Below are 53,600 nucleotides of genomic sequence, written 5' to 3'. Positions count from 1 at the left end.
CCTCGCTGGCAAAGACTCAGCTGGCCTCCCTTGACACGAAAACAAGCCTGGTCGTCATGACAACCTCATGTAGTTCACATGAAGTGATGCTCGTTTATTTTTAGATACCTCCCATTTAAGACAATCAGAAACGTGTTAACGGGTACACCCGTTAAATTTAACGCCCAGATCATGCCTGCATCTGTTAGGCACTGCTAAATGTGCACATCAGGGGGTTATCATTCTACCTCATACACTAAATATTGTGTGTTCACAGTTCGAACTAAATTCTCTTCAGTTCAGTGAAACCCAGTTTTCTCTTTGACAGTACATTATTTAGATATTTTTTTGTTAAAGTTATTCAACTTTTATTACTTTCCGATAAACATCTGTCTGTCAGCAGCACCCAAAAGAAGATTAAAAGGGTGATAAGTTTTGTCTGTGATGTTGTATTGTCATGTTGTTGCCTTAATTTGAGATCAAATTCAAAATTAGATACTAAATCATAATGAAAAAGTATAATTTTGTTATATTTAGAAAGAGTAATTTAGCATATTTATGATATGAGTCTTTTCAGTACTTGTATTTTAGTGCTTTTAAATTTTCCTTTCAGAAAATCTTTGATAGAGATCAGTGTCACTTCTAATTTTCTTGTAATTGCAAATTACTTGTTCTTTAAACCCAGTATTTAAACTGCTACATAAGCAACAACTGATCATTTTCAGATCTAAAATTGTCATCAGAGTGAATTTGAAAAAAAATGATATGAAAAAATTTATTTTTTGTTGTATTTTTCCTCAAAATTACCTGATCGATCTTTCATACTACAGTAGAAAGTTCAGTATAATTTCTGTCCGCTATCTTACATTAGTAAACTGCTGAAAAATAGGATCCAACTGAGGCTGTATACTTCAGACTCTTCATTGGTGTTGCTAAAGCCTGCGATGAAGCCCATAAGAACTTGGCATGTCTGTATTATCAGATAGCTGCAGTGAAAAAACTCAAAGCATTTATGACTAAATGAAAAGATCCACTGGAAGAGCTCCTTTCACCATCCAGAAGAGCCTGGCTGATATAAAAGGATTCATTTTATGACTAGAAATGAAATACCTTTCATCTTTGTCTAAAATGTCATCCTTTGTGTATACCTCTCGGTCCCTCTATCACACACAGATATATAGGTTAGTATCCAGGCTCATTCTAGTCCAGATGGCTATTATTTGTCTTGTGCTGGCTGTTTACAGCTTTGTGCTACCTTTACACAGTGACATTTGCCAGTGCCACTGATGCCCCTTGCCCACTCTAATAGCAGCTCGCGCCAACACAACAGAACCCACCTGGCATTTTGCTGGCATTGTCTGAGCAAATCTCCTTTACATGTATTGTCCCTGTTCCACATTTACACCGTATTGGTTTTTCATGCTCCATTCAGCTGTCCACCGAGTGGATTTAATTAACAACAGGTGAAACATCTGTCCTGGGTGTTTGACCCAATCAGCCAAAGTTCTGGGCTCTGATGTTATCTCACTGGAAGATTTTGAGAGTAATTCTTCTTTTTCCTCTTCTTCTTCATCTTTTGGGCTTGTAACATCAGATCATCTGCCTTAGTAACCTTAGTATCATCTTCATCATGTTTCACCTGATCATATCTATATATGCAGATAAACAGCATGGGTCAAGAAATGGCAATGCCAGCCTGGTAAGTCATTGATGATCAAGACTAATAACGGATGAGTAATTTTCTGAGTTTTCAGTGAGCACCAACACAAGGACAAACTGTTATGCTGAACAAAATGATGATTTAACAGTCACAATCACATTTTTTGTTTGTTCAATACTTTGATTTATGAACAGAATAGATGGGAATTTAGGGAAAGCCCTGTTAACCAAAAAGCTTCTTGTAAGTCCGTAGACACTGAATCAGCTAGGGTCAGCTATCATTCTTATTGTAAAGATAAATAACCTTGATGAAACATGAAATGGTTCAGTTTACCCGAATGCCAATACATGTAGTGATTGTCACATGACACTGCTGGAGTATAGGCATTTGCCTTAAATACAATATAACAAGCATGCTGGTTTTTGCAAGGATATTTCTGCTTTATTTTTGTAGTGAAGACAAATTACTTAAGAACACAACAAGGACCTTAATAAAAAATGAATTGCCTCATGGAGTTATGCAAATGTAATTAACATAATGGTTAACATACCCATGACACACGTAACCTGTGGTACTGTGTGTAGATGGATGTGCACCGGCCATATGTGCATATTATTATTATTAGTAATATTATTATTGTAATTATTGACTATTAAGTAATAAGGCTAAAAAAACAAGGTTTGAACAGTGATCAGGAATTTGTTTTTACTGGATGGGTGAGCTGAATGTATAAATTGGTGTCTGGAAATATAAATCAATTATTCAATTACAAAATATTCATGTAATTAGTTCAAATCAATTTCAAGCTGTGCAGGAAAAATTGCACGTTAAAAATGTTTTATAATAATTATTATTTTAGTTTAACAACCTTTGATATGTTAATAGTCAAAGCTTACATAAATCTCTTCTTCAGGCAGACAGCAAAGCTCACATTTTTCCTGCCAGCATCATTTTTAGCTGTCATTGTCAGACAGTCTGCAGCTATGATTCATCAGCAGCAGTAAGGTATACAGTTTCGTTTTGCTGTTTGCTAACTCATCTCAAACCGTACATCGATATGGTTTTAAAAAGAGGGATTTTTACTATTTACTAGTACAATTTTTATTCTTTAAAAAAGTTAAATAAAATATATTAATTCATTTTTTTAAATTAAATTGACGTCCTTACAGTTCTGTCTGATCATAAACAGTCTCACCATGTAAACCTTTTTTCTTTTGCTTTGATATCATGGCTGCAGTTTTTCAGACTTAAATAAATAAACAATAATGTCTTTGGATTGTTCCAGCCTGTTCAAGAAGGATGATTTATAAGCCTCTAATTGGTGTTAGGATCCTAAATCACCTTGTTGGGGGTTATTTCAGTAATGCTATAATGCAGCTCCCTGCGCAGCTCAAAGTTTTAACTAGATAGAGCAAGATGCCTCTGTCTCATTAATGCACTTAATGAATTGTTAGGCTAGTTAATAGATTGTCCACAGAGTTAGACAAAAGGAATTATGACATTATAGGTCATGTTTGTGTATTTGTCTGCCTTCCAACATTGCAACAGGCAACCATTTGTAACCACCTTTATAATAAACTGTATAACAGCGAGGAAGGAAACACCATTTAACTGAGTAACTGTGACTTGAAAATTAAATATATGTCAGTATATTTGTCTTATGTGAAGAAAATGAATAACCACTAAATAAAAAATTATTTGTATATATGGGGGCACATATTTACAAATGAATAGAAATGAAATTCACTGGTTATAGAGTATGCGAATAGATATTTAACAGATACGTCAGAAATAAGCCCAGCATCACATTGACGACCTGTCCAGGGTTTACCCTACGCCTCGCCCTATGGTGGCTGGGATAGACTTGGAGCTTGTAGAATACAAAAAAAGATAATATGTTAACTTTTTGCCAACACAGAGATACCAGTTAAGACGCTACAGATGCCGCTGGAGCATCTGTACGTTTAACAGTTAGTTAATGTACAGACACTTAAATATAGTAAACTTTGCAATGTATTTTTTAATAAAGGAGCAGAACGTTGTGTGCATAAGTTCTGCTTATAATCATTTTATTTACTCTGGTAATTCTTCATTTTCATTTTTTACTGCTGACGGCTGCGTTTAACTATTTCATTTTATTTGTGGTCCTTAACTCAAATTTTGTTTTAATTGTGCTTACTTATGTCTAATAATTAATTTTTTAATAATGCAACTTAAGTCATGCTTTTTTCACCTTTAAGAAATGGATTACATAAATAAAGTTTTGCTAGAACATTTCAAAACCTTTTAATTGTGTCATTGCATTATAGAAAGATAATCATACTACAGTAGTAACAGTAGTAGTAATAGTAGTATTTTTAGTAGTAAAATACAGACCTTGAAATTTGTAAAACATGGGAACATTTGATGCAAAAGTTAAAAAATGGGATCAGCATTGTTCAACAGTGTATGCATGCATATATGAGGTCATTACAATCACAGTGCACTACATTTGGTTGCTGTTTGGGGTGTAAAGCAATGGCTAAGCTTGTTTAGAGTTGATCTGACCCACCCTGCCTGATTCTGTAACTCACAGTCTGTAACCCATCTCAATCCAGTTAGAACTTCATCACACCAGTAATCACTTATATAAATACACATACCTTATATAATTATAAATAATTTTATTTGTGTATTTAATTTTTTTTTCACTTTTTTTGCAGCCTATTCACCTACCTGTGTAGATATTCTGACTGAACAGAACCACGTTTACATTTTACATTATGTACAGAACCACAGTATGTGGTTTTCAGCAGGCATTAAGCATGTGAATATGTAAGATACGTAAGCAATCATTTTTATGGTCATGACTTGTCAGTTCCTTGGTTATATTACATGACGCCCAGATATTGTATGTTATATGTGTCTATATTATTTTTCTGAAAAACTTGTTCTTTCCCCCTCTCTCTCTCTTTTCAAACTCAATGAACTGGAATTATCCATTACTTTCAGTTGAATGGCAAAAGCAAAACTGACTGAGCAGTATGTTGACTGTTATATAACTGCCATACAACAAACACACCAATATTACAGCTGTATGCTCCTGAACCTGTTCTACAGATAAGATATTCCCACTGGTGTTGTGTTTGTAGCTCAGCGCCACTGTTTTAATATTCTCGTCACATTTGAGTAATGACCCCCTTGGGCTTGTCCCCGGCATTATGTTTTGTCATGTTTGTTACCACCCTGCTCTCTCCTTAAATTTAAGGTGCCATCTGTCAGTTTTGCACCCTGTTTGTGTGAGTGGCAGGTGCTCTTGAATCTGCCAACCACCTGGTGTGTACGCAGCAAAGAGCCTCCATCAGAACATGTCATTAGCTCTAACAGTACGCTTTATATATGAAATACAAACATGTTCACGTACCCTGCTTTGTTACAGTGCTTTGAAGATAAGGTAAGGAGAAATCAGTCAGCACCTTCAAAGAAAGTGTGACATGGTCACTGGTGGTGGTATTGTTGCAAATCATAAGGTTGGCCAACAGTCAAATTAAACTGTACAGAATATCGAGTGCTTACTCCTATAAACCAGCAGCCACATTTAGCTTCAAAACAAACAACTGCACAGAATTAAACAGTAAAAATGATTCATAACAGCTGTAAATCTATAGAGTGTTTCCAGATGCCTGCAACATCAATAATACTGCACTGGCGCTGTGCATAGAACACACTATCATGGATGCGGTCAAGGTTGGTCAAGAGAAGGTTTGATGAGATGATGACATGAGTTGAGAGGCTAACACTCACCACACATTACCGGAATTGCCCTTTATGTACTTCTACAGCATTATTTACCTATTTATCAGGTTGTGTCTAACCTTGTGAGTAGATGTTGTTACTATGACCAAAAAATGGATTCATGAACCTGATCAGCTGACTCATCACCATTCTTCAGTCTTGCCATTAGTGTTGCATTAATATAAAATGTGTTGCTGGAAATAAATGCATTCACACACCTTTAAAATGCAGAAATTTCATATGTGGCAATGTCCTGCATATGTCACATGTGGTTTCACTCAACTTCACTTATATGTAGTCTTCTTCATATATTTTGTATATCATGCTGGGTCTTTACAAGCCTAGAGTCAGACGCATTTGTTCTATATTTCACCTAGAAGATGAATGGCAATTTCAGCAGCACTGTCAAGTCAATTAGATCAGAGCTTCATGCCCACGGTTAATATAATAATTAGAGGGGAAACATTCCAGTGTGTAGATGATAAATGTGTCTGGAAACAAATATTTTTGTCTATTTTCTTTTCCTCTAGGTTGAAGGCGAGGATGAGCAGAGACGTTTTGACGAGGGGAAAGTACGTTACCTCCAAAATAAAGAAAAAAGGCTGTCAGATAAGATGCGTGGCCAGTGACGCTGCCACTCAGAATTTAACACCTGCAGCAACAATACAATAACCCCACACAATATGTAGTATGAAGTAAACATTTTCTGCTTTATGATTATTGCTTTTTCTTGAACCTGAACCTGTGATTTTTTTTTCCTGTGCTACACCAAAGTATCCACATATACTGTATATGTATGTAAGAGTACATAATTTATTTTGGAGAGAATTTTAATGACGTATGAAGACTGTTTTTTTTTTTCGATCACTGTCTCCTGTCTCTGTGTAGAAGAGTACTATTTTGTTTGTGGAAGATCTGAAGACTTAATTATCATGTCAGTTTAAAGTGATAATCTGAGCACAAGGAAACTGATGAATAAGCGAGTGAGTAGTAATAATGAATAAAAGATCCAAGTACTAGTCTGGGGCTCTCGCCTTGTGTCCTTGCTAGTTTGATGATGGTGATGTCTTTGTCTTGGGCATGCCTTGGCACAGAGGGCACACGCTATTCATCTTTTCAGCACTGTGTCTTTCACAGAGAAATCAGGGGAGCTTGGGGGTTTTGACTCAACTTGCATCTCTCCCACATCACCCCCTCCCACTTCCTCTCTGCTCTCACCCTGCTTTGCCCGTCTATCACACTATGCCTTACCACACTCTCTTTTCCCTTTTCTCATTACGACCTCTTCTCATCCAATTCCATTCTCCCATAATGTTGCTTTCTTGCTCCTGAGTTTCTCTTTATTTACCTGTCTGTCTCCCTTGTTGCCTCTTGTACCCGTATTGTTCTCTTAGTCTCCAGATGACATTTGAGGATTCATCATTGTCTGATAAACAAAGTGAACTGGATAAAAAAAAAAAAGTCTCTATTAGTGTCTTTCCATGTGTCCTTTGTAAGTGCGTGTGTGCACAAGGTAAAATCAGAAAGATAAATGGGGCCAGTGAGAAATCAATATTACCATGGCCATGACTATATGGCCAAGCCAAGATTGAACACTGTGATCATTAACCAGCCATAAATACCATGGTATTATATTTCTTTTTTTTTCTTTTGCATTTTATTTCATTTTAGATCAGAATCAGATTCATCAAGAGGTGTAGGTAGGGCTGCGCACTGGACAACAGGGACTAATTTCGGATCAAAACCAAAGTGAAACTGAAGATTATTAAAGTCCAATGTAGAAGCTCAGACAGTGACAAAAGTCTAAACATTTGTAAATTTTATTTTCTTTGGACCTTTATTCCTCCTCATACTGCCTTTCTGACATGGACAGAAAATGATTTGTCATTGGATCATGAAGGTTATTGTTATTTTTTTCCTCTGTCCTTCCAGCCAGCAGAGTATGTGTGCTTTTCATTTCCCCCATGAAAATAAAGTTAGGCCCAAGCTGCACTGGGGGCTATATCTATTTTTAACCCTAGTTATGCAGAAGCGTCTTGTGAGAGGAGGCGAGCACAGGAAGGGAGAAGACGATACAGTGAGACAGTATGGTAAGACGAGACTTCTGAGAAATATGAACTCATTGAAAAGCATTCGCCATACGTACAGTATCATGACAATGTCATTATCTAAAATAGATGTTTCTCTTTCAGCTAGCAGCAACAGCAACAGTGTGCTTTTAATGAAGATAAATTCCGTGTCCGACTGACATAAACCTACAGTATATATTTTATATGTTAAAAACAGTGATACTGAATGAGGCTATATGCCAAACTTGTTTTCTCACTGAGAATAACAGAAAAATTCGAATGAAAGACAAAATCTGATAACATATTTGCATGTCATATATAAATGAAAGCACAGCAGTGCTCTCAACGCTGTATACCCGTGCAGAGGCTACTTAGATGAATGATCCTCTGGTGCGGCACAAGAACCATTAAGTACTTTGAGCAAAGGATAAATGATAAAGCGAGGTGGTGCTCAGAAGACTCTTGGCTTTTATTGCTGAGTGGCCTCCTTTGCATTTTCTGCTCGTTGTGCTCACAGCTCAAGAATCTCTCGTCAGTCATTTTCTTGCAGCGAGGCCTTGATTTCACACGTGAGACAAAACTCAGTAACCTGAACAATGTGCTGTTTGCACTTCATGGTCACGCTTGTAAATATGTCTGTCAATATTTGCATGAGGCAACGTTTCTGCTAAGTTTGTTGGCAAAAGCTGCTGATGTGTAAGAACAAAAGACTTTAACAGCAAAATATCTGAAAAAAACTCTTCCTTGGAACATTTTCAAAGAACTGAGTTATGAGCATTACATTCAACCATCCTGTGTAATCTGGGCTTGGAGCCAGCAGGGCTTTCCTCGCGGAGGAGTAGGTGATGGATCATGCTTTGTCTGGCTTGGAACCTCCCTTTTTGTTTTTACAGCCACAGTGGACCTTTTGGGGTGCAACTAAATTTGGCTAACTTTGAGTGTAAGGAACACAAACTTTGATGCACAGAGTGGTGGCCACCCTGGAAAAGATGAGAGAGCATATTGATAGGACATTGAAAACAGCATTAAGTATTAAAAAGATGCTGTGCCTGTGCCTACATATCTTGGAGCTGATGGTGGTAGTTGGGGCAGCCCAGTGACACTGAAGCCAGTGGGCGGGAATGCCTTCTGTTACTTTTTACTTCCAGGTCACCTAGCATCACACAAACTCAAGCTCCCTTGCCATGTCCAGTACTGATAATGGGTTTACTTGAGTCTAAAACAACATCAGTAACAGGTTACACATGCATGCATCTTCATGACTAACACAAAATAACAAATTCCAGATTTTGTTACACAAATCAAATCACAAATTATTCAAACTAAGCTGGACTTGTTGTCCACAAGCCAACAGCCTAGCATTAATTGATGCCCATTGTAGTGTTGTAAATGGGTTGCTAATTCATGCACCCACTGAATCAGTCCTGACTCATTTTACCCTGACAAGTTAATAATGAACATACCAAAGACTCTGTGAAGTAAAGGTAGATTTGGGTGTGCTCCAGCAGAGCCACACTGTTCAAATGTAACACTGTTGTTCTCTAAAATTATGCTTTGGACACATTTGTTAATCAAATTGTGCCATTTACTTTGCACATGCCATCTCATTTTGTTCATTTCCTCTTCTTTGTTCTCTGTGTTTTTGCACACACACACACACACATACTGGTTGCACGTATGCACGCACAGGCACACATATCGCGGTCTCTATTGTATCCCTTATTTGTTTCTAATGTTATTTTCAAGTGACTTGTGTGCTTTCCTGTAGTTTCCTCTGTTCCCTGCCTTTTTGTTTCAGTTACTGCCTGTCTTATTATCAAGACTTGCTTCCCCCTGTTTCTAGGCAGGATTGAAACCAGTTTAGACATTAGTGAGGTCCACCTTTTTTTTCTTTAATTTTTCTTTTTTCTTTAATACAGCACCTGCACTCCAAGTAGAAGCCATAATATTTTAGAATTCCCAGTCTTTTTAGGCAAAAACCACCCAGAGCCACATACTGATTATCTGTTTTTGCTTCCTTTTCTTCATGTGACTGTGTGCCGTGCTCTCGCTAATGTCACCTGTGTCCAGTCAGAACAGCATGCACATAGTTTTGCCTCTTTGCTCATCTGTTTACCTTCTGTTTGACCTCCTTGTACTTCTTCTGTTTTTCAAAAAGGATTAGAATGATCTTGGAAGTTTGTATCAGCTTTCATTAAGCTCACTTGTAGTTAGATTTGTCTGTGATGTATCTATTCAGCTCTTCTCTCCCATGAATCATAACACAATCAGCTTCTCTTCTTTTATCGTGTTTGAAATCTTCTCCGGGTGTTTTTCATCAAATGTGCCTTTTCTTCTGCTACTGCTGTTTGAAGTTTCGAGAAAACCTAACACAGACAAGGAGACTCAGTTAATGTAGAATCATTCCCTTACCAAACCTTTACAAAATAAAACATGTACACAATGTAGTGTTTACACAGTTATAGTTCTTTACTCTTTATCCACGCACTGTGCGCAAATGTTTTATGAGCTGTAAGTGAACCGATTTAGCTGTAACTTTTGCTATTTCTTTCTTTCTTTTACATGGTCAAGAAATGCAGTCAAAGCAGTTTTTATATTCACAGGTTGACTGTGAAATGGTGAAATTCCATTTGCTTGGAATAGCAAATGGTTGTTGCCTATTCCAATTTAAAACTGAATAGTCATTTTTAATCAACTTGGAGGCTGCTTAAATTACCTCCAGTTCAAGTCAAGAATTCAGCCACATCTCTAGAAACAGCTAGTAAAATCCAACAGGGTGAGCAACATGGGCGCTCAGTCAGCCAGGCAGGCTTTAAATGAAATCTCCAGTTTTTCCCAGTAAAATAGAGTTATTTTGTGATGATTTTCTGGATCACAGTCTCCTAAAACCTGGTGCTTTACACAGCAACCGTGATCTGCAACAGTAGCACTGAAACTAGTGAAAGAAATTGTAGCAAAAACTAATTATACAGCTAAGCTTTGTAAAATTAAAATGTTGGCAAGCTTAGCTGAATGAGCATTATATCATGCTGCAGCGCAGGAAGCAAAGCAGGCCAAGCTTTTTCTGCATGATAAATCACTGTTTTTGATTACTTGCTCTTATGATTTGCTTGTATGGACATACTTGTCAAACAGAAGTACAACATGAGGACTTATATATTGACTTGTATTGATATAGTAGCAGCTCTACCAAAAGATAATACTTTATCTGTCCCAAATCCAAATAAATATATATAAAATATATTCTTATTTATGCTCTTTTATGGGAATTTTATGAAATTCTCAGTTGATGAAAAAAAAACAACCCCACTACAGCTGCAAGGATTGCATTTTAATTTAGCAGATCATAGTGCAACAGAAACAACAGTCTGGATAATAAATCTGAGAAATGTTAACTATTTGATGGAGTATGTGCGTGTGCAAAGGCAAGACTAAGAAAAATAAAGCTGGTCCAAAATAAATACTTCAAATACAACATGACTACCTTTTAAAATGTGACTAAATTGTGAGCCATACGCATAGGTGCTTTAAGTGGTGACTGGATTAGCTGTGAAGAAATCCTGACTCAGTGTCTGGAGAAGCTTTTTTAAAACGTACTTCATCACTGAACAGTCTGGCTGTGCCCTGCACGGGCAGCTCCCAGGTGTGGTTTTGTGTATCTGTTTTAATGAATGGGAAGCTGTGCACTGCTGTTCAGACCATCCGGTGAATAAATGAAAAATAATCTTTATAGTGGCAAAAACCAGGGAAACAGGGACCTCTGTGTCTCTTCTCTCATGTAGGGCCTATCAGTTTTCTCACTGGGTACAATCTTCACCCTGCGGGAGGAAAGCCGCTCTTACAGAATCATCCAAGGAAGGAGGCTTACGTAACAAGTCGTATAATGTCAATTAAAAGACCCATTTAAAAAGGAGCATGAATGGCATGAAGGAAAAAAAGAGCATCAGCGAGATATAAATAACAGAAGATCCATCAGAAAAGTCTTAAGAATGACGACATTTATTAGATTTCGTGCATGTTTTCACACTCAACTGTAGTAAGCTATTAAAACAATGCCCTTTCTGTTTGCACTGCATCAGATCTTTATTTTAACTCATTCAAATGAGACCTTTGATGAAAGTAAGCTCTTGATGTTCATTCAGAGGTTGCAGGGCCTGTAAAAAAAATCAAAGAAAATGTTCAGCACGCAACAGCAGCTCTGCTCTGGTAAAATACCGACCTATTTTTCCATGAATTATTTCTTATTGCGGTTCACTCCCACGACCACGGAGCGTCTGCACGAGAACGAGCCAACACTGTCGGGAGCGCGCAGCAGTCATGCCTCATCCGTCGCTCGCCTCGTCAGTGTTGGAAAACAGAAGAAGAATTTTGCCTTTCAGCTAAAATAAACCGTTTTACTTTAGTTCTCGTGCTATCGCTCGACCGCCCGCTTCGTGGAAAAGAAAGTGACATATTTTGCCAAACTACTCGATAATTTATGTCCCCCCCCCTCCACAGTCAGCGAGACAAAAGAGGGCAATAAGATAAAAGAGGAGTGCAGCTGTGGTGATGTGCCGTTTCGGGTTCTCATCCTTCATTTCGCAGGTCATTCCTCTAACCTGATGCTGTTGATACTCCCGACGCTGTTCAGTTCAGGGATGGAAATGCTTTGGAAGCCACTTCAACGGACCTGAAGCCATGACCGACAGAGTCTTCATCCCCCGGAAACAACGAGCAGTCAGGAGCCTCAACATTTCGTGAAAGGTAAGCCAAGACCCGCACAGCTGGTTATAATTACGTCAGACTCGCCGGTGATTAGCTTAGGTGTACAAAAACAAACAAAAACAAAGAGAACAACAGAGCTCCATCCAAACAGGTGGTGTCCTGCAGCAGGAACAGGTGATACTAAAAAGTGTATTTCTGGATTTATGAATCGAAACGTGACATTCCTGTGGACCCGCAGTACAGAACTGACCTATAGATCGAGGATTTTATTGGTATTAAAACGCTTGAAAGACAAAATGCGGATGGAGAAGTGGCCTAATTGAAAGATGGAATGACAATTATTACGGTGGCTACTGTCAACTATTATACAGCACACTAACTTAACAGAGCGAGCAGCTTTTAGGCCTTCAATAAATCTATGTGATGTAAGTGTGGTAATTAGTACACATTGGCGCTGATTGACAGGAAACGCATCAGTAAAAGGGACAGTAACCTAGATACAGTACTTGTGCAGGCACAAGGTTGAACTTAAACAATACTGAACACCGGTTTTCACATGCAGGCCTGCAGAGAACATGTAAACTTCCTTAGGCAATTTTTAAAATGTTCTGTGCGAAATTAACATAATTTAAGCTGTGCTCTGCATGTCTGCTCTTTGTGTTAGTTTGTGAAATCTCATGCATTTCGTGTGCTTTTACAGACATTTTGTTTAAACAAAAGCTGTATATAACTGTACAGTATATATACACTGATTTACTGGTTTCCAAATCTAAAAAAAATAAGCCTAAATAATATATATATTGTTATATATATTGTTTTTGTGTTTGTGAGAGTGTTGTGACACAATGGCTTAACTAAGTAAAAGTAATTACTGCTCTACTAGGATACCTGATTTATAGCGTTATTTTCCTCCCAAGTCATTTATTCAACACATTTATATAATTAAGCTTTAAGACAAAAACCCTACATTTTTTTTCCTTTTTCATAAGATTCTTACCAGAGCCATAACTTTGAACAAAAGTGGCCCTATACTTTAAACATGTGCAGTCCAATATATATTAAATATACAACAGCATTACCAGTGTAGTTTTGCTCTACAGCCCCTGATATTGAGAGAGAATTGGCAGAAATCTGATGACATTCTTTCAAATGCTATTTTAATACACTAACCAAAGGAGATAATTATTAAGCGAGGAGCTATTGAATGTTGTCAAAGGTCAGAAAGTGGCCATGCAAGCCAATGATCACTTTTACTGCCCAGAGAAACTGCTGTAGCTTGCATGTGACAGTTACTTCTACACCACAAAACCTCACAACAGATCTCAGTGTTTCGCAGGGCATGTGTGACATTTTGTTTGTCACACGTTCGGCTCTGTCATTTTGTGACCGCGCTAGCCCGTGTTCACACGATTCTATTTTTTTTACTCGCCCACAACACGTTGACCGCCCTTCCCCACACCATTATATGGTAATGTAACGTCGTGATTAATGGCAATGACGATAGCGTGTAACAGTTATGATCTTTTCTTGCTGCTTAATTTTGCTTATACAAGTGTAATGTGTGGCTTTAATCTACCACCTGATTCACTTAAACTGCCACAGATGCCTGTTTTCAAGAAAAACACTAGTTCTGCTACCATATGGTGCCCAGTGATCCTGCTCCAGTCATAGCTGGAGGTAGCTTAACATAAACTGGAAGAAAGCCTCAAGGGTTGCATTTGTAATGGAAAATTCAGCTCCTTACTCTGTGACAAGCTGGCCACCCAGCTAAGACCAGTACTCACAAATGTCTCAGGAACATCAAACAGCACACCAGCGTAATCTTTTATCACACTGGTGTGCTGTTTCAGTCTGGGAAGCTTACTTTTTGTATTGACTGCATATCGTTTTGAAGAATATAGTGTCAAGCTTGACTTGAATAGATGGTCATAAGCTAGAGAAAATGGCACATCTTCTATTCTGTCCTTGATTTGTCCATTTTCTAAATGCAAGCAAAGTGGTCTCAACTGGATTAATCCTTGTAAATCAGTTTTATTTGCTGAATTTAAATAAATAAAACTGAATATAAATAAAAGTAATGACTTCTTTGTTCATACCCACCGCACACAATGCAACCAAAAACCACAGTGGTCTAATTCTATTGATTAGTTCACTTTTATTGATTTTTGTTTTTTTAATAGATACATGATCTTAGCTTACCTTGGCAGGAGGTTCAAAGGTCAAGGGCACAAAGCACCTCTGGGCCTTTCTATTTTCTGCTGACTGGAGCTGGCAGCCTTTCACTGGCTTGGTTTAGAGACTTCATGCGAAGAGGGCTGGCACAGTGGCTAGAATCTGGTTAGGGAGCCGGCTGCCAACTAGCTCTGCCACCCTGCTGTGCATTAGTGAAATGCTGTGATTAAGTGGAAGGGGTATGTGCTTAGAACATGTTATCATCGTTGTTTCAGTGCTTGAGTATATGTACTTGCATATTTCTTGTCTGTAGTTTGCCTGTAAGTAACTTCAGACTGACACTATGGAGTGTTGCTGACTACAGGATTTTATACAGATATTTGGCTTCAAACTGTTTTCATACATACTAGGGAAGCTGTGACTCAAGAGGTATACAGACCTGTAGTATCCTTAGTTAAGACTCCGAACACCAAGTTGCCACCTTTCAAATGTGTGAGAGCTTTTGTGTAAATGGGTGTAAATCTTGATTCTGAGTTCCACATGGAATCAATGTTCTAATTTATGTAGCAACCGGAAAATCGTTTTGTCCCTACACCGCAACCTTCTACACATATAAATTGTTCTGGTATGCGTTGAACAGACATATAGTTCAATTTTTTTGGAGGTGCACATAAGGTTACTTAGAAGGTTGTGGCGTAGGGTTTAAATGGGGTTGTGGTTATGGCGTAAGTTACAACGTAGATCTGATGTAGAGGTATCATTCACATGTAACCCCAAAAGACTGAAGCAAAATGGTGGCATACATTAGATCCAAAGCTCTGGGGAAATTGATCTAAGTAATTCTTATTTTTCCAGTGTTTTTACCCTTAATCATCACATCATATCAATTTGGAATATAAATGTTGTATGATGTACCTGCTTCAGCCTTTAAAAAAATGTGATATATTTAGAATGAGACTCAAATCTTAATTACTTCCATATATCTAAATGAGTATAGTCTTTTAAAAACATATTTTTCTAAATGTATATTTCAATTTATGATGTATGTCTTTCATATATATAGAGATAGATAGATGGATATTAATAATGAAGTTGTTATGCAGCATGTAAAGAAAGACATTCAGTCCGGTGCCTAACGTGATAGCGCTTATCTCATAAAGACACAATGGCTTGTCAGTAGGGATGGGTATCGTTTAGGTTTTATCCGATACCGGTGCCAAATCGGTACTTTTGAAACGGTGCCGGTGCTCAAACCGGTGCTTAAAGAATAGAGAACACAAAATTGGTCCAAAAACCTCTCATGCTCAGCTGGTTTTTTGTAAAAAGATAACAATGTTAGCCTTTTCTGCAGCTATGGGGTATATATGGTATGATTCTTGGCTGGAAGCAGTGCTTAAACAATGGAAAAAACACAAACTTTGTCCAAAAACCTCTCATGTTTAACTGTTTTCCACTTTTTCTTTGGTCATTTTAGCCTTTTTGGCCAGGGTGAAGGGAGTATCTGCCATCAAACAAGAAGACAGCCGCATGTAGCTATGATGATGTTTGCTAGTTCACCTTACATGCATTAATGTAATAACGTGGTTAGCCTACTCAACGTAAATTACACACGAACAACATTTAGCTACTCACGCAGAGAAGAACGGCTGCTGCCATCATCATCCGTCATCATTTATGCTACACTGGCAGGGCTAGGGGCCGGGACTCTCCTCTTCGTGTTTTTGGGGGATGTTGCATAACAGGCAACCCACCCGCAGTAGATGTGCTCGGTGTGAGGTCTCGCAGCAAGCTATCAAATACGGCGCATTTCTGGGCTTTTAAAAAAAACGCTATGCGTCGCCAGGTGTTTCATCGGATTTGAGGTGTTACCTCCTTTGACAGTATCACAGTATCAGCTTAAAGCACTTGTTGCAGGCTGCTGAGTTTGCTCTAAAAGAACGTACGTACCTGGGCCCGTCTACTATTCTCGGAAACGTAAAATGATTGGCTAGAAGTGTATCACAGCTCAGGAAAAAAAAGCACCGAAATAAAGCACCGAAATGTGCGCTGCTTTTCGGTCTGGTTACTACCGGTTATGTCAGAACCGGTGCCATCATGGCACCGGACACCGGTACCCATCCCTACTTGTCAGGTGTTGTTAGTTATTGGGTGCCATGTAAATGAAAACAGCTGGTTACTGTGGTCAAAGGGTTTTGATTGTAGTGAGAAAGTTATACACTCAGAAAACACTTTATTAGGTACACTTTGCTAGTACTGGGTTTGACTGGTCTGCTGGTGCCTGTGGAGGCCATTTTAGTAAAGTGAATATTGTTCTTGTCATGTTCAAGAAACCAGGTTGATTTGATTTGAACTTAGTAACATGGCATGCTGTCTTGTTGAATGCAGTCATTAGAAGTTTGGTTCACTGTGATCATAAAGCGATCAGGAACAATACTCACATAGGTTGTCACACTAAAACAATACTAAGTTGATACCAGTGCCCAAAGTTTACCAAGAAAATATCTTCCACATCATTACACCACTGCAAGCAGCCTTAATCACTGATTCAACGATCCTACCATGCAAATGTTACAGCAACATATTGGCCATTGATATTGATTGATTATTGATAATCTTTAACTCTTATGATATTTTTTAGATGCTTAAGTTTGCTTATACAAGTTTAAAACTGATAATGTGATGCATGGCTTTAATCTACCACTTGACTAGCTTAAACTGCCGTAGATGCCTGTTTTCAAGAAAAACACTAGTTCTGCTGCCATATGGTGCCCAGTGATCCTGCTCCAGTCATAGCTGGAGGTAGCTTAACATAAACAGGAAGAAAGCCTCAAGGGTTGTATTTGTAATGGAAAATTCAGCTCCTTACTCTGTGACAAGCTGGCCACCCAGCTAAGACCAGTACTCACAAGTGTCTCAGGAACATCAAACAGCACACCAGCGTCGGGGCTGACACAGGCAACATTTTTCCATGTTTTTCTATTGTTTTTTGAGCCCTTTCTCAGTTTCCTGTTGTCAGCAAATAGAAATGGCACTTTGTCTGTTATGTTGCTGTAGCCCAGCTGTTTCGAGGTTTGACGCGTTGTGTGTTCAGAGACAGTCTTCTGCATACCTCTCTTGTAACGAGTAGTTGAGTTAGTGTTGCCTTCCAATCAGCTCAAAGCTGTCTGGCCGCTGTCCTTTAACCTCTGGCATCGACAAGGTATTTTCCCTTGGAGAACTGCCAATCACTGGATATTGTCTCTTTTTTGAACCATACTCTGTAAACCATGGTGATGGTTGTGAAGGGAATCCAAGTAGATCAACAATTTCTTAAGCTGCTTTAAAACATTCCTAACAGTCAGTTATGCTTTCTCCTTTGGTTGGGATGTAAACACACTGTTAAAGTAAGTACTCCTGTAATGGCTTTTAGCAATTTTTTCTGTTGCCTCCATTATCTGTATTTGTGCATTGCCACACGCAGTACAAATCATATTGACCAAGCCAGTTATGACTAGGCTGTCATATAAAGGTAAAACAAGAGGTACAGAGAGATTACAAATTTTAGCCTCTTTCTAAACACAGAAACTCTCTCCTCACCTTCACTGATTTTCAAAATTTAGCTTCTGGCTGCCCCATAAAACTTCCATTCAGTCTTATAGGCATTAAGCATCAATTGGAATTCCTGTCAGCTTTGTCACATTTAATAAACATCATACTGTATGTGCCTTCCTCTAAGGAGCTTTGAGAACTTCTGCAAGTTGTCTTTTGACATATTGTTCTTATACTTTGCTAAAAAATAATATGATAAAAATCTCCCTGATTTTTATCTATCTACCTACTCAAGTCTTAATTACTTCCATATATCTAAAGTAGTATAGTCAATTAAAAACAAATTTAAAAAAAAATTTATAGTCCAATTTATGATGTATCTCTTTTATATATGTGTGTGTGTGTGTGTGTGTGTGAAAAAATATATATATATATATATATATATATATAGCGTAGTCAGGATTAACCGCGTAGTGGTTAGACTACACGCCTTTGGAACAGAGGATCGCAAGTTCGATTCCTGCCTGGGGCGTCTGTAACCCCGGCGGAAGGGGCTACATGAATAGGATGAGGGACCTATGGATTCTTCGATACCCAACATCCACAATGACGGCGAAACAACTAGTAGCTCAGTGTTCCAACATTCGAAAGAAGGGACTGCTCTCACAGCTAGAGATTGACGAGGTACATCACCCCCACCCGAGATTGGGTACATAGCCCCAAGTGCGATAGGAGAAGGATCGTTGAGTGCGAGAGGAACTGACCTGAAAAATAGGATCATGGCCAAGCTTGAAACCTGGATCCCGCGTAGCCGGTTACCAAGATTACGTGAAGTTCCCTCAGAAGGTCTGCTAGATGATGTTAATGCAGCACTACGGGCAATACCTACAACCACGATTACCGACACTAACAAGCTGATCTACAATACGGCAACAGTGATCAGTGAGATGCTTGGCTACAAGTTGAACAGCGACAAGGGGCAGTACCCTCCATGGAGAAGGAGGCTAGAGGGCAAGATCAAAGTAGCACGGAGGGAGGTTAGCCAACTAACGGAGTTGCAGAAAGGTGCGACAAATAAGGTGCCTAAGAAATACAGCAAGCTGTCCATACCTGAGGCCTTGGAAACTGCCAAGCAAAGACTCACAGCCTTGGCCAGCCGCTTGAGGAGGTACACCAGAGAGATAGAAGGCAGGAGAATAAACCAGCTGTTCTCCACAGAACCAGCAAAGGTGTACTCTCAGTGGCAAGGGAACAATAAGAGAACAGCACCACCAAGGCTGGAGACGGAGCAATACTGGAAGAGCATATGGGAGAAGGATGCAACCCATAACGGCAATGCTCAGTGGCTAGAGGATCTGAGGGCTGACCACAGCGACCTCCCTGAACAGGGTCCAGTAACCATCACAGTGGCAGATATCCAAGAAAGGGTCTCCAGTATGAAGAGTTGGACAGCACCAGGGCCCGACATGGTTCACGCCTACTGGCTGAAGAAGCTGACTGCACTCCACGAGCGTCTGGCAGCACAAATGAACCAGCTGCTAGTTAACGAGAGACACCCGGAATGGCTAACTGAAGGCCGGACGGTCCTGATCCCCAAGGACCCCAAGAAGGGACCGGTCCCCTCCAACTACCGACCAATAACCTGCCTCAGTACTACATGGAAGCTCCTGTCAGGCATCATATCGGCTAAGATGAACAGGCACATGGGTCAATACATGAGCGGGACACAGAAAGGAATTGGCAAGAATACCAGAGGCGCAAAACACCAGCTACTGGTAGACAGAACAATCAGCCGAGACTGCAAGACCAGACTGACCAACCTGTGCACTGCCTGGATTGATTACAAGAAGGCCTATGACTCAATGCCCCACAGCTGGATACTGGAATGCCTAGAATTGTACAAGATCAATGGGACCCTAAGAGCCTTCATCAGGAACTCAATGGGGATGTGGCGTACAACACTAGAGGCCAACTCCAAGCCCATAGCACAAGTCACCATCAAGTGCGGGATCTACCAAGGAGATGCTCTGTCCCCACTGCTGTTCTGCATAGGCCTGAACCCCCTCAGTGAGATCATTAACAAGACTGGCTACGGATACCGACTACAGAACGGAGCAGTTGTCAGCCACCTCCTGTACATGGATGACATCAAGCTGTATGCCAAGAGTGAACGAGACATCGATTCACTGATCCACACTACCAGGCTATACAGCAATGACATTGGAATGTCGTTCGGACTGGAGAAGTGTAGTCGGATGGTAACAAAGAGAGGGAAGGTAGTCAGAACTGAGGGGATTGAACTACCAGAAGGCAACATTGCAGACATAGAGGACAGTTACAAGTACTTGGGGATCCCACAGGCGAATGGGAACCATGAAGAGGCCGCTAGAAAAGCTGCAACCACCAAGTACCTGCAGAGGGTCAGGCAAGTCCTGAGGAGTCAGCTGAATGGTAAGAACAAGATCCGGGCCATCAACACGTACGCCCTGCCCGTGATCAGGTACCCTGCTGGGGTAATAGGCTGGCCAAAGGAGGAGATAGAAGCCACTGACATAAAGACAAGAAAGCTCCTTACCATGCATGGAGGGTTTCACCCCAAATCCAGCACCCTGAGGCTGTACGCTAAGCGGAAGGAAGGGGGCCGGGGACTGGTGAGTGTCAGCACCACAGTCCAGGATGAGACAACGAACATCCAAGAATACATTAGGAAGATGGCCCCAACTGACCGAGTGCTCAGTGAATACCTCAGGCAGCAGAAACCCAAGAAAGAGGAGGGAGACGAGGAACCATCATGGAAGGACAGGCCCCTGCACGGTATGTACCACCGGCAGATAGAGGAGGTGGCTGATATCCAGAAATCCTACCAGTGGCTGGACAAAGCTGGACTGAAAGACAGCACAGAGGCACTAATCATGGCAGCACAAGAACAAGCTCTGAGCACAAGATCCATAGAGGCTGGGGTCTATCACACCAGGCAAGACCCCAGGTGCAGGCTGTGTAAAGATGCCCCAGAGACAATCCAGCACATAACAGCAGGGTGCAAGATGCTAGCAGGCAAGGCATACATGGAACGCCATAACCAAGTGGCCGGCATAGTGTACAGGAACATCTGTGCCGAGTATAACCTGGAAGTCCCGAGGTCAAAATGGGAGATGCCCCCAAGGGTGGTGGAGAATGACCGAGCTAAGATCCTGTGGGACTTCCAGATACAGACGGACAAAATGGTGGTGGCTAACCAACCGGACATAGTGGTGGTAGACAAACAGAAGAAGATGGCCGTAGTGATCGATGTAGCGGTTCCGAATGACAGCAATATCAGGAAGAAGGAACACGAGAAGCTGGAGAAATACCAAGGGCTCAGAGAAGAGCTCGAGAGGATGTGGAGGGTGAAGGTAACGGTGGTCCCCGTGGTAATCGGAGCACTAGGTGCGGTGACTCCCAAGCTAGGCGAGTGGCTCCAGCAGATCCCAGGAACAACATCGGAGATCTCTGTCCAGAAGAGCGCAGTCCTGGGAACAGCTAAGATACTGCGCAGGACCCTCAAGCTCCCAGGCCTCTGGTAGAGGACCCGAGCTTGAAGGATAAACCGCCCGCAGGGGCGTGCTGGGTGTTTTTATATATGTATATAAATAAAATTATATTTTTAGATATTAATAATGAAGTTGCTATGCAGCATGTAAAGAAAGACATAGCTACATCACCACTACTATGTCCGCGTGGTTACCCCTCACCAGTTTGTCTGTCTGTATTTGTAGGTCAGGATCTTAGCTCGGTCATTTTCACCCACCCTATGGGCTGTGTCCCATTTTGACCGAGGGACTTCCATTCCAAACTTGGCACAGATGTTCCTGTATACTATGCCAGCCACTTGGTTTTGGCATTCCATGTATGCCCTGCCTGCTAGCATCTTGCAGTCTCAAGACAGTCTCAGGGTGCTGGATTTGGGGTAAAACCCTTCATGCATAGTCAGGAGCTTCCTTGTCTTGATTTTGGTGGCTTCTATCTCCTCCTTTGGCCAGCTTATATCCCAGCAGAGTATATGACCACCGGCAGAGCGTAGGTGTTGATTACCATGATCTTGGTTTTATTGTTCAGCTGATTCTTTAGGACTTACGTGACCCTCTGCAGATGTCAATGTCAACCATGTGGAGAGGAGATGGTTGACAGTTGCTCCATTTCATAGTCTGTATCCATAGCCAGTCTTGTCAATGATTTAACTTAGGGGGTTCAGGCCTATGCAGAAGAGCAGTCGGGGCAGAGCGTCTCCCTGGTAAATCCCACACTTGATGGTGAGGGTCCTATGAGTGTTTTAGAGTCCTGTTAATCCTGTATAGCTCTAGATATTCCACGATCCATGTGTAGAGTATTGAGTCACGGGCTTTCTTTTATCAATCCAGATCATGCTTAGGTTGGTGAGGCTGGTCTTGCAATCTCGAGCAACAATTCTGTCCACCAGTAGCTGATGTTTTGCACCTCTGGTATTCCTGTTGATTCCTTTCTGTGTCCCACTCATGTATTTAGCCATGTGCTTGTTCATCTTAGCCACTATGAGGCCTGACAAGGGCTTCTATGTGGTACTGAGGCAGGTTATTGGCTGGTAGTTGGGACCAGTCCGTTCTGGAGATCCTTTGGGAGTAGGACTGTTCGTCATTCAGTTGGCCTTTCCAGGTGTCTCTTGTTGATTAGCAGCTGGTTCATTTGTACTGCCAGATGCTCATGGAATACAGTCAACTTCAGGGCCCGGTACGGTCCAATCCTTTATGCTGCAGACCTGTTCTTGGATGTCTGCCACTGTGATGGTTACTTGTCCCTGCTCAGGGAGGTTGTTGTGGTCTGCTCTTAGATCCACTAGTCACTGAGCTTTGCCATTATGGGTTGGGTCCTTCTCCCTTCCAGTACTTCTCATCTACAGCCTTGGTGGTACAGTCCTTATGTTGTTTCCCTGCTACCAAGAGCACACCTTGGATGATTCAGTAGAGTACAGCTGGTTTATTCTGCCTTCTATCTCTCTGGCTCTTCAAGTGGCTGGCCAAGGCTGTGAGTCTTTGTTTAGAAGTTTCCGAGGCCTCAGGACACCTTGCTGTACTTCTTAGCATCTGCATCTTTCTCCAGCTCCAATAGTTGGCTAACTTCTCTCCATGCTACCTTGATGTTGGCGTCTTGTCTTCATGGAGCAGATGACTTCTAGTAGACCTTCAGAGGGTACTTCACTTAATTTTGGTAACCAGCTCCGGAGGTTCCAGGTTTCCAGCTTCGCTATGATCCACCATGACCTGACTTCCTGGCTCCCCCTTGCTATAGCATTTGTGTTGTACCTCATCGATCTCCAGTTGTGATAGCAGTTTGTTCTTCTGAATGTTGGAACACTGAGCTACTAGTTCTTTCACCATGAGTGTGGACGCTGAGTATCGAAGATTCCAGAGGTTTCACATTCTCTTCATGTAACCTCTTCCACTGGGGTTACTTGCATAGTAGCATTCCAACAACACTCTGCTCTCATCTCTTCCCCACTTATACCTTCTTGTTCCAGTAGCCCACTTCTCATCAGTGTGTCCTGGTTTCTCAACAGCTGATGTACATATTTATATGATTGGGCAGCTCAAATTTTTTTCTGGTAAAATTACACTTTGGGGAAAAAAATGTAATTGGGGATGGGGGTAATTTTGCAACATTACTTTATTTCCAAGCTTCCATAGATTGGGAGTCATTTTTTTTTTTTTTTAGTATTCAGCTACACAAACATAAAGTTATTTCCTCAAATATTTTTGTATTCATGAAGTCCAGCACATTTCCACTTCCATGTTTTATGGTTGTTACCCTGCAGTCATTCTGACAGTCTTGCTCAGGTCTATGGCAAACATGCTGATTTGCATATAAGCACATTGATTTTGGTTTCATTTGACCAAAAATGTGGTTTGAATACTCATTCACATGTTCTCTTCCTTTTTTTTTTTTTTTTTTTTCTTTTTTTTTTTGGCAAAGTTTAATCATGTATATTTGCGAGCAGTCATTTTCTTTTTGGATGTCGTCCACAGCCGTTCATGACTTCATGAATGTGTGCTTTGCATTGTCTGAGCCATTTCTAAAACATCAGTTTCCAGTTGTGCCAAAATAGAAGAGCTTATCCATGTGTCATAGTGAATTCAGCTTGGTGATTAGAATGGCCATGTACATTCTGTTACTGGGATATGGATCTTCCTTTACCAGTGCTACCCAATTTTGCTATGTTTCTTCTTTAATAGCCTAATGATACACTTACCCTCTCCCTCGGTTATGAGGTCTTGGAGTCACGTTTCCAATTTGTTACCTTGTGGAGATTGCATTTGACATAAACCAAGACAACCTGCCTAAAAGCTTTGTTTTATTGTGTCTTATCAGTTGTTGAATATATTCTTAAATTATATTTCTCCAGGTTGAATTGCAAACATATTTAATAATAAATGCATTCATTACTAAATAGTGACACCTACAATATAAATAAATCATATTTTGGAATGATATGAGAGTAGTGTAGATAGTTATCTACCATAATTTAGGTAGGTTTATTCATTTATAATGCATAAATGCATTAATGGAAATTAATGTGTCTTTATAAAGCATAACATTATGACGACTGACAAATAAAGTGAAAAACACTTATCTCTTCATCGTGGCACCTAAACATACAATCAAGTGATACAGTATGTTATAAGTTGATGTTATGGACAAGATTTTAGTGAGTTTGACAAGGGTCAGATTGTGTTGACTGGGACAGAGCATCTCCAAAACTGCTGTTCATTTGTGGTGTTTCCAGTCTGCAGTGGTCAGTATCTATCAAAAGTCGTCCAAGGAAGGAACAGTGGTGAACCAGTGACATGATCATAAAAGGCCAAGGCTCATTGACGCATATGGGGAGCAAAGGCTGGCCCATGTGGTCCAATCCAACAGAGAAGCTATTGTAACTCAAATTGCCCCCCAAAATGTTCATGCTGGTTCTAATAGAAAGTTTTCTGAATGCACAATACATTGCAGTTTGTTGTGTATGATGCTGCATAGCCTACTGCAGGAAAAGCATTCCTGCTGACTTTAATTTCAACGTAAAGGAGCTGAAATCTGTAAGCATCATTGATGTAATATTAAATCGTGAAGGTAGCAGTGCACTGGGTAGAGCAGTACTGTCTAACAGAGCAAAATGTTTTCCTCTCTCACAGCTCCAGGGATGAATGGCTGGTCCGGCAGTAGGACCCCATGCATCACACCTGTCAGCAGGGAGCTTTTAAAAGTGGCCCACTCCCTGGTTTATGTGAAGCTAAGAGATATGGGTCAGCATCACACATGCATTGCAGCTCTCAGTTTGCACCGCACACACACTGACATTGTGCTGATGAGCATGGTTAGATGCATCCTTGAAAATCATCGTGTTCCTTGGAACAGTTTTCGATGTAATTACTCGTCTGATCTCATTTAGACACACTGTCATCTATTCTGGCCTTTGTTTTAACAGATAAATCTATCTTAATGTCTGCCAAAATGTGTCTGGGCAACCTTGTCTCCTCTTCTCTCTGTATCTCAGCTGATTATAGTTTCAGATGAAGAATAAAAAAAAAAAGTGTTTGGTCCTTCTTTTTAGTAGTCCAGAATATGACTCATGTGTAAAGTGATAAGTTAGTCATCCAGCAGAAGAAAAGCACTGTTCTTCATACAGCAGTTTCACAAGACCACCACAAAGTATTTCTATGAATGTCTTTGACAGAGAAACTGTGGTAATAAATGTGTAATATATATTCAAATATACACATAATATCGTGGTAGGAAGCACTATAGTGCATAATATGTGTACACTATTAGCATTTATTCAGTCTGGCTAATATTTCTCCATTTTCTCAATAAGGATGCAGATTTAATTATCTTGTGTATTCTTCTTCTTGTCCTTAGCGGGCGACCAGCGGCGGTGGTCTGCCGCGCAATCAGTACGCTGCTGTAGGTGCCGCAGGTTCTCTTGCTTGACCAACGATTATCTTCCACGCTTTTCGATCTAAGGCGATGGTTCTTGCCTGCTCGAGGTCAAGTCGAAGGGCCTTCAAATCATACTGGATTTGTTTCATCCATGTCTTCTTTGGTGCATTTCGATGCACCCTCCAATCGGTGGGGCGGGTCAACCAGAGTAGGCCATGGGGGTAGCGGCTCGGGTCCATTCGACAAATGTGGCCAAACCAACGGAGTCGGCGGCGCCGGATTAGGTCGCCGATCGTCGGTTGGCTGCCGCAGCTGGTGAGGATGGTGTCATTCGAATGACGGTCGCGAAGGAAAACGCCGAGAATTCATCTAACGCAACGCATTTGGAAAACTTCGAGTTTGCTCAGGTCGTGTTTGAGCATTGTCCACGTCTCTGCGCCGTAAAGTAAAATGGGCAGGATCTTGTGTATTATTCAACATTTCTAAGCTAGATAGTCATATCTTCTAACTAATAACTCTAAATACTAACATATTTAAGCAGTTTGCATATTTAACTGTTTTTTGTTACTTTATTGCCTATATATACAGTGGGGCAAAAAAATATTTAGTCAGCCACCGATTGTGCAAGTTCCCCCACTTAAAATGATGACAGAGGTCAGTAATTTGCACCAGAGGTACACTTCAACTGTGAGAGACAGAATGTGAAAAAAAAAATCGATGAATTCACATGGTAGGATTTGTAAAGAATTTATTCGTAAATTAGGGTGGAAAATAAGTATTTGGTCACCTCAAACAAGGAAAATCTCTGGCTCTCACAGACCTGTAACGTCTTCTGTAAGAAGCTTTTCTGTCCCCCACTCGTTACCTGTATGAATGGCACCTGTTTGAACTCATCATCTGTATAAAAGACACCTGTCCACAGCCTCAAACAGTCAGACTCCAAACTCCGCCATGGCCAAGAGCAAAGAGCTTTCGAAGGACACCAGGAAAAGTATTGTAGACCTGCACCAGACTGGGAAGAGTGAATCTACAATAGGCAAGCAGCTTGGTGTGAAAAAAATCAACTGTGGGAGCAATCATCAGAAAATGGAAGACATACAAGACCACTGATAATCTCCCTCGATCTGGGGCTCCACGCAAGATCTCAATCGCGTGGGGTCAAAATGATCATGAGAACGGTGAGCAAAGATCCCAGAACCACACGGGGGGACCTGGTGAATGACCTGCAGAGAGCTGGGACCAAAGTAACAAAGGTCACCATCAGTAACACACTACAACGGCAGGGAATCAAATCCCGCAGTGCCAGACGTGTTCCGCTGCTGAAGCCAGTGCATGTCCAGGCCCGTCTGAAGTTTGCCAGAGAGCACATGGATGATACAGCAGAGGATTGGGAGAATGTCATGTGGTCAGATGAAACCAAAGTAGAACTTTTTGGTATAAACTCAACTCATCGTCTTTGGAGGAAGAAGAATACTGAGTTGCATCCCAAGAACACCATACCTACTGTGAAGCATGGGGGTGGAAACCTCATGCTATGGGGCTGTTTTTCTGCCAAGGGGACAGGACGACTGATCCGTGTTAAGGACAGAATGAATGGGGCCATGTATCGTGAGATTTTGAGCCAAAACCTCCTTCCATCAGTGAGAACTTTGAAGATGAAACGAGGCTGGGTCTTCCAACATGACAATGATCCAAAACACACCGCCCGGGCAACAAAGGAGTGGCTCCGTATGAAGCATTTGAAAGTCCTGGAGTGGCCTAGCCAGTCTCCAGACCTCAACCCCATAGAAAATCTGTGGCGGGAGTTGAAAGTTCGTGTTGCTCGGCGACAGCCCCAAAACATCACTGCTCTCGAGAAGATCTGCATGGAGGAATGGGCCAAAATACCAGCTACTGTGTGTGCAAACCTGGTGAAGACCTATAGTAAACGTTTGACCTCTGTAACATAACCTTTGTTGGCAATAACAAAGTATTGAGTTGTATTTTTGTTATTGACCAAATACTTATTTTCCACGCTGATTTACGAATAAATTCTTTACAAATCCTACCATGTGGATTCATGGATTTTTTTTTTCACATTCTGTCTCTCACAGTTGAAGTGTACCTCTGGTGCAAATTACTGACCTCTGTCATCATTTTAGGTGGGGGAACTTGCACAATCGGTGGCTGACTAAATACTTTTTTGCCCCACTGTATATTGTAGCACTAAAGGTTATCTCACCAGTTTGCATGGGTGAGGCAGGAGGGAAGCCACTGTACTCCAAGTGATGGTCCCAAGCCCGGGTAAATGGGGAGGATTGTGTCAGGTAGGACATCTGGTGTAAAATCTTGGCTCAAACATGCATGTTATAATGAATGAGATTTTGGATCGGTTAGTTGGTCAGTTAACACAATATTGGAAACGACATCACTTGGAAGATACTCAAAGGTACCATACCCATCAATGAGGATTGAAGCTAACTTGTTTTTAATGCCACCATTAATAGCAGATTGATGAGAAATTAGGTAAGAACATCACATTGAGGGTGTCAGTGTAACACACTGAGGTGGTGATTCTTTGTGGGACAGTGAAGTGATTCTTCACATTTGCCTGAAAACTGTTAAAGGGTATTGGCTGTACATGAAGATGTGACAGCCAGTGGCTCCCTTTGCTGTTTTTCATCCTTGTTGAATAAGCAAGTAGTATTTACAATTACAGACGACACAAGATTTAATAAAGAACAGCACACCTTCAGAACTCTGTCGTGTATATACAGTATTCTGTTTCCAAAATTGTGATATCCTCAAATTGTTGTTGGTTTGAGCAACATATTGTATCATGATAGTGTTATATCATATTGTGGGTTACTCTGCGATTTCTACCCCTAGAGAGATTTTTCCACTGTGAGAGAACACAAGACTCCAGTGGGGTGAGAAAGGCAGACCCTGTGTTAACATCAGTGATCACTGGTGCTCAAACTCAGTTAAACAAGATGGAAAATATTTACCACCTGTGGTCGTGTTATTTATTTATTTATTTATTTTTTGAGAGCTCACCCGTGTGTTTTCCTCTGCTGTTTATATTCATCTGGATAAAAATTCATAATATGGGCTACAGGTGTAGAAGGCACTGCAGAGAGGGATTTAAGAACATGACCAGGGCACATTTACAGTTACTGTCATACTGTAATTATGATTACCCTATAAAACCTTGCATTGCATAATGGAAAAACAAGACTGTAAATTAATTATTAAAATACAGGATATATTTTTATATTTTCTGATCTTTATTGTTTTAGTGCTATGGTGAACTAGACACTCATTTTAACAACTCATCAAGTATCTTGGTATTAGAGAGAGAAAGTCTTTGCGTCATGTGTATGTAATTTCCAGTGCTGATTTCTCTTGTGTACACTGAGACTAATTTGGCTTTGAGGCCTGAGGGACTGTGGTTGATCGAGCTGATCGTTGCACTGTGGTTAGGAAGCTTGTCAGTCAAGCATTTGGATAAAACCAGTGCTACAAATACTACTACTGCTACCACTGCTGTTCCTGCTATACCTCTAATACTCCTTTAATAACCATAACATGCATACACAAACTTATACATGGTGCTACACAAGCTCAATACTGAGACCAAGGTTTCAGGATACAACTTTTGTTTTTTCAATAGGAAGAGGGCCATGTGACACATCAAACTTATTGGTAATGTCACAAGAAAAGCAATGGTGTGCTTGGTTTCAACGTAACTTTATTCTTTCATGAGTTATCATGAGTTATTTACAAGTTTCTGACCACTTATAAAAATACAGCAGTTAAAGTGAAACCTTTGAATTTGAGGTGTCATGTCATACTGTATAGTTGGCTTACTCTGGCTGTGGGCTTACCTTGCTACATGGGAAAACTGCTATCTGAATTTTTCTGTACTTAACATTTTCAGCTGCCTTTAATACCTGTTATTAAATTTTATATTTTGGGGTACTTCAGTTTCTTCTAAAACATTTGCTCACTTAAGTTAGAATGACAGTTTTGAAGTTGGGTTTTTACATTGTCATGGTACAAAAGGGGAATTCAAGTTTACATAAAAAAATATATAATCTGTTTTTTTTTTTGTTTTTTTTTAAATAATATCCGTATGACCTTCAGCTGCTCCCAGAGGTAAAAAAAAAAAAAAAATTGGACTTGGCTGTAAAGACCCTGGTATAAACATGTTAGAGCTTAACACAATTTCTTGTATTAAATGGAAAGCTGCTGTTCCTCTTGAGTCTTGTGAGTCATCCAAGCAGAAGGGCTCCAGGTTCATGGGCACTGCTCTCATCTTACACTTGAAAATTACAAATGCAACTAGATAAACAGAAAAAGAAATAGTTTAAAAAGAATCATTCTTTTTTTTTTGCCTGAGGTGAAACACAAGTTATCTTTATTATGGAACACACTTTTAGATGTTTGTATGTCTATGACTCAGAAAAGTCAGTTCTTTAACTGTGACTGAAATTGGGTTTTTTTCTTTATACAATTGTTCTCTCTCTTACTAAACCGATACGTACAAAATTATGACAAACACAAGATGATATAATCATAGATTGATTATTTGACAAATAAAAGCAGGGTATAATGAAGTCTTTTAAACTCTTCATGTTAAACGATCAGCTGTTCATCAGCTGTGACTTTTTAAATCAAGTCTGTTAATTGTGCTTCTTATCAGTAATGAGTCAAACCATTAAAAACTGAAGAATACATTTTGACTTCCGAATCACAAAAAGGGGAGCTGAGTCATCTATATGATGTGATCATTTCAAGAGCTCGAATATGACTCATGCAATGCAAGTTATTTCAGAATGCGTTAAAAACACAACTGGCTTGTGATGATTTATCAAACTTATACAGTAGAAATGACATGTTATGCAACATTTTTATCCAGTTGCAGACTTAGATGGCGTGTTTGCTGCCTGAATCACTTTAATAAGCATTGCATTTCTGAGCTATTTTGGAGTTAATGCAAATGTGAGACTGTAATGTGCATAGTTTAGATAACTAAACACGTTGGTTAAGGTTGGATAGACATTGTGATTTTGTTTAACAAATTCTATACATGCTAATGTTACCTAGCTAGTTGTCAGCAACCAGTAAAATGTCTTATACATTTTACATTTACAAAATTATCTAATGCAGTCACAAATGTCCTTTTAAATATATTTGGTATAGCACATTAGTTATTCCCAACCTCGGGTGTTTGTAAGTTAGTGTGCTCCTAGGTAGTTTACAGCTCTCCAAAGTGTGGATAAAGTGTGGAGGGTTGCATCAGGAAGCATATCCGGCTTAAAAATCTTTGCCAAATATGCAGCTCCATCGGTTGTCATGTCCCCTTGAGTTCTTCTTCTTGTGTAGCACAGTTATATATAGAAATATAAGTACTAAAGGCTGAATTTATGATTGACACAAAATATGACAATGTCACCTCAACCTCAATCTCAATAAAGAGATATCTGCATGCCTGGTAATCATTTTCTAGTCTTTTATTGACCGTTCATATTTGTTTGGATGCAGGTGGACAGTGAAGAAAAAGAGGGACTTCATTTGCTGAAATGCAGTATGGCATTTCAGACATTCGTTAAAAGAGACCACAAAGTTTTGAATTGTATATAAACCAACCAAATATTGGTTGGTTGGCCATTGCCCCCAAAAGCGGAGTCAATACTCTTATTGCTTCCCAGACTGTCTAAGCTAAATCTATTTCATTACATTTCTCAATAATGAGTTTCCATAATGTGAAAGATTTAGCACTACTGAAGAATCTATAGAAGCTCCACACTGCGCTCATTTGTTCTGACATTATCACTGAGATGTTTTTACCTGTGAAAGCAGGAAAAGCATCACTGCAATGAAAAATAATAATGGATGGAGCCACTGTTGATAGCAGGTACCCAGTATGTCAGTGAGTATGCTGATTCTGGATTCAGTCTTCATTTTGGCTGTGCTTTTCTGTTCTGTTCCTCTGCAGCTGGTGAACTTGAAGAGATGAGTGAATATACCAATAAAATCTGATTTCCTGTTCAGCAGATGCACTGTATAAACATTTAACAAAAGGGCTTGGGTTGACACACAATGGAGGAGCGGGACGGGAGGGGTGATGTGATCAACAAGGAAATTCTCTTCTTTCCATGCACGAGGCATCAATGCATTTTAGGAACTGTGTCCAGTATTTTAGGTGTTGATGTTATACTATTTTTTTTGGTTACGTTGTTTCATGCCACACCAAAGAGAACAGGGTTATGATGATGCTATACTTGTCATTTCAAGTGTCCCCTCCGAGAGTCTTGCCTACAGCATATCAGTGTTTGGACAAGCCAAAAGACAGGGCATAGATGTGACAACACTCTCCAGCTGTGCCAGACATTTTTCACTGGAGAGTATAGGAACAAAGAGCTCTCATCTGCTGGTGATTCTCTCTGTGTATTATGCTGGAAATGACCTTTACAAAAAGGAACAAACTGTTGCAAACTATTTCTCGTGTTCTTTCAAAAACTGCATATAAAAGATAACATATAATTACATTATGTTTTTTGTCCTTTTGAAAGTGGTCTACTGTCTAAATTGTCGCAGGAAAAAACCCCACAAAACAATACACACAATTATAAAGTGTTGCCTCACGATTTACAGTTGAATCAGCATCTCCAAGAAAAACAAAACCCTCTCAGGATGTAACTAGGATGATGCCTCTGTTGCCTTAATTATATATATAAGTTCGTAAATTGGTCAAAGAAAGATAAATTCCCATCTCAACTTTAATAGAACCTCGGATGAATTACTCATTCAGGAAAAAAAAATGAATGTAAAAAAAAGGACAGTAAATTTTCACAATTAATGAGCTGCAAGCAGCAGCTGTTTTTCTTAATTAACGACTTAACAAATAGCTGATTGTCAAAGTTACTGATTAGTCTACTTTGTTAATTATACAAGAAAGTCAAGTAAATGCGTGGGTCCCTAAGTGTGCACTTCTGTGGTATTGATATTTATCTCAATATTTTAATGTTTGATTTTTTTGTTAGTACTTTATTTGCTCATTGCTCATTGTTGTTATATAACTTGATCCTTGTTTTTACAGATGTCACAAGTGTTTCTATAATATCCCTGAATATCTGTCACCAGTACAGATGTGTGGATTGCATGACTGCAGCTTCATGCATGTGTCAACTGGACTTCTTAAAATAAGACCTGTTTACTAATTACTGTTCTCTCTTAACCTCATTAGATGGAAAATTTTCAGGCTTAACACATAGAGTTAATCTGTTGTGATTAAAATAACCCCATTAATTCACTGATAAGGGATTATGTCTGGTCAAGGATTATTTAGAACTAGATTGACCAGTGTAATTTCTTAAAATTGTTACTCCCTCTGACCACTTTGCTTCTGTCGTTTCTCACCCCGTTTCTTCAGCTTTAGGACTGTAAGGGAACTGGCCCCGCTCTGCCATCCTCCTCCTCTAACATCACACTGCGTTGCACCACAGTCATGTCCTTTCCCCACTGTGCCCGACCCATGGAGAGTGCACACCCACCCAGATAGGATGCCTGCTCTGCTTGATACCCTGCATCCCCTCCTGCCCATTACCACCTCCTCCTTCTCCTTGTGTGTACCTGCTCTTGCCAACAGTTCCTTGCGGCCCCCCAGGCTCCACCCTGCCTCGTTACAACATGGTGGATGATTTAACCACCATGAAGGATGATGTCATCAACGCCAACACGCTGGCTTGGCTGGTCTGTTCGGGCGTGTCCATCCTTGCCAACACTTGGAGTATCCTTAGTGTCAGTGCCAAGCAGAAGAAGTGGAAGCCGCTGGAGTTTCTCATCTGCACCTTGGCGGGCACACATATCCTCAACATGGCCATCCCCATTACCATGTACTGTGTCATAACACTGCGGCGTCAGCACTCCAACTACGAGTGGAATGAGGGTCTGTGCAAAGTGTTTGTGTCTACCTTCTATACTCTCACACTGGTCACCTGCTTCTCGGTCACCTCACTCTCCTATCACCGCATGTGGATGGTTCGCTGGCCTGTAAACTACAGGTAAGACAACTGATTTTGTTGTTTATGACTGACCCTAGTTATAATCTTTATTCAGGTTGCCTAAATTTTAAATGTCCATTTCATCCAAATTTCAGTTTCAAGCAAGGTATTACACTTTATATATTTCAATATTTATTTGCTATGGTTTATACACATCTGCTTCTGATGTTTTTCCAATCCAGTACATTTCATTCCTCACTCTGAACAGTCATTACTGGAAGTATCCAGTAAGTATCCGAGTATCGGAGCAGTTGAGACGCATTTTTTCTAAACACACTCTGTGGCTTTTAAACCCCAAAAGAAGCTGCGCCAAAACTTGGTCCACCCCAAGGATCAGATCTCCTGACACAAACAGAGTAATATAGTGTACGCTGTTAAGTGCCAGGAGGATTGCCAGGATTTATACATTGGGGAAACCAAACAACCTCTGGTGAAGCGGATGGCACAACACAGAAGAGCTACCTCGTCAGGCCAGGACTCTACAGTCTATTTACACCTATAGGCCAGTGGACACTCTTTCAATGATGAGGATGTACACATCCTGGACAGGGAGGAACGCTGGTTTGAGCGCAGAGTCAAAGAGGACATTTATGTGAAAAGGGAAAGACCATCTCTGAATCGAGGAGGGGGCCTAAGGGTACATCTTTCGCCATCTTACAATGTTGTGATTGCAGCCATTCCCCAACTCTCTGTGAATGGTACTCATGGCCATTGCTCAGTGGGCTTTGATCAGTGGGCCTTGATCAGTGGTTGTTGATCAATGGTCATGAGAATTTGCATAATTAAGATTAAGGAACTGACCTCCCAGCCCATTGTTCCTTCAGTGGGCTGGTTTCAGTCATTATGCAAATGCACTGTTTATAAGATTGGGGAAACCTGCAGTCAGCTGAGACTGAAGAAGTCACTTGGATGAGTGACGAAATGTTTCTCCCACAAAACGCTAGGTCCAGATGAACAAAATCAACCTTTGGAGAATTACTGGAAGAACTTTCTATTGAAGAAATGGCTGCTTTATAAGCTGTTGTCTAGTTTTATCTCCAGATAAAAATAGACCAAAGTAAGAAATAATACTTTGTTTTGTAGTTTAGGGGGAACCAAATCTTTAGGTTCACTTGAATATTCAATCACAGAAATGTCAGTATAGTGGATACAGTATTATGTGTGTTTTTAAAAGTAAAATAACATAAATAAATGCAGTGTGATCTTTAGCACAGAAAACATAAATGTGTTTAAAGGCACTTTTAGATGTTAATCTCCTGCAAGGCTCACACTCAATCCTTGAAAAATTCTATAGTTAAGGTTCAGGTTTTTTTTGGGCCTCTTCCTTTGACAACTTCTCACATAGGATATAGACAGATTTCAATTTTTGTGGCCCATCACCTTATTTACCTTTGATTTTGAGTGTGATGCTCTTCATCATGCAAAGACTGTCCCCTGCCAACACATCTGCTGGTTGCAGCTATTTGGGGTAACACCATGTGAAACCTTCTAGACTGAGCATCTGCCAGCTCTAGCTTTCACCTTCATTTGGCTCCTCATAACATGTGATAATACTAAGTAACACCGAATAATAAAGATCAGGTTCACCTCACACTAACAACACCATTTTGGTCCTGTAAGACTTCCAAGAAATCTGCTGTTCACACATAATCAGATGTTCTAAGGAAAGGTTCCCTTTCCTTTAATATGAGATTTGGATGCTGTATCTCTTCTGATATGTACCAGTGCTGCTCTGAACTGACACATGCTAATGATTATTAAGAAGCACCTCTTGATTTGTTCTAAGATAAGATTGTAATTTATCATGATAATGAGTTGCACAGCAGACCATATTGACTGTTTAAATGATTAATGTGAAGGTTTGTAATTGGTGCATCTTAAGAAAATTTGAAGCATAGCTCAGAGGCCTTGGCTTTGTTGCAATTTAGCTGTTACATTCAGAGCTCTAAGCTCTGCCCATCAGGTGCAGCATAATCATTTGCAGTCGAGTGCATTTTGAGAGCAAATACTGTAGGAAAACAGCCAGAGAACCTATAAAATCAGCTGTCGCATCTGCAGAACACATACCAACTAAAATGTGGTGCATGTGGTGAACATCAGTCTTCTGCTGCATCACTCTTTCTCTCCTGCTGAAAATCTACGAGCGATTACGTCCTGTGGCATCAAGCCTGCAGATACTAAACATGTTTTCAACTTGGCCAATTTTGCAGATAAGCAGACATTCAAATAAGATATGCAAACTTCCTTTTAAATCTAAGCCCAATCTTGCTATCTATATTGCTTCTGCAGCTGCCAGTATTGGCCGATGCCCACACAGTGATATCAAGCTTTACACAGATGCTTATATCTCCCTCGTCTGCTCCCTCACTCATCTGACTGTAGTCTCTCTGGTCTCCTGTCTGGGAACACTTTCCACTCAGCAGCTTGTCTTCTTCTGTTCAAGTCACCTTTAACAAGTATAGTGGAGTGATAGCTCAGGTGATGCACCGTATAATTGCTGTTCATCTTTCATTTAATTCGCTCCACATTTGCCCTGCTGAGCTAGCATGGCTGCCTTTACTCTGACATTAACATACACTGAAGGCCTGAATTATGAATTCCAACCTTGTACTTAGGCAGCTGTGCTCATCACCCTGTGTTCACTATCTCTTAGGAGGGCTTTTTCCGCTCACAATGCTCTCAGTCTGGTAATAGATTTATGCAGCTTGGTGATGTAACTGTCCCCATGTACCCCAGGCACAATCAGGAAAGGCTAGCATTATTACTCATTGTGACAACAAGACCTACTTGTCTTTGAATGAAGCCATAGTGCAAAGATGGAGGCTACTGCAGTACTACTGCTACTGCAGGCTATTGTAGTACTCTTATTGCGTCAGTGTATGTAGGCTTATACTTTACTACTTTCAAATGTTTTCCATTTTATTTTGCCAATCTTTTTATGTAAAGCTATCCATTCTAGCCAGTGTGCCCCATTTCTCTGGAAATGGAGAAGGGAATTGGTGATATGCATTTTGGTTCTCATCGGGAGGTATATTTGGCTTCCTACGCTAAAAGAGCTGACGCTTAATGAATTAAAGCATCTTTTACCACACAAATGAACCAGTAGAACCATATTAACTGTACTTTGTTACACAATAGAGGCATAAAATAGTCTATACTTACATGTTCTAGGAACTGAAAAGGATATTTTTATGTATGACACACACACCTATATTTGTGTGTGTGTGTATATTTTTGCTTATGTCTGGAACAACTCAGTAATCCTTGAATACAGTAATCTATCCAAATGTTTTGGCAGCTTAGCGTACTCTTTCGTCATGTTTGGGAAATGAGAACGCCAGTCACTGCTTGATATATTTTTAGATGTATGTGTGTAGTTTCTGCAAACCTTGAAAAGTGCCACATCGCCAGAGGTCACAAACACATTCAGCAAATTGCTCGACTGTAACAATTACTTGGAGGTGAGAGGAAACAGAAATCTCTTTGTGTTGAAATGGACCTACATGATAAATAGACCGAGGGATATCAAAGGCAATCTTTTACCATCAACAAATAATCGATTTCCTTCCACATTCATCTTCAGTTTATCTAAGCTGTGCCTATGTGGGTTGATGTTTTTATCAGCTTATGTATCCCAGCTTCATATCTGCCATTTTACAGTATTTTTCCATGGTTGGGTCTGTTTTACTTGTAATACTGGTCAGATTTCCTCACCATGAAAAAAAAGTCAAACACAGACCTCGTTATCAGTGTTCTATTTGAATCATTTTGTTTGAATTGTTGAGGACAGATCGCAATTACTGTAGGTGCACTGTTTGCCAATATTGTATAGTGTGTGTCTCTGATGTGTAATGATTGTGAGAAGGAGACTGAAATCCTCCATGTACTTATAATATTGCAATATTGCTTCATAAGTTACTTTAGTACAGTCAGAGTAGACCACACTGTACTTGTTAGGCAAGGCAAGGCAAGTTTATTTGTATAGCACAATTCAACAACAAGGTGATTCACAGTGCTTTACAGAGACATTAGAAACAAAAACAAATAAAAAGCATGATTTAAAATTGATTAAAACAAGCAAACAAACAAACAAACTAAATAACAAACAAACAAACAAACAAACAAACAAACAAAACAGTATGTAAAATCAAAACAGATAAAATCAGTAGTTAAAATGTAAGTTTTGAAGTTTAAGCTTAAAAGTGTGGATTTGGTGCTTTATTCAAATGCAGCTGAGAACAGGTGAGTCTTCAACCTGGATTTAAATAAACTGAGTGTTTCAGCTGATCTGAGGCTTTCTGGGAGTTTGTTCCAGATATAAGGAGCATAAAAGCTGAATGCAGCTTCTCCGTGTCTGGTTCTGACTCTGGGAACTGATAAAAGACCGGATCCAGATGACCTGAGGGATCTGGAAGGTTCATAATGGGTCAGGAGGTCACTGATGTATTTTGGTCCTAAACCATTCAGAGCTTTATAGACCAGCATCAGAACTTTAAAGTCTCTCCTCTGACGGACAGGCAGCCAGTGTAAAGACCTCAGAGCTGGACTGATGTGGTCCACTTTTTCGGTCTTAGTGAGGACTCGAGCAGCAGAGTTCTGAATGAGCTGTAGTTGTCTGACTGATTTTTTAGGTAGACCTGTAAAGATGCTGTTACAGTAATCAAGCCTACTAAAGATGAATGCGTGGACTAGTTTTTCCAGGTCCTGTTGAGACATCAGATCTTTTATCCTCGAAATATTTTTGAGGTGATAGTAAGCTGATTTTGTTATTGTCTTAATGTGTTTTTCTAAGTTTAGGTCTGCATCCAGCATTACACCCAAATTCCTCGCCTGGTTTGTGGTTTTTAGGTGTATAGATTGAAGTTCTCTGGTGACCTGTAATCGTTTTTCTTTGGCGCCAAAGACTATTACCTCAGTTTTGTTTTTGTTTAGCTGGAGAAAATTGTGGCTCAACCAGTCATTAATTTCCTCAATGCATTTACCAAGCGCCTGTACAGGGCCTTGGTCTCCTGGTGACATTGTGATATATATTTTTGTGTCATCTGCATAGCTGTGGTAGTTTATTTTGTTGTTCTTTATAATCTGTGCCAGTGGGAGCATGTAAATGTTAAACAGAGGGGGTCCCAAGATGGAACCTTGGGGAACTCCACATGTGATACTTGTCTGCTCAGATGTGAAGTTACCTATTGATACAAAGTATTTCCTGTTTTCTAAGTATGTTTTGAACCAGTTTAGTACAGTTCCTGAAAGACCTGCCCAGTTCTCCAGTCGTTTGAGTAATATGTTGTGGTCAACTGTATCAAATGCTGCACTGAGATCCAGTAAAACTAGGACTGACATTTTTCCACTGTCTGTATTCAGACATATGTCATTAAACACTTTGGTCAGAGCAGTTTCAGTGCTGTGGTTCTGTCTAAAACCTGACTTGAAGGCATCATAGCAGTTATTCTGTTTTAAGAAGTAATTGAGCTGTTGAGAAACTGCTTTTTCAATGATCTTACTTAAAAATGGGAGATTTGAGATCGGCCTGTAGTTGTTCATTTGTGTCTTGTCAAGATTGTCCTTTTTCAGTATAGGTTTTATTACAGCAGTTTTTAGTGGTTCCGGAAACACACCTGACATTAAAGAAAAGTTGACGATCTGTAACAGGTCTGACTCTAAAGTCTTTGAGACCTTTTTGAAAAAACGTGTTGGCAGGACATCTAAACAGCAAGAGGAGGAGTTCAGTTGACCTAAGATGTCCTCCAGGTCTTTGCTGTTAATAGGGTGAAACTGTTTTAAGGTGTTTAAACAGTTTTTTGGTGGACACAGTACATATCCTGGATCTGCTGTTGATGTACCAATTGCTTGTCTAATCTTTTTCTGTGAAGAAAGTCATTGCAGGCCATGGTTGAATGAAGTTCAGCTGTTGTTAACAAACCGAGCAAAGACACAAGTCAATATTAAAACCAGCCTACACATTTTTCTGTGAAACAAAGTGTAATGCGGAATGGGCTGCGTTGTTCTTCTTTTATAGCTGCACAGTCATTTTAGTTACAATTTTCATCAACTCTTCAGTGAATCAACACTCTGCTTTAGTTTGAAGTATGTGACGAGGGTGAACACAGTAGCATAGTGGTATCTGCACCAAGTAACGTAGATATGTAATTACAGAGCTACACAGACAGTTAAAATGCATGAATGAATGAATGAATAAATAAAATTCTGTGCAGAAATCCGCACAACTGTATTTTAAAATTTGTTTTAAGTGAGAAGGATTGAGTGTCCTATTCTATAATTCCAGTAAAGAAAAGACATAATGTAAGTTAGAAAAATAGTTCAGTATGCTTTCTTAAACAGAAAACCAGCAAAGATTGGTAAGATAGACTTCTATTTAGATATATTTTGTCAGTGCAGGTTTGTAAAGATAGGATGGGTAATATCTTGGTAGCAATCAATGTGTCACGCTTTTGCTCTTTGGAACTGTAAATGCAGGACTATAGCATGCTGATAACTATAATGTTTATCCAGGTAAAGACTGCCTTTGAAATGCATTAGAGTGATTGAGGTTATTTTGTTCAGAATCTAATAAGGATCAAATGACTGTGATTAAAGACGATTTCCTTTTTCTTAAAAAAAGATAAAATGCAAATCCATTTTTTGTTACTTCTCTTTGTTAGAAACTCCTTTATAGTGTGTACTTGTATATATTTTTGGTTTTAGGGATCTGAGCATAGTGATTTTAAAGATCAGATAAGTTAGGATCCACAGATTTTACACTCTAATGAACGACACACAAATCAAAGCCAATGGGTATTTCACTTGATTTCCTGCAAAAATCTGTTGTTCTCTTTCTAAGGCTAAGTAACACAAAGAAGCAGGCAGTACACACAGTGATGGGTATCTGGATGGTCTCCTTCATCCTGTCCACACTTCCAGCAGTGGGTTGGCATGACACGATCGACCGCTTCTACACCTCTGACTGCCGGTTCATTGTGACAGAGATTGGCCTGGGCTTCGGAGTCTGCTTTCTGCTCCTAATCGGTGGCAGTGTGACCATGGGTGTGATCTGCATCGGCATCGCTCTCTTTCAGACCTTCTCGATTCAGGCAGGTCACAACGCTGACAAGAACAAGTTTAATGTTCCCACCATAGTGGTGGAGGATGCTCAGGGAAAACGCAGGTCATCCATCGATGGATCAGAACCGCTTAAGACGTCGCTGCAAATCACCTACCTGATCAGTGGTATTGTCTTCATCTATGACTTCCTGACTGGCTTCCCCATACTGGTGAGTTCACTCTTCTTCTTGCTTGATTATAAAAGCATTGTAACAGGAAAATGTACGTGATAATATAATAATAATGTTCTGTTGATGCACTGTACAATCACAATTAAATCAAATCATAATCAAAGACAATTATAGCCAATTGGAGAGGACATTTTGCAGTGCACCTCTATTCATTAACTCACTGTTGATTCATATTGAATACAGGTTTATACACGTATACTAAGATTAAACTGCTTCTGTCATAATTATGAATTGTGATACTTTGAAGTAGAGCTGGGCGATATGAGATTTTTTCATATCACGATATGTTTTTTTCATTTCAGTCGATAACGATATCTATCACGATATAAGCCAAATAACTATATTTGTAAGATTTAAATGTGCCGTTGCTCACAAGTAAAATGTGAAATAATCAGCAGCTTGTTTTGATTTAAATATTTATTTCTCATAATAAGTTCAACAGGGTAGATGTACTTAAGGAACATGAGACTTTTTCAGATAAATAAAGGCAAATATTGCAAACTACACAAAAGGCAGCCGCTAAAGCGTTTAAGTTTCAAAATAGAACAAACGAAACAGACTAAATTGTCAATTCCACTTAGAAACAAAATATTAATTCTAAAAATAAATCTTAGTTTGTTTTACAGAAGAACAGACAAAACTGACTAACTTTTGTCAATATCAAATAAACTGAGAACTAAAAGGAAATTCTCAATCTCTCCTTGTTGTATAGCTTAGCTTTTCAAACAGTTTTAACAGTTACTTTAGTCTGACAAAAGCCGAATGACGAATTAGCGCTTCCATTCAGAGACTGAGGCTACGTCCACACGTACACGGGTATTTTTGAAAACTGAGATTTTCCGTTTTTGTTTTAAAAAATAATCCCGTCCACACATAAAGGGAGAAATGAAGGAAAACGCTGCTATGAACATGCCAAAGCAGCAGGTGGCGGTAGATTCCTAACCGTGCAGAAATGTTGGCCAATCAGAAGTCTAGAAGCCTCGGTGGGAAAAAGTAAACAAAGCTGGGGCATAGAAGCAGAACCGAGTCGTATGTGTGGACGGACAGTAACTGTGTGTATATGTAAGCATTTAAACACTGCAGAGAGTAGAATTAACAGTAACAGTATTGTAGAAATTCATTTCACCGAAACAATAACGTGGCGCACAGTGTGACGCATGCACCAGTTTATTGTATTTCCAGACTTGCTTTCGGCACAATTTACAGTGCACGCTACTCTGTTTTTTGTCAGACTTGAAATAGCCGAAATACCTTCACACTACGGAACTTCTATGGCTCTTCCGTTCGACAATCTCTCCGGCATTGGAACCATCATCTGTTTTCTCTTTGGTCACGCTCGGTTGATTTTTCTAGTCGGCACACTCATTTCCTCCATTACGCGCTGGCTGCTTCCCAAACAAACACACGTGCAGCTTGGCACTTGTGCTGTACGTAACAAGTCACGCGACGTGACGTTGCGGCTGTGATTGGTTCGGCTCTGGGCTACTTAATTTGGATTGGCTGACCTTTTTTTTTTTTTTTTTTTTTTTTTTTTTAAAGAGGACAAGAGCGGCGAGGTCTATCGCGATAGCTTAATTTCTCTATCGAGTAAAAGTTATATCGCGATACATATCGTTATCGTTCTATCGCCCAGCTCTACTTTGAAGTATAAGAAAGTTCTAGCCTTTGACTCTCCCTGTTAATGTTTTTTGCACCGTTTCTTTGAGAAAGGTTTCCATGCTTGTTTTTGAAATGGTGTAGCCTCTAAGAAAACCACCTCTAAGAAAACAGCTACACACACTAAGACACTGATGCCACACTAATGGCATACTTTTTTTATTTAACTGTTCTTTTCCACTTGAAGGTGAAGATTTCATTAATAAAGTTATGTGAGATACATGTGACAATGAGGTTACCTGTAATCTGAAGTTAAACATAAAAATATTTCATTCATTCCAAGGCTGTAAGGAGGTCAGGTTAAATGTGGACAGATTTGTGTTTGATCTCTTTTACATATTATACAGTGTAAGCCCACCAATGGAGAGATAAAAAAACAAAACAATTAACAATAAAAGCGATGATAACAGTCACAAGAACAACATGTTGGCAAACTAAGGCTGAAAAACAGGTAAGCACTGAAATCATTATCATGCTGTTGTCTTTTGGGGAAACGGACTTCAAAAACAGAGCGACTTCCTTCTGCCAAGATGGCATGCCTTCACATCAGGGAGTGAAAGCGTGAGTTGTTTTTCTCTAAGTCGCCATTTGGTTTGTAAATTCCACCCTCAGGTTCTCGTGTATTTTTTTTTTTAACAAGTCAGCTCGCTGGTTTTCTATATAAACTTAAGAGCCTGCAGAAAGCTCAAGGCTTATTGTTTGTGATGCAGCCAAACAACCAGATTGTCTTCTGTAAAGAGAGCCAACTTAATAGAGCATTTTCAGTAGGGCAAATGAACTTGGACAGTTTTTTATTTTGGAACAAGTATTTTTTGTTCATGTTTGGCCACCTGGGTTATAGTAGAAGTTGATATTAAATATTCTAAATGGTTTTAAACCATACATATAGTGGAGCCCACTGGTTCAGTGTGTGTGCATGTGTGCCTTTCCTGATGAAAGGCACACATGCACACATTTTACAGATGGCTGTAGACGACATTGTAACTCTCTCCTGACCTCCTTTGTGCATGTTGATGATGATTTGAACCAAAAACTTTCAAATTTGAAATCATCACACATCATTAGTTTGTAAGGCCCATTGCCTCTGATTCCATCTTTTCACCTTTTCTCCCTGTTTTCCCTTCTTTTAAAATGGCATCTTGACAATGAACTTTCGATTGAGTCTGTTTCTGATGAGGCTTCAGTGAACTGTAGATGGATGAGCTGAAGGGTTAGATATATGTCAATCTGCTGGATTTTCTTATTTCTTAAGGACTTAAGGACTCAGGATACTGTTCTTAAAATGATCAGGTACAAGGACTAGAATGAAAAAAACTGAGTGAAAAAGCAGCCAATTTCTGAAGAAAACACTTGAAAGACTTTCATAAAGCCTAAAGAACACTTTAAAAATTACAGAATATCATCATTGCAAAAGATGCTTTCAATAGTAATCTTTATTTTTTGGCTATTTTATGACAAGTCTCTTCAATATATTTTTGCTATTTTCAAATAAAATTCAGCTCTTAGCTTTTAATGTGCTCTTAAATTTGAGTTTAAAACAATAATTCTGCTTCCTATGTGTGTGGGCATAAACCTTAGGTTGGGTGGGGGTCTAATAAATATGTTATGTATTCAGAAAAAGATCCTCGGAAATTGTTTATGAATTTGTGAATTATGAAGTGTAATTAAATTTTCTTTGCCACTATTTTTGTGTAATGGCTCTGTAGTGTTTGGTGTATGTCATGGTTTTACCCATAAGGTTTCACAATATTACACTTCTGAATTAAGATGTTGCAGGGTATATAAAACACCTTTTGCTTTATTAGCTAGAAAATATTATTATTATTATTATTATTATTATTATTATTAAAAAAGACAACTGTACACACTTATAGCAATGTATTGTGTTACTACTTTACATGTGTGCAAAACAAAAGGTGGGGTGCTGAGGAAAGATCACATTTCAGATGTAGTAAACCAAACAACAGTAGGCCTGCTAGCCATCTTTATGGCTGGGTGTAATGAGCTATTTAAATGCATAGAAACCTCTAACAGATACAAATGAGTACGTATATTTATTGTGAACTGTATGGTCTTACAAAGTATGATACAGAGGAACAAATTATCAGAGCAGAATAGAATCACTACTGTTAAATATAAAAACTAATTTATGTGAACAGACTAAATACATGAATTTTCCAGGGGCAGATATACAGTATGTGAAAACACGTGCTTCATAACTTCCAGGGTTTTTATATCAAAGTGTAAAAAGTTCTGGGTAAAAACTGTAAGAAGCTATTCTTTAACTTAAGGAAGATGAAGTTCTATATTCTTAGCTTTAAATCTAAAATCCTCAAATATTCATAAAAACTACATCAGTACCCCTTGAAAAAGATTCATCCTACAGTTTAAAGTCACAACATGGGAAATGTTTATTAGTGCATCACTCGTGGGGTGGTAAAGTGGAGAAAAAACTGTTTAACTTCAGTGTGTTTTATTGTCTCAGTAGGCAAACAAAGGCAATATCAGGTTAAGGCTTTACAACTTTATCAAGTCTCTTAGCAACAGGGATAAATGGTTGGTATTTGAGCACAAGGCATGATCGAAGGAGGTTAAACCTGAGATAATTTTAAGTTTGCAATAACCACTGGGGTTTTCACATTCACTTGACAAGTGAAAGGCCGTGGGTTCAGTTCCAGCCGGAGATGTAAATCACCTTTCTGGTTGTGTCAGAAAGGGCGCCTGGCATAAAACTCTGCCAATTCAAACATGCGGAACTTCCTGCTGTGCCAACCCTTATGACAAGGGGAGCAGCTGAAAGAAGCTTTACTGTAATCACTGTTGTGGCCCGATGACTGAGATAATGACTTAAACTTTAACATTTAACATGCTAACTGAAGCCTGCAGACTCTGAGATGTAGCTCTGGGTCTTGAAGTTTTTCTGAACATTGCATTCTCTGACATTTGCTGGGACAAACAATCCTAGGAAGATTGTTGCATTGTGCTTAGAAACACCTGTATGCTCCGGTCCAGCAAACTGGAAACTTTTGCTTTTTATAGGGGTGGTCACACTTGCTGTTGATCAGTTAACTAGGTTTTATTAGCTGTACATGGCTGCACATCCCTATGGAAACATTAAAGGGAGTACTTCATTTTTCCCAGGACTTCATGGAGTCCGGTGATAATTGTTGATACTGGAGGTTATTCATGATGTAAACATACATTGGACTATTGCAACTGCAAAAGTGTTGCATTAAATCAGTTGATTCTTCTAGTTTCTTCAAGCTTCCTTTGTATATTGTAGTTAGCCACTTTGAAAATTTGTCACTGCAAAAGAAATACTTTGAAATATTGTCAAATGTACCTTTATTATTATTATTATTATTATTATTATTATTATTATTATTATTATTTATTGCTTTAATCACTTATTGAAGTAATGGTAGTGACAGACAAAGGCCATACTGTTTGCCTTGTAAATACTGGCTATGATAGCCATACATAGGCTGCTTATAGAACTGATGATGAAGGGTACATAATACGATTTTCTAACATATGGGAGTGGATCTGGAAGATAATGTTTAGTAGGAACTTGGCTGCAGGTTTCTTTCATCTGGCACTGGAAAATCTGGACTGAAATGCTTCTCACAGGAGGGTTTTTTCTTCCTTTTACTTTTGGACTGTTTGCATCTGTTTCAAATTATTTTAACTTAGATTATCTGATACCATAAATACACTAGCAGGAGTATATGTTCCCAAGGGGGGTGACCGTTTAAAGTCTGTAAACAGGTACATTTACTGGTTTACGCTGAGATTAAGAACAAACTGCCACCAATGTAAATGTCTAAGAGATGTATCTGTTCCCGCTCACTTTGCTTATTTAAACCAGGAAGTACTGTGTGGTGATCCTGTAAAAGATACCTGATGTTCTTTCTGTTGTGTTCATAAGATCTATTATCAGTAAACTCTTAAGCCTGGAAAGCAGTGCTGCCATAAACATTTGATGCTTAACTCAGTATGTTTACCTTGCTACAGTCTGAGTAAATATTAACTGGTTTACTGTTGACTGATTTATCCATCCAGTCCATATCTTGTGCATCGCTGAGTGGATTTAAACAAAACTGGGGAACCGGGATGGGCAAGGGACAAGACAGAGACGCAGGTTGTGTCAATGACCACACTTGTGGCTAGAAAGCTGATACTTCTCTGCTGGAAGTCTGATAAACCTCCTACCTTCGAAATGTGGTTGAGAGAATTTGGAAATGTACTCCATCTGGAGAAAATCAGGTTTACCTTGTCTAACCGAGAGAGTGTTTTTTATAAGATTTGGCAACCAGTCATTAGCCTGATGGATAAACTTAAGTGAAATATACTCTGTCTTAACATTTATGTATGCTGTATTACCACCTTGTTGACTTGCCGTCCAACTTCTATTGTGTTCTTTTGAAGGTGATTGTTGTATACTGCTCAATTATAAAATCAATAAAAAATATATTGAAAAAACAAAACTGGGGAAACTTTCTAAGTCTAAATCGTCACTCTTCATTATAACAGATTTTAAAAATATATATTTTTTATTGACCCTGGGCAGGTGGTGAGCTTTGCTAGCCTGAAGTTTGACCGCTCCTATAACTGGATGGTTTTGTGTGTGCTGTGGTGCTCCATTGCCCAGTCCATCCTGCTGCCAATGTTCCTCTGGGCATGCGACCGCTATCGGGCCGACATCCGCATGGTGTGGGAGAAATGTGTCGCCATCATGTCCAACGACGATGTGGATGAGGGTAAGCTACTGTTAAGCATCTCCCTCCTCTCCTGCCTCCTTTTTCCTTCCTCTTCACCCCATGATGTGAATATTGATTGGTATTTCTTAGGACATACATGTGGATTAGTTTGAGCATTAAGAGTAGATTTTAAATGCTCTGTGAAGGCATGCCCAAACTGAAAGGGTGGACTTTAAAGATAAAAATGGGATGTGATTATGATGTTTTAAATTGATAAACATTAACTTTAAACTACACTTGATCTGTTCACAAAATCTCCTTTGACAGTGAAAGGTAAAGCATCACTCTCAGAGTAGAGGTTCATTTGTATTGGCTTCTGGGCTGTCTCTTGACAGAGAGAGAAGCAATTTTGCAGCAAGGGAACAGAGTCAAAAACTATTTTCTCTATGGTGTAATGCTTGATAGTGATGTCATCTTCTGCTCCCCGAGATACAGTGTGGTGTAATCTCTGCCTTTTTACAGACTTTAATGTCTATGCATCCCTTTTGTAAAGTTACAACTCACAAATGTTGTAATCCAAAGGAAATCTTTTAATAAAATTATGTTATTCACTGATGCAGATAATACCTGTAACTACATCCTAAAATCATCAGGCCTGCGTGTAAGGCATTTAAAAGGAGAGATCTGTGATAATAATTTAATAAATTGTCTACTGTCTACTAGCTTTAGGCTACTGTTATTGTTGCTTTTAACAGTTTAGATGGACAATTTTAACATCTCATTCTAGAAAACAATTTGCAGATTAGTTAACATCTGCTTAGTCATCGTGGTTTGGGCTATTGGTACATGTTTCTTAGATTTAATTAGAATTGGCTTGGGGTGAATATTCTTAGTTTTTGTTTTTTATTGTAGTCAGAGGTCTGAAATCAGTGGTCAGTTGTTATCATGTGACCTATCAAGTGACCTTTGTTGTCAGGAGATGAAACTGGAGGGACAAGTGTCTGTGTAATTTAATTCTAAATATTCAGTATATCTTCTGTGTTTTGTACATGCTGTGTACTTTTCTAAAATGTTTGCTGTGTTCTTTAAAAAAAAAGAAAGAAATAGGGCTGGGCAAAGTACATATTTACCTTGCAGCACTTTTGTCTTTTTTCCGCTCTGGATTTAAACTGGGCAGTCTTCCTCCAGAATGCCCTGGTGAGAGGATGTTAAAATAAATGGTTTCCCATTTATGTCTTAGAGTCCAGAGTCAAACCGGAGCAATTGCCGTAAAGCTGAAAACCACTTTCATGTCATTATGATGGTCATATTTTCCTCAAGTCACAAAAGGATACAGCCAAGATCATAACTCAAAAGTACATAAAAATTGAAAAACAAAATCTGTTTACTGTATTTATTTTGTTTTCTTTCTTTCTTTTTTTAATTTAGTTTTATTTTTTATTTTAATTTTTTATTTTGATTTTCACTTTGAGTCAGATTATAGCGATTTAACGGCAGAAATATTTATTAAACATCACTTACTAGACATTTTATAGGGAGATTTTCAAAGGGGGGTGAAAGCTAACCTGTTCACCAAGAAATCACAGACACTATCAGCAAAATCTGGTCTCAAAATTAGGTCACATGATAATCATGCGCTCATGAACTAGGTCCATGATATTTACAGTTATTGCAAACTGAACCACCTGTCTTTTTTTTATTTTTTTTATTTTTTTGGACTATTGCCACTGTTTAAACTCAACCCAACCTGAATCCCTTCTCTCCTGTTTTTAACCCTCCAAACCTTTTGATCCTCTCTTATGACACCCTCCCTCAGAACTGCTCATTGTCCAGCAGGAGCCATAAGACAACATTAGATAGTTCCTTATTCTGTTTGATAATTAACACTACCAGTTCTGTGCTTTTTTTCCAGAGGGCTTGCCATGTATAACTCGTCACAGTTGTATGTATAAGGATTGTTTCCTGTTATTCCAAAGCTACTGACATGCATGCTAAGCTGCTTGTGCACATAGCTACTTTCATCTTTCATCCTTTTGGCAAGCATTTTCCTCAAGCATTTTACACCCATCCCAATTGATATATCTAATGAACACAAATGTAGAAATTGGGAAAATATTCTTGGGAGATTGGTATTTCGATACTAAGAACACGTGATATTGTTCCTGTTCAACTGTTTGGCATTACTTCAAAATTTTGAACCAAACACTGAAATGAAAGCCTTTTCTCTTGAATCTGAAGCTCATATTTCAGAGCAGACACGTAGGAAAGTCGACAAATCGGAGAACAGTTGAACTTGTCTCTCTTATCTATTCGTCTGTCTGTCTGTCTGTCTTGTGTATTGAGTCCGTTGCTCTCTAATGCTGACGCTCGTACTTTTCTGCACTTTGCAGAAAACAGCCAAGACGGAGGAATTCATGCCGACTTAATATATGACAGACCATATGACTATAGCTCGGCGCCTGAAATCGTGACGATAGACCGTAATGCCAAGTATGAGTTCTCAACCTTAGAAAGGGGGGTTCTGCAAGGGTATCCATTGAGGGAACAACAGGAAGATAAAATGCAGTATTTGCAGGTATATTTTTTATTGATTTTCTTCATTTCTTTTACTTGATCAGTTGAAATCCTTTTATTGTTAATGTGCATGGTGAAATGGCCTTGTGGGCCTGTACAGCATCTTGACTGAATTTACTGAAATTATTAGATTTTGTGACGCTATATCTCCCAGATTTTTGTCCTTTTCTCACATGAAATCAAAAACAAACTCGGGCTGACTATTGTTTGGTAAATATGACCATCAGAAGTCCCATCAGTTCATTATATGCGCTTTTTTTTTTTTTTTTTTTTTTTTTTTTTTAAACAAGCAATGTGTCCTGCAAGCAGGTGACTACATTTTCACTTTGTAAGAGGGTAAGTGTTTAGTAACGGACTTACCTTCTACATTTCAGGAATCCTTCAAGGCTTCAGAAAGACACAATAAGCATTATCTCATGTTCTGCCCAAATGCATGGTCACCATTGGATCCAGCATCCATCCCAGTCAGACGCAGAACAATGAAATGATCATTTTCAGCTACATTAACAAAGCTTGATCTAACATGCAGCCTTCTAGGGCAAATCAACAACACCAAAAAGTCTGAGTCAATTTGAGATATTAAATCAATAATATTTAAAATTATTAATTAAAATAGAAAAGATTGTGACTCGCTAGACTTGGCCTGGAAGACTGTGGTTAGAAAACCTAACTTTAAAATCAGCCGGTGCAACCTACACTTTATTAAACTTTTCTAAGATTCAAGACACTGTGTCATCTTTGTATTACTTTGATGGGGGCTCCACAGCCTGTAGCCCAAACTGCTACATTTACATGCACTGAAAATAATCATTGAAGTTGGTACAACAACTGGACAGCTGTCCAGCACTATAATGGACCCTTCAAAGACCAACCACTCATGTGGAGTTCAATGTCTATTCTATTTGACTTTACAAAAAAGATTGAAACAGAGATGTATACAGTAGCCATCACATCATTAAACCAAACATTACTCCATCCATAGTTTTTGTGTCATATGTTTGTTTTCACCTGATAATAGATTCAGATTACCAAAGCACTTTATAGCTGTTTTATTCCTTGCTGTATCTCTGTGACTGTAAGAACTACATTTCATTTATAGGACGACTGGCTGAAGTGTGATTCCGTCACATTTTTTGCCATTTGCCCTGAAAGGCTTAAGGCCTAAATAAGTCATGAATCCACCAACCTCTTAAAGTCATTATCAAATAGCACCCCCATCTGAGAGTTGCTGTGATGCCTCTCAAGCGGTTTGATTGCAAAATAAAGCTCCTCCAGCTTTATTGGCTTGTCTCTCTTTCACTTTCTCCCTCTGTCTCTCTCTCTGTCTCTTTTTGTCCTACATCTTAAGTCATTCTAATGCCTATGCTGCCCTCTGCTGTACAGCACTTCTGCCTGAATGCTACTGTATCGTCTGCTGTTTTAAATTTCTCTGCATTTACTAAAAGCCACCGCAGGGGGGCAGGCTGATTTCAGTCTTGAGGCTCTTGACGTCACCTTGACGAACCCTCTCTCTCTTGCATAGTTGTCAGAACTGAATGGAATGTGAGTATAACATGTAGGAAAATGTCAGCGTTTTCAGTTTTCTTCTCCAAATAATGGAGATGAGAGCTATAAGTTATAAGAGTTATGATCTTGTTGATGTGTGTCATGCATGGCTTATGGGACTGATTAAAATTAAGGTTAAACTTGTATGCGTAGGGTCTTCAATAAACAACTGATATATGCTACATGTAGGATTTTACACAAGCAAAACAACAGAATCAGATCTAGAAAAACAAACAAAAACGTTGGCTTTTGTTTTCTGGGTGCTGAATGCCTTCAGTGCAAATCAGCGCTTCTAAAACTGCACTGAACTATTACAATGACATTAACCACCAGATGATGTCGAATAATCCTACATGTACTATTCTGGGTCTTTGATAATGTAGTCGAGCTATACTAGTGCTCAACATGTATCTCATATAATGTGCAGCATTTTATTAAAAATTAAAATTCATGTAAAAGTTTTGAAATAGCTAAAAGATTTGATCTGTGTTTTGCATCCAGGTGCCCCCTACAAGAAGATACTCCCACGACGAAACCGACATGTGGACCTGCGAGCGGATCCCCTCATACCTGCACAGATGGGGCTCCACCGAGGACATGATAGTGAGTGCCCATTACAGCTCCACCTTGCCGCACCGCGAGAGGCGCAGGAGCAGCCTGGTCTCCTACCACGAGGAGAACCACCGACACCATCACCCTCACCGCAAGCGGCGACGCTCTGAGGATAGCATGCACTCTCTCAGGCATCTGCCCCGTGTGGTTTGTGGCGGGGAGCATTACGAGGATGAACTGCGGTGTTTCAGCCGCGACGAAGTGATAAACTTTATAGACGAGACGCCGCTGCCGAGCCCCAGAAAGAGCCCGAGACGTGCGTCCACCATCTCACTTATCCCTAATGTGTATGAACAGCACACAGTCCTTCCCCACTTTCCACTCACAGACTTTGAGCGTGAGCCTCAAGTGCTCAGGCGGTTGTCAGAACACAAAAGAAGCAGTAGTAGGGTCCACTCACCTGAGGGTTCACCCAAACCAGACAGACCTGCGGGAAAGAAGAGTCCTGGGGCTTGTGGTTCTGGGAAAGGCTGTCGAGAGCGCCAGCGAGATGGGAAACAGCAAGGGGAAATGGGCTCGTCTGGGTGCAGCCGACAGTCTCCAGGGCACTCTGGCTTTAGGCCCAGGACAGGAGGTGGTGCTGGGACTGGTGCTGGAGCTGAATGGGTACAACAGAAGCATCTGAGCAAGGCTGAGAGTAAAGGAAGCACAAACAGTTTTGCAAGCACACCCTCGGCATCATCCTCGGGATATATCACCTTTCGGTCTGATTCTGTAGGTTCTACCATGTAAAAGACTTTTTCCTTATTTATATCAACATCATTACTGAATCATAACGAAAACCACTGGAATATTGGTGGTAACGGAAAAGTGACTTACTGGAATATTCCGGCCTTTTTACTCATGCCACACTTCTGTTTAACTATATACCACCAATAAATATCTGTTATGCTAAATGGCCTTGGACACAATGTTTGAATGGGCCTGTTGATTTATTATGTAGGCTAGTTAAAAAGTTTTCAACTTTTACATCACAGAGTATCCACTGAGGACATTTTTCCCATCACTGATGCAGAGAAATAGTTTTTAAACCATGTGAACATCCTCTAACTCAGATTTTGGTGTTTTTTGATCTTCAAAGAATTGGAAGTGGTTGGTTTTTTTTCATGGTGGTGTTTCTTTATTTTTGTCACTCAAAAACGTACATTTTTTTTTTTCAATTTGCCCTGTAATGACTGTGTGTGTTTTGGTGGATGGATACAGATTCCCTGAGTACTGCCACTGTACCTTGAGCTTGACATTTTAAATATGTGCGTTTTTTATAATAATGTCCACCATTTTTTTTAATTTTTTTTTTTTTATCATCATTCACAACACAATAAAAAAACTATTTTTCAAGCACCCTTTGTTGTAAG

At 39.6% G+C, this 53,600-nt stretch overlaps 2 protein-coding genes across 2 annotated transcripts in view; both read left to right on the top strand.

Annotated features, from left to right (window-relative positions):
* The window catches only part of acot7 (acyl-CoA thioesterase 7), a 57,989-nt gene extending 51,947 nt beyond the window's left edge, over positions 1-6,042 (top strand). The window contains exon 10 of the mRNA XM_085344550.1: positions 5,944-6,042. Coding sequence (XP_085200676.1) covers positions 5,944-6,042 — 99 coding nt within the window. The remainder of the gene's footprint in view (positions 1-5,943) is intronic.
* Positions 6,043-33,480: 27,438 nt separating this feature from the next.
* Positions 33,481-52,977, top strand: gpr153 (G protein-coupled receptor 153). The gene is made up of 5 exons (XM_085345292.1): positions 33,481-33,869; positions 40,708-41,137; positions 47,385-47,574; positions 49,905-50,089; positions 52,135-52,977. Exons 1-5 carry the CDS (start codon positions 33,496-33,498, stop codon positions 52,975-52,977), a joined length of 2,022 nt encoding a protein of 673 aa, XP_085201418.1. The 5' UTR covers positions 33,481-33,495.
* The last annotated feature ends 623 nt before the right edge of the window (positions 52,978-53,600 follow it).

The sequence above is a fragment of the Diplotaxodon limnothrissa genome, linkage group LG20 (genome assembly GCF_057381915.1).
Source record: "Diplotaxodon limnothrissa isolate DT_005_m linkage group LG20, D_limnothrissa_male_GT1.1, whole genome shotgun sequence".
NCBI lineage: Eukaryota > Metazoa > Chordata > Actinopteri > Cichliformes > Cichlidae > Diplotaxodon > Diplotaxodon limnothrissa.
This window is presented reverse-complemented; position numbering and strand designations above follow the sequence as displayed.

Excerpts from the sequence above, each read along its gene's own strand:
- gpr153 (XM_085345292.1), top strand. The coding sequence starts at position 33,496 with ATGGTGGATGATTTAACCACCATGAAGGATGATGTCATCAACGCCAAC. Across the intron at positions 33,870-40,707 it reads CGCTGGCCTGTAAACTACAG|GCTAAGTAACACAAAGAAGC; the intron begins GTAAGACAACTG and ends TCTCTTTCTAAG. Across the intron at positions 50,090-52,134 it reads ATAAAATGCAGTATTTGCAG|GTGCCCCCTACAAGAAGATA; the intron begins GTATATTTTTTA and ends TTTTGCATCCAG.